We start from the raw sequence: 72,089 nt of genomic DNA on the forward strand, positions 1-72,089 counted from the left end.
ATTTGGGAGCGTGGATCTTCAACATGATGGTCAGACTGTTCTGGGGGCCACTTCTGGAGATTCTCAGCCCAGTTGGGTAAACAGTTGGGTGAAAATGCCCAAGGATGCAGTGGGTCCAGAAGTGCTGGGGACCAGCAGGACCACACCGACATTGCTGGTGTTATAAGCAGGAATGCAGGACTGTCTTGGTAATGGATGCTAAGAAGACAATGTCTGAAACCTAAAGCACCTGGTAGGCATGAAAGCCTTTGATACAAAGACCCATGTCAGGAGCTGGAAAACCATTGAGATCAGGATTCCAGGCCCATTGCATGGACGCTTCCAGTGAGGAGAGGTGGCCTGACCCCCTGTGAGGAGAGGTCCTACTGCTGGAACAGTCCATGCAAAGAATATCAAAAAACCATCAACTGCTATTATCTTGTCCCCTTGACAACCGCCCTAGCCACAGACTAGGGAAGGGACAGTTTGGGAAAAGTGTCTATAAATTTCCTTGGCAAAAGAAGAGATGAGATCATGGCACTTGCATCCCCCTCTCTTGAGATTGTGTTTTCATACTTTAGGGCCTGCTTTCCCATTCTGGGAAATAGTGCATACATCTATACTTGGATTGTGTATTTGGCTTTCTTCCCATTATTGAGAAGCCCATGTTCTGTTTTGAGCACAGATTCATATTTACCTGTCTCCCTTTATTTCCCAATAAACTTGCTTTACTACACTATTTGTCTCCTCCTGAAATTCTCTTCCAAGAGGGAAAGGCGATGGACCTGAAAGGCCTGGGTAAGATTTAGGACACAGTTGGCTTTCCTGAAAAGAGCGATTCCTCGCTCCAACCTGAGTCCTTGGCTCCTGGAGAAATTGGGTGGCAAGCATCATCTCACATGGCATGCAGAACAAATGGGCTTCAGGTATGGCTTTGTAGCTGCCTCATGAGGTTGGTTCTCAAATGTCTGTGCTAGACAGGGGCTCATTGCAGACTCTCATCAGTCCTGAATTTCCCAAGCACTTCCCTAGGTGACCAAGGCAGGTAGTGAGGGAAGCAGTAGATCTTCTTCTTCCTGAGGCTGCTGCCTCTCATATGTGCTTCACATAAGCCACATGGGAACCCTAATCTTCACAGGTGAGGTTCAAGTTTACTACCAGCAATAAAGGCTACAAGTGTTCCCTGGCTGTAAGTTTCCACATAATTATATTTTTTATTGCATATATTACCTAAATAAGCAAGTCATAATACTTTTTTAATGAATTGTACAAAATTCTCATTGTACCATCCTTGGTACTTTGCAATTAGGATGCTCAGCATGGGAGATGGGACCAAATAGATATAAAGTAAAGGTTTTGTCTTGAATTATCACTGAAAATGCCATTTAAAATCCACTGTGTATGTTCTTGAAAAACAAAAACACCTTAGCCCTATGTACTGAAAAGTTTCAGAAATAATGACTCACTCTGTTGGAGTAAGTATCCCTAGCAGCCAGAATACATTTTAATGATACCATCTTCCACAAAAAAAACCTGTTTACTTAGAGAACTGGCAGATTTCTGGCCAGAACAGACTGTCATGCAGATAGAAGAAAAATTAGTATGACTAACAGTATCATGTCAGAAGGATGGAGGATCCCACTTTAAATGGAAATAACTACAATGGATTAAAACACAAATACTTTTAAAATCATGAGCTCATACCACACAAAGAGCTCATAACAGGTAAAAGAATCTAAGTGCCCAAATTTATGCTTTTTTAATTAACTTTTTCAAGGGGCACTTGGATTTGGGGTCAAATGGGGAGCAGTGCTCAAGACTTACTCCTGGCTTTGTGCTCAGGGATCACTCCTGGCTGGACTTGGAGGACCATATTTGGTGCTGAGAATCAAACCTGGGTAGGCCACATGCAAGGCAAGAATCTTACCTGCTGTACTATCTTGCCAGTCTTTAAGTGGACAACTTTAGGGAAATTAGGGAATCAACATAATTTTATAAAGTTGTAGATAAAGGAGAGCACCAAACAGTTCATGGGGGGATGTTTCCCTTTGTAGTTGTGCATTACTTAATAGAGAATAAGAAGGGCTGGGATATGTCTCCAAGGGCTAAGGTCCATGCTTTGTATGCATGAGGAGCTGTGTCACATAAACATCAGTGATCATAAGCTGTAGCTTTGGTGGCCACTCATGCCTTGGGGACAAATCAGCACCACATCACCAGGCCAGTATGACAGTCCCAATACTATGGATGTGGCACATCAACCTGAGTAACTCTGGACAGCACAACCCCCCCCCCCCCCAAAAAAGGGAAAAATATATAACAATTCCATTATAATGTATTAATATGTCAAGTTAATTAATTTATTTATAGAGCATCTGTGATTGCCAATATGATTCAAAAATATATGGACAGGGAGATTGTTCAAAGGGCTGCAGTACATGCTTTGCATGTGGAGACCCAGTTCCATCCCCAGCATCACATGGACCCCCAAGCATTATCAAAAGCAATCCCTGAGCACCAAAAATTTAAAAAAAATCTACCAATACCAAGCTTTCTGGGCTGGAACAATAGCACAGCAGGTAGGGCATTTACCTTGCATGAGGTCAACCTGGGTTCGATTCCTTCGTCCCTCTGGGAGAGACCTGCAAGCTACTGAGAGTATCCTGCCTGCACAGCAGAGCCTGTCAAGCTCCCTGTGGCATATTTGATATGACAAAAACAGTAACAGCAAGTCTCACAATGGAGATGTTACTGGTGTCCACTCGAGCAAATCAATGAACAATGGGAGGACAGTGCTACAGTGCAGTGCTACCAAGCTTTCTGTTGTCTTGTAGGGATGTGGGTCATTGGTAAAGTTCCTGACCTGCATGCATGAAAAAAGGATTTGATTCTCGGCACGTGCATACACATGCACACACACATTCAAAAGATACACAATAAAACATGTGTATTTGCTTTCATGCAATTACCCAATATTATCTTTGAAAAAGTCATGCCATAGAAGCAAAATTGAGACCCAAGTACGGACTAGGCCACACCAGGCCAAGCTCTTCTGGGAATGGTCTCTATAAAATAATAGCAAAAAATGGAACTGGACTACAGTAGGATTTAATGAGCTAATAATATCTCACTCTTTTGAAATTATCTGACAAATAACAATCTATCCATCAATATTGCTATGCTATTTACTTGGATTTGTTCCTCCACCATATCTTGCCTCCTTTTTTGAGCTTTAACTTACTTTTTATATCTTTTATTTGGGTAGAAGGAGAACATCTGGGGGTACTCAGGGCTTACTCCTGGCTTGGCACTCAAGAATCACTCCTTGGAGACCATATGTGGTGCCAGGGATTAAAGCTAGGTTGGCCATATGCAAGGCAGGTGCCCACTGTACTATTTCTCTGGCCCTTAACTCTATTTAAACCTTTTGAATATAGGTATCAATTTTCCCCTCGTACAGGAGCAAATTACTTGAATAACTTTATTGGACTTGCAATAGGAATACACAAAACTAATTTTGCCATCATTAGGTCTTATCACCTCTACAATATATAAAAACTGAGGATGCATAAAAGGTTGAGAGGAAGCCAGTGTCCTAGGGTATCCTATTTAGAGTGGGTAAGATGGATGAGAGGTTGTCTAATTCATCGAAGAAACTTGAGTGACTTCCTAACTTCAGCAGGATCAGACTGTGTGCTATGATACAAAGGATTCACTTGATCACTTAATATCCAGTTACTCATCAATTTGCTTTAGCGGGTGCCAGTAACGTCTCCATTTGTCCCTGTCGAGTGATAGTGTAGCCCAATGGCATCTGCTTGCTCCAGGAACAAGAAGAGCCTCAAAACATTAGTTCAGGGTCTTGACAAAGAAGTCTGACCATCTTGTAGGTGGGCAGTCACGTGTTCTTTTGACGTCCCATGGAATCCAGTTGGTAACAGCTCTAGTCCATAGGTCATCTTCAAATTGCATTATGTGTCCAGCCCATCAGATTTTCGATGCCTTGGCAAATGAGACAGTGTCCCTGATTCTCAATCGTTGACGGAGGTCGGAATTCCGGATTCTTTCTCTCACTTGAGTGTAGCATGATACTCCAAGCATAAAGGTAAAAGGTAAAGGCCCTCCCGTTGTTCATCAATTTGCTTGAGCGGGCCCAGTAACGTCTCCACTGGAGACTTTGTTGTTACTGTGTTTAGCATATCGAATACGTCACGGGGAGCTTACCAGGCTCTGCCGTGCAGGCGAGATACTCTCGGTAGCTTGCCGGGCTCTCTGAGAGGGGCAGAGGAATTGAACTCGGGTCGACCATGTTGGCTGTGTGCAAGGCAAACGCCCTACCGCTGTGCTATCGCTCCAGCCCTCCAAGCATAGCTTTTTCAATTCCTCTTTGGGATACCCGAATAGCATTCTCATCCTGTTTTTGTAGGGCCCAGGTCTCTGAGGCATATGTTAGTGCAGGAAGAACTGTGGAGTCGAATAGGTGCACCCAGAGCTGAAGGTTCTTCATCCTCTTAGCTATTTCTTCAACACTCTTGAAGGTGTTCCATGCTGTTCTCTTCCTCCTGTGCAACTCAGGTGCCAGGTCATTCACATTGTTGAATTCTCAACCTAGGTACACAGAACTGCTGCATTCAGAGATGTTCATTCTGTTGAGAATGAATGGAACGTCAGGAATGAGACTTTCTCATAAACATTGTTTTCGTGATATTCAGCTGTAGTCTGATCTTTCCACACTCACGGTCAAAGTCGGCCAGCATTTGTGCTGCTTGGCTAATGTTTGGTGTCATTAAAACGATGTCATCAGTGAAGTGGAGGTGGTGTAGTTACGGGCCATCTACCTTCACTGCCATTCCTTCCCATTCCAGTCGTTGCATGACATTCTCAAGGGCAGCACTGAAGAGTTTCAGTGAAAGGGTATTACACTGCTGAACCCTTCCTGCTGGTTTTCCACTGGGACAGAAATTTGCATTCAGACTGGTTGCGTATGAAGAGCCGAGCCAGTGTATTGATGAGTACTGACGGCAGATTCTTCAGGTGTTCGGTTATGACCTTCTCTGGGCCGGGTGCTGTTTCACTTCTTTACCAATGAAATGACATGTTGGATTTTGGAAGGGAGAACGTTGGGAATGACATATCCATCCTGTGGAATTTGGTATGTGGGCAGTTGGACATGGTTATCAAAGAGACCTGAGTAGAAGTCATGGATAATCTTTCCCATTGGCCTTCTGGAAGATGTGATAGATCCATCAGGACATTGGAGGGCAGTCATCTTGGTCTTGTAGTTGGTAAAGGACAGGTGAGTGTTGCAAATACTTTTTCTGGCTTCTGCCACATTGGCCAGCACTGCTACTCTTCTCTCTTTGAGGTCTCCTTTATCGCTTCTCTGGATTGCTTTGAGAGCTCGGATGTTAGCTTGTGGTTTCCTAAGGCTTATGTCAAGCCACGTTGGCAAATAGCTAGACAGTTTCCGAACACAGGCCTCTTTTTGTGGCTTTCTCTCTCTCAGTGTCCCTCGCACAATCATGGAGGTGCTGAACCAGTCAATTGTATTCCTTGTCAATGTCGTCAATGACAGTATCTTTCTATGTTGCCGCAATAGTGCCAAAGAGCTCCCAGTTGGTGGTCATTCTGGGAATTCTCTTCTTAAACTTTGCAGCCTTTTCTCCATGCTCCGTGAAGTAGAATTTTTCATGAAGAAAACGGTGGTCTGATCCCATTTGGAATTTTGGGACAACAGTGACATCAGTCAAGCAAAACTGTTGATTGAATATGATGTGGTCAATTTTGTTGTGGAACTGTCCACCAGGAGACTCCCATGACCAACATTTAGAGTCAGTCTTCTGGAACTGTGAGTTACCATGGATGGTTTTGGTCGACATAATGAACTCAGACAGTCTCTCACCCTGTTGACCTCCACTACCTCCACTATCCAGCCACGGCCATGCTCCAGGCTGCTTTTCGGAAACTCAGGCTGAGCCTCACACATGAGTGAAGCCCTACAGAACCAGATAACATTGGACCCCAACCTCAATGAGATATGGAAACAGGGAGATCCTCTGCCTGCTTCCACAAATCTCCAGCAACCCAGGGATCAAACCCAGAAGCCCCACCGTGCCCTGCCTGCTTCTACCAAGCTCTGGCGGCCCAGGGATCACACCCACCCTACTGGTGCCAGATAAATGCCTCATTGGCCAACCTCCACTACCTCCACTACCTCTGCTACTCAGTCAGTGCCATGCTCCAGGCCACTTTCCAGATGCTCGGGCCAAGACTCACGCATGAGTGAAGCCCCACGGAACCAGGTAAGCTGAACTTTGTGACCTTGAACTCCAGGCTCAACAGGACCTGGAAACAGAGATCCTCTGCCTGCTTCCACCAATCTCAGGTGTCCCAGGGATCAAACCCAGAAGCCCCACCCTGCCCTGCCTGCTTCTATCAATACAAAGGATTATCCTGTATTGTCCTGGAATCTAGAAACTGAGGGCAACCCAGAGTGGTCAGTAAAAAGGAACAGTATGCCAATAGGAAACTGCAGTTGGGAATCTTCAGCTGAAAAGTCTTCAGACCAGGAGGAACTATATGTAGAGTTAATAAGAAGAAGATCAAGGTAGAAAAAATAGTATAGGAGTCTCCTCAACCCCTTTCTCTATGGTTAATTTCAGAACCTGATCAAGATCTGAACTTAAAAAGAAGGAAAGCTATTATTGTTTAGAATTTCCACCCAACAATAAGAACTGCTGAAAAGACATTGTGAAATAATTTGTTTTCTAGAGCTGGTTACGAGAACCATATGATGTCGTGATTTTGGATTTCTGATATTTTACTAATTAAATCTGGAGGGATTTCTGACAAGAGCCAGATAATTACGAGATTGGTTTCTGTGCCTCTGGAGCCATGGCCGTGCCAGAGAGCTGCTCGTGGTGCACGTAATGAAAGTAAAGAGAGAGTTAGGTAGAAATCATCTGCCTCACAGGCATTGGGAGGGGTAGGAGGGGGGTATATTGGGGTTCTTGGTGCTGAAAAATAAGTACTGGTGAAGGGAAAGCTGTTTTATCGTTGTATGACCGAGACTTAAACCTGAAAGCTTTGTAACTTTTCCCTCAGTGATTCAATAAATTAAAAAAAAAACTAAAATTAAAAAAATTAAAATAAAAAAAAGAAGGAAAGCTAAAGGTTAGATAAATGTTGAAACTTAGGTGCTTGAGAGTTTCTAGAATTTCCCAGAAATTTACTTCTGTGACATAAAAGTGAATTTCACTGTATAACTGTCATCCTATTCATCAATTTACTCGAGTAGGCACCAGTAACGTCTCCGTTCGTCCCAGCCCTGAGATTTTCATAGCCTCTCCTTACTAGTCTTTTCCATCACCGCCGTATTGGAGGCTCTTTCAGGGTCAGTGGAATGACACCCTTTATTGTTACCATTTTTGGCATATCGAATATACCACGGGTAACTTGCCAGGCTCTGCTGTAAAACTATAATTAGATAAAGATAATATTAATAAAGAATCATGAGAGGTAACACATTGACTTTCTATGTACAGGCTACTTATTTCAGCTCAGTTATAAGCTTTTGTATCATTGCTAATTCGTGTTTTCAGACTTTTTAAAATCTATTTCTATATCTATGTGCCAATAGTCTGTGTAACTCTGAAAATATGTGTTAGTATGTGGAACACAAAAATAACTTCCTTTCGGTAAGGTATGGCTTTACATGAAGGGTTTGTTTTTTGCCTTTATGAAAAACATGTCAGGTCTGTATTTCCCCTATTTTAATATTGAGATTTGATGCACTTGCTCAAGATCACAAAATCACTGTGGGTTAGATTAGAAAATTTTGTTTTTGAGGTTAGAGATAAGCCCATTCATTTATCTTTTTGTCAAAAACTTCATAGATATTCTTGCCTCTTCATTTTATTCCTATAAACTTATGATAATTTTATCAATGTCTTTTTGTTAAATAACAGTGTATCATATCAAGAATACCCTTCTCCCAGTTTCTTTAGGTTTTTATGACAGGGAAGATGTAGCTTTTGAGGAACACTTAACTACTTTGACATTTAAGTGCCCATTTCAGACAGGTAAGTTACTACTGAAAAATTTCCTTTGGTATATTTATATCTGGGTTCCTTTCTACTTGGCAATTTCCTCATAAAGTTGGTCCTTCAAAATTTCCTTTCTAAAATATTCCCCAATTTAACCATTAGAAATTAAGTTATTCCCCCACTTTCACTTCTTCAAATTACCCTTTTAAAAAAAATCTCAACTCAAGTTTCCATTGCCCAACAATGATCTTAGCTCTTGATAGTCACCTTTCAATCTGATTATTGTATGCTGCTTTATCACGTTAGGAACCTGCCTGCCATCTGATGTTTGCTGTAAAAGTCAAAACCTCTATCTCAGGTCTCTAGGACACTATTATTTGTCTGCAGGAGAATACATCCTTACTATGGGGCAGAAGCAGTGGATGGAAAGCAGGGCCTGCCAACTAGCTGTCATAATCCTCTCTGGAATATGTTGCCAACATGAGACTGATTCTAGCCAGTATCTCATGTCATGTATTCTTTTTTTTTAATTTTACAGATAGTTATAAGATTTCATGTCTGGGTTACAATCACACAATATCAAACACCCATCCCTTCACCAGTGCACATTCCCCACCACCAATATCCCTGGTATACCCCCCTTTCACACCCTCCCCCTGCCTCCATGGCAGACATGATTCCCCATAATCTCTCTCTACTTTTGGGCACAATGGTTTGCAATACAGACCCTGAGAGGTTATCTTATTTGGTCCTTTATCTACTTTCTTTACACATCTCCCATTCTGACCGATTCCTCCAGCCATCTTTTCTTAGTGATCCCTTCTCTATTCCAGCTGCCTTCTCCCATTTGCTCATGAGGCGGACTTCCAGCTATGGAGCAATCTATCTTAGGTGTCAGCCTCATGTTATGTTGTTTTATACTCCACAAATGAGTGCAGTCCTTCTATGTCTGTTTCTCTCTTTCTGACTCATTTCACTTAGCATGATACTCTCCATGTCTAGCCATTTATAAGCAAAGTTCATGACTTCACCTCTTCTGACAGCTGCACAGTATTCCATTGTGTAGATGTACCAAAGTTTCTTTAACCAGTCATCTGTTGTAGGGTACTTGGGTTATTTCCAGATTTTGGCTATTGTGAACAGTGCTGCAATGAACATATAGGTACAGATGTCATTTCTACTGTGCTTTTTTTGCATCCTCAGGATATATTCCCAGAAGTGGTATTGCGGGGTCATATGGAAGCTCAATTTCTAGTTTTTGAAGGACTGTCCATATTGTTTTCCAGAAAGGCTGGACTAGTGGGCATTCCCAACAACAGTGAAAGAGTGTCCCTTTTTCCCCAAATCCATGCCAGCAATGGTTGCATTTGTTCTTTTGAATGTGTGCCTGTCTCTGTGGTGTGAGATGATATCTCATTGTTGTTTTGATTTTCATCTCCCTGATGATTAGCGATGTGGAGCATTTTTTCATGTGCCTTTATACCATGCATTCTTAATTCAATGGTAGACATAGTCTTGCTCTCAGGTACTTAAGAAATACATATCAAATGCCTATTCTAACAGTAGGAGAAAAAATGTGGAAATTCACTACTGTAGTCATGAACTCATAACTCAAGAATATCTTTCTTCTAGGTTTGATCCTCAGCAACACAGTGTGTCTCCCAAGTCTGCCAGAAGTGACCCCTGAGCACAGAGCCAGGAGTAAGCCCTGAGAACTTCTAGGTGTGACTCCCCCAAACAAAACCAAAAAAATAAAATCAAGGATATTTCTGAGTCTATAGAGAAATGTGTGTGGGGAGAATCTAGATTTAAGGTCTGCCTCCTAATAAGACTGTGACTGAGAAAGCTTTAATTGATCCAACTTGGGAAAGGAGTGAGTGACTTCTAATGTATCATGTGACTAGAGACCAGGATAATGCCAAAGCCTTCTGAAATACATGCTACCTATCCAACATGAAATGCTCGTGTCACCTACAACAAAGAATTATCTTGCCCCTAGATGTTGATAGTACGATAATGGAAAAAAATCTAATGCAAGGGATGAGATACTGAAGGCACTGTTCTTCTCTTTGCCTGGGAAAGAGGTTAGGTTTGGGATCCATTAACAATAGTAACAGCTAAAGGCAAATAAAATGAAAACCTATGAACTAGAACAGAATGCTCAATGGGTGAGCAGTCTATAAGCAGTAGAACAGGTGATGGTTGTGTCCCTGTTAGCATGAAAGTGGATTTATTCCTGAATCTATGGGTTCTTGAGAATTTTATGAAAGATTTGCAAAAAACCTAGAAGCATAAGAAGTTCAAGTTTATTGTAAAGTTCAAGAAAATGTTCTGAGTCCCTTTCAGACGTCCAAATCTCTTTTCCTTCCCATAAACAATGTCACTCATCTTGTCTATTTTTCAATGCCTCATCCAGTGTACAAAGTCTATATCCTCTGCTCACCTACAGTATATGATGGCCCAGCCTTGTCCCTAAGTCGTTCTGTATCTGGTGTCTGCTTTCCAGTCTGAAATCTGCATCTAGGATCCTATTACTGTGTCTCTTGCTGAAACTTCTCTGTAATCTGTCACTGGGCTACTCTAGGACTGAACCCCAGTAGATCCCTGTAGCCTAAACTTTCTTTGTACATGTGGGTGAAATCCCTGCTATCCCTCATCTGCCTGACACCCAGACAGAAGGAGCAAAGAAAGAGTGTTACCTGGGTGCTGGAGCAATAGTACAGTGGGTAGGGCATTTGCCTTGCACTCGGCCAACTTGGGTTCAATCCTTACATTGTACCCCAAGCACAGCCAGGAGTAATTCCTGAATGTAGAGTCAGGAATAACCCCTGAGCGTGGCTGGGTGTGACCCAATAAAGAGAAAAGAGTGTTGCTCGTCTGGGGCTTCCTCTTTATCTATTCCTGTCTCCCATGCCTAGCCATCTATTTTGATTCCCATCTACTTTGTACACTGGATGAGGCATTGAAGGATTGATACCTTTCAGTGGGAAAGATTTCAAATGACCAATTAAATTAAGTCTCCATCTGCTGCCCCACCTTTCCACTCAGCTGTTTCATCCATCCTGAAGTTGTATGTAGTTGTCACTCAGGAGAGCAGGAGAGTCTGTCCATAACAAATGATGCCTGGGGTTTATCTGGGAAAGGTGTGCCTAATATTTTTGGCATGGCCTTGAAAAAAAGATATAGGTGGTGGCTAATAGAGTAAAGTTGGACTATCTGATAAAAAAAACAAGCAGTCTTTCTCTACTTTCTACATAATTTAATGACAGAGTCTCATGCATATTTATATATTCCATAATACTTACCCCAGAATTAAATAGTTATTCCATTAGTGCTTATAATAGATGAATAGATACTTCCCTTCATTAGTCATGGCATTCACATATATCTATTCTCAGTACTGCCAGGACAGATTGAAGATGGTCCAGCATATTGAAGAATTAAATCTTCCATTGAAGACCCTGGCAATCATATCATAAGACTTGGATTCAGCACAGCATTTAAATATAAATTTAAAAACACACTTAAAGCCTCTGGGTAGTGAGCAGTATAATTTGATTACTTACATATAGGTCCTTGTGAGAAATGAGAGATAGGCAGTAACTTCAGTGAGGAAAAACAAAACGGCTTCATTTAACACACCCCACCTAGACAAAGGATCTTGCAAGTCTCTAGAGAAATTAATGCATCTTAATTTTAATTAGTGGACAATTTCAGATTTACTATGTTACATACCTGTCTGCCTTTTCTTCCCTTTTTAGGCTATCTGTCCTTAATCTGGATATATCTGATTCGGCATCATACTTTGATCCTTGTTCCAAAAATCAAACTATTGTGGACGTTAAATATTGACTTTAAACCAGTGGCCAGGGGTCATGTCTTTATCTTTCCCACAGATGATTTGTCCTTTTCCCACAGAGTATTGATTGACGATTATTTTCAATATTGTCATGTTAGCGTGTCAGGGTAATTATAACCGCCACCTATAGCCTCATAGTAGTTTCATGATAATTGAGGGTTGTTAAAGGTCAGAAAGACTTTATAACCCATAAAAATGATCATTATCATTATTATTGTTTTGAATCACATCCAAATTTTGGTTGGGATCTTGAGAGATGGTGATGAACTGGGGACCATACAGTGCCAAAGATTAAACCCAGAACTTCTGCATGCAAAGCAGAAGCTAAATTCCATTTTCATAATTTTTTGTTTTTGTTTTTTGAACTTCTCCGAGCTTTGCTTGAGAACTATTACTGACCCTGTTCTTGGATACCAGTCATGGTGGTTCTCGAGGGACCATTTACAGTAATAGGGTTCAACTAGGATTGGCTGTATGCAACATAAGCACCTTAACCTTGTACTCTTGCCATTACCCACCCGACTCCCCCAAACTATTTCTTAATTGTAGGATATTAGCTGCTGTAAAGACAGTTAAGTCAGCAAAAGCCTCTCAGCTTTCTAAATCTCACACATCGAAATCTCAGCTTTCTAAATCTCACATTAACATGCTGTGGAACACTGATCACAAATCTCCCTGAATTTGTACGTTTATTTCTTTACTACTGATGAAATTTCCATTCATTTAACCATCTTTACTGATAAGTGGAAATATTACAGAGTGTTGAGTAACTAAATTTCCAGCTGCAGTACTTAAATGTCAGATGTCACATACACACAGAAAAACTCTTCTTTTAACAGTATTTCTGTGCAACATGCTTCTGAGATTTGTAGCAGAGTCCTGATGGATTGTGGTTAGGAAAGTTCTTTTTCCTGCAAAGTTCCTAGTTCTTATTGCTATGGTGACTTTGATGACATGTTTGGATAGACATCTAGGCAGCCTGTATTGTAGTAGAAAAATATGTAAACTACTTTTCGAATTGAAAACAATACTTCATACAACACTCAGCATTCCAGTTTAAAATATATATATATATATGATAAATTGCCATGGGTTGCACTGTAAAAACAGGCAGAAAGCTCTTTCTCATTCTCAGAAAAGTAAGAAAATGCAAATACAATTTTAACTTGCTTGTGGAACACTTAGGTTAACCCCAAATCATTAACTATTTAAGTATATTAGTCTTAGAAAGAAAATAAATACATAGGTGTTCAGAAATGAAAGTGCCTACTTATAAAATTGTTACTGTGTTTGGCATATCGAATACTCTCAGTAGCTTGCCGGGCTTCCGAGAGGGGCGGAGGAATCGAACTCGGGTTGGCCATATTGGCCGCGTGTAAGGCGAACGCCCTACCACTGTGCTATCTACTCCAGACGACCGTTGGATTAGAGCTGTTACTGATTGGATTCCACTTGCTAAGATCACAGCCGTGCTGCAGCCTGAGGTCTCTGAAAAAAGTTAGGCATTGCCCTGACAGACAATGACAGCCAATTCTTCCTTCAACTCAACCATCTGCTACTATGTCAATTAGATCCTTTCAGCCTCCTCATTCCTACCCTCTATCCTGGCCTCTTAGGACAATACCTTCTGCTGACTTCAACAATCAAACGTGATGATAAATCTTCAGCATATGTGAGAAAGAAAGAGAGAACGAGAGAGAGAGGGGGTGAGAGAGAGGGAGAGAGGAATTCACTCCAACTGATGCACTGTAGCATTGTAGCACTGTCCTCCAGTTGTTCAACGATTTGCTTGAGCAGGCCCAGTAACATCTCCATTGTGAGACTTGTTGCTACTGTGTTTGGAATATTGAATACTAATGCTCCAAGGCAAAACCCTGGGAGGAGGAATACTGATAGAACTAAATAAACTGCCTGATCGAAACTTTAAAGCAACATTCGTAATGATGTTCACTGAAATCATAGAAACAGTAGATGAGCTAAAAGAGAACTTTAAGGAACAGAGAAAATATGAGAATATTCCAAACAGAAGTCATAGAACTCTAAAGAATGGGACCCAAGAGAGACCCAAGGCTTTAATGCATTCACCTCTCACATCACCAATCCCAGTTCAATCCCTGGCAATGCATGACCTTAAGGTCTGCCAGGAACAACCCCAAGCACATAGATAGGAGTATTCCCTGAGTACCACAGGGTATGTCCAAAAGAAAAAATTAACAAACAAAAAATAAAATGAAGCAAATCTGAAAAAATGCCAGCAAAATTAAAGAATAGTTTAAAAATTCAACAGTAGCATAAGATATTTATTAAGGAGCATCAAGAGCAAGAATCCCAGGACATAATACTGCTAGAGTTCTCCAGAGCTGTGCCTTGTGATGCTCAGGGGACCACCTGGTGTCAGAAATTGAATATAGGAGAGTATTCTAAGTGTGCATCCTCAATGCTGTATCAGGCTTCTGTTCCCTGCGGAACCACTGATACCCAGTTTGACTGATATGTTGTTGGACTCCTAGAATAAGAGAGAATGGAGCCAAAGAAACAAATAAGAGTAAAAGACATTAACTCAGAGATCTCAAATTTCCCCACAAACATAAGTACAATAAGTTCAAGGAAAATCCCATCAAGACACATAATAGTCTGATTCATAAAATCTGAGGAGAGGAAAATTTAAAAGCAGTGAAGGACAGTTCAAATGTATAATGTAGCAATATTGTAAATCATGACTGGATTCTTATCATAAACAATGGAGGGCAGACAGTTAATAACGGCTTTCTTCACTTCTGAAGAAGAAAAATGCATATTAATAGAAATGTGCATTAATAACCCATCTACAAACTGTCATTATAAAGAACAGGACCATGTCTCTTATCCATTATGGAAGTTGGGGTACAAATGAGTAAACTGTTAATGACAGATTATAAATGGTAGGTGTTAAAAGGGTAGTAATAATTTCAGTCCATTTCTAGATATTTATGTCTAAAGAGAGATATAACCCAGAGATTCCAGTGAGGGAATACATGTAGAAATGGACAACAGTGACAGAAGAAAAATCAGACAAATCTAGATGACAATGTACAATCAGATATCTTTCCTTCATCTAACCTTTTGAATTCATCCTTTAAAAAATATTACCTATGTCCCTACCCCGAGAGCTCCATTTCAGCCTTCTGCCACAGGCTCTTGGACACGTCGTCCACGGGGTTCCTCCTCAGCTTCAGCTTGACCAAGGCTTTGTGGCAGCCCTTTCGAATAAGATCCGAGATTAAGTGATTCTCAATCTCTCCTTTAACACCTGTCATCTTTCTCCTTCATAACTTCAAGGATGGAAACAATAATTTCCTATTCACTCTTGAAAATACTGCAAGTTGAACGCTATTATAAGATGCAGCCTTGTTCCAGGTAATAGAGAACAAACTCTATACAAACCAGTAAAACTGAATGTGACATTGCATCTTAGAAATTCATTAGTGAATTCCATTCAGAAAGGAATTTCTCTTTGGCCTCGTTCTTTCTTGGGCTCCTAAATCTCATCATATTGTTTGAGCTGTTCTTCTGTAGATTCGCTTCTCACATCTAAATTCTCTGAGGTTGTCTTCTGTGTCTTTTGTCTAAAGCCACTAGGGGTAATTACTAAATTTCTTTATAGTGACTTTATAGAGGACTCATCTAGTTCTTTATTTGTTTCACTTTCAATTCCTTTTGAGACTAAATCAGGAGTTTAATAATCTTTTTATAACAATAACAAAAGTTATCAAGTCAACATCTTAAAAAAGTGAACATTTCTTTAAATGAATTCTTCTATTCCCAAACAGTGGACCTGGGATTCTATATTAGACTTCAAGTGGAAACCTTTTTATCAGATTAGGATTATCTGAGGAGAGTTTAATAAATATACTCCCCACAAATGTATGGGAACTCAGGCAGCAGTCCTGAGCCACCAGTAAACTCAAAAGGACAAGGAGAAGAAAAGTTACTCTAACCAAGAATGAGGGAGTTATAATTTAAGAAGTAAGAGACCTTCAATTGAGGTTTAGAGCTGGCCTGTGGCAAAGATGCAGCTGAGCCTAGAATGTATATGTGTGTGTAGGGGGGAGTGTCTTACCCTATCTTTCCCCTTCCCTCTCCTGCCAGGTCTCTTTGCCAGAGTCCTAGAGTAGCCAAAGAGCTTTGGATCTCTGGAAGTGTCTATAAGTATCTCCTGTCACCACTTCAGAAGCAGTGGGACAGGGTGAGTGGGTCAGAAGGGCAATGGAAAAATGTCTGCCAAGACCACCTGTATGATAAACAGTAATGGATGATTGTTTGCAAATCACATTGAGGAAGGATCTGGCTATCTGCATTTTAAATAAAGATTCCATATCTATGTTTTCCATTTTCCATTTAAAAATATTCAAACTCAAGAAAAAAATTGTGAGAATAAAGAATAGCAATCCTTCTTTTCATTTGTTCATTGTTAGTATATGTCACATTAGGTTATTTTTAATTCTCTCATCTCAAAGGTTTATATATCACACTCCTACATTTCCCCAAAATAAGATAGTCTCTTAAACAGCAAAATTACAACTATCAAATTCAAGAAATTTAAGATTAATTGTCATAGTTTTATTTACTAGAGAATCTATATGCAAAATTTTCTTGTGATTCTAATAAAGGATAAATTAAGTCTTAGATACAAATGGGATTATGTATTGTCTTTGGTTGTTATGTCTCTTTTAATCTGGAAAAATAGCCTTCCTTTTATGAGCTTGACATTTTTGCTGAGTATTGGTGCTTTGTTTTTTTCTTGAGGCTGGCAAGATATCTCAATGGGCAGTTCCTCAACTTTACTTGCAGGAGGCCAGGGCTTGATTTTGTCACTGAATGCTCTCCTAAACACCACCCCAAAAATAAAAAATAATAAGTAAAAGCTGATACACAATTTTTTGTTTTCTAGAATGTCCTCCACTTGGATTTTTTTGGTAATTCTTCATGTTCAGTTTCAGGCTATACATTCTTGACAGCAGAATAAATAACTCCCTCCAGGTTATATGTCCTCCCAGGCATCTCTTAAGCATATTCATGTTTGAGAACAGTTGTTCCTTAGGTTAACAATTAAAATAATATCTGAAACATTCAAAATAATGTTTCTGGGATCAGGAAGACAGCTCAAGCAGTAGAGCATGTAGCAGGCACACTCAGGGGTCCATGAGTTTAATCCCTGGTACTATGTGAGCCTGATCATTCCCAAGATAGCCTTGGTAGCTCCTGACAACCACTGGGGTGGCCAGAGTGTCCCCTGATGCTGTGCCACCAAGTCCAAGAACCAAACTATAAATCAGTCTCACACTGCTAATCCCACTGAGTACCACTGGAGGTGACCACTATAAAACCAACATAATGTTTTTTTCATTGAGGTTTCTCGAGAGTTCAAGATGCCGCTCTGTCTAATGTTCATTGATTTAAAGAAGGCCTTTGATTCTGTTGAGACGGAAGCAGTCACTGAAGCCCTGACCAATCAGGGCATTCAAGCTCAATACATCAAGATCCTCTGTGAGCTGTATTACGGATTCACTACCAGGATCTCACCATTCTACAAAGAAGTAATCATTGATGTCAAGAGAGGGGTTTGCAGGGTGATACCATTTCATCAAAACTCTTCAATGCCACCCTCAAGAACATCATGCGACGACTGGAATGGGAAGGAATGGGAGTGAAGATAGATGATCGGCAACTACAACACCTCCGCTTTGCTGATGACATTGTTTTAATAACACCAAACAGTAGCCAAGCAGCACAAATGCTGGCCGACTTCGACTGTGAGTGTGGAAAGGTCGGACTACAGCTGAATCTTACGAAGACAATGTTTATGAGAAACAGCCTCGTTCCTGACGCCCCATTCACTCTCAACAGAATGACCATCTCCGAATGCAACAGCTAGTGTACCTAGGTTGAGAAGTCAACGTGACAAATGACCTGGCACCTGAACTGCGCAGGAGGAAGAGAGAGGCTTGGAACACCTTCAAGAGCATGGAAGAAATAGCTAAGAGGATGAAGAACCTCCGGCTCCGGGCACATCTCTTTGATTCCACTGTTCTTCCTGCATTAACATATGCCTCAGAGACCTGGGCCCTACGCAAACAGGATGAGAACGCTATTCAGGTCTCCCAAAGAAGAATAGAAAGAGCTATGCTTGGAATATCACATTTCACTCAAATGAGAGAAAGAATCCGGAGTTCCGACCTCCGTCAACGATCAAGAATCAGGGATGCTGTCTCGTTTGCCAAGGTGTCAAAAATCAGATGGGCTGGTCATGTAATGAGATTTAGAGATGGCCGCTGGACTAGAGCTATTACCGACTGGATTCCACGGGTTGTCAAAAGACCGCATGGCCGCCCACCTACCAGATGGTCAGACTTCTTCATCAAGATCATGAATGATTGGTTTGAGGCTCTTCCTGTTCCTAGAGTGAACAGATGCCATTGGGCTACACTAGCACGCGACAGGGACAAATGGAGACATTACTGGCGCCTGCTCGAGCAAACCGACGATTAACGGGAAGTCAAGTGATCAAGTGATCAAGAATGTTTTTTCTGTACCATAAAAAGTGATTATTAAGTTTCTATCATAAGTCAGGAGGTTTTATAGAGAGACTTCAGATGATGTTGTCTTAAATTAAATGATAATGTCATAGAAGAATTAATATTTTGATTTGAAAAATTAAAATGGCCAGAGAGTAGGAAGCCCAAGGAGCTTGAGTACATGTTTTGCATGTGGGAGCCTTGGTTCAATTCCAAGCATCACAAGGTCCACTGAACACTACCAAGAGTGACTCCCACAGACACATGTTCTAAATCAGGAGTATTCCCCAAGCAGTGCTCCTGGTGACAAAAATATACAGAATTAGAAAACTGAAGAAAGATATGGTAATCAAATCTATATTAACACAATTTCAAATCTGAACTTAATCATCTATTTAACACCAAATTTCATTCTGTAAATTCATTCACTATAAGGCAGAAAAAGACAAGGGAAGGACTAGTGGAAGCCAGTTGGCACGTAGATTGGGCAAGACTCCTTCCATGGGTAAAAATGGACTCTTTCCATTGGAACAACAATTAGGGGATTCAAATATTTGTTCAAGAAATATTTTTATATACCTGCCATATGACAGGCAGCTTTGTATTCCAGAGATATGTCACCATACACGATTGTCCTTAACAGCTTATGTGCTAAAGACAAGAGATACAAAATAGTTATGATAAGTAAGGATCACTTGATCATTTGACATCCCGTTAGTCATTGATTTCCTCTAGCAGGCGCCAGTAACGTCTCCATTTGTCCCTGTCACGTGCTAGTGTAGCCCAATGGTGTCTGCTCATTATAGGAACACAAAGAGCCTCAAACTGATAGTTGAGGATCTTGACAAAGAAGTCTGACCATCTCATAGGTGGGCAGCCATGCAGTCTTTTAACATCCCATGGAATCCAGTTGGTAACAGCTCTAGTCCAGTGGTCGTCTCCAAATCGCATTACGTGTCCAGCACATCTGATTTTTGACACCTTGGCAAATGAGACAGCGTCCCTGATTCTTGACTGTCGATGGAGGGAGGTCGGAACTCTGGATTCTTTCTTTCATTTAAGTGAAATGTGATACTCCAAGCATAGCTCTTTCGATTCCTCTTTTGATTCCACCAGCTGCTGGTGACCCAGAGATTGGATTACGCACAGAAGACCCACCCTACTGGTACCAGATAAATACCTCACCAGCAGAGCTCCACTACCTCCACTGCCTCCACTACCCAGCCGCCAACATGCTCTAGGATGCTTTCCAGACTGCGCGGCCGCAAAGTGGCTGCGCAACACATCATAAGACACTTAATACCCATCTTCCAGGATCAACATATTATATTTGATAGGGTTCAAATATGGTTTGAATCATGGTAACACCTACAAGGGAGATTAGAGGCAGCCCCATAAGCCTCTATCCCTCTTGGATAGCCTGGCAAGCTACCGAGAGTATCCCGCCCGCACGGCAGAGCCTGGCAAGCTATCCGTCGCATATTCAATATTCCAAAACCAATCATTACAGTGGGTCTCATTCCCCTGACCCTGAAGGAGTCACCAATATGGCAGCGTAAGTAAGGAAAGTATATGTTATATCAGAAAATGCTACAAGAGGGATTGTGCTGGAAGGGGTGCTGCAATTTTAAATGGGATATCACAATTAACCTCATTTAAAAGATAACATATGAGCAATGAAAGATATGTAGAAATAGAGTACTGCAAACAATGAGGACAGATAGTGCAAAGCCCTTGGGGCAAGAATATGCTTGGAAATGGCTAGAAGGGAGTTAGCCAAGGACACAAAAATGGGAATGAAGTTAAAAGAACAGTGATTTCCTGGGGCATCAAGGAAGTAGTGATTCCTGAACACTGAGTGAAGAGTACGTCTGAGGACCAATATGGATGAGAGCCAAAAACCCACCCCAAAAGAAAAATACTTAATGAAATAAGCATGGAAGATCCCTGGGGAAAGGAGTTTGGAAGACCCTTGTCATCTAGGGGCCGGAGCACAGTACAGGTGGTAGAGCATTTGTCTTGCATGTGGCTGACCCGGGCTCAATCCCAGCATCCCCTGTGGTCTCCCCAGCACCACCAGACGTAACTCCTGAATGCAGAGCAAGGAGTAATCATGAGCATTGCTGGGTGTAACCCAAAAAGCAAAATAAATAAATAAATAAATAAAAATCGTGTCCTATAACAAAGAGGAGGGGAACTTCAGTTTAAAGTGCTGAGCCAGAACCTGGAAACAACCCATGTGCCTGAGAACAGATGAATGGATAAAGAAACTATGGCACATCGACACAGTGGAATACTCTACAGCTGCCAGGAAAAGTGAAGTCATGAAATTTGGCTATAAATGGATGGACATGGAGAATATCATGCTGATTGAAATGGGTCAGAAGGAGGACAGATATAGAATGATCACACTCATTTGTGGGATATTTAAAAACAATAAAACAAAAAAGCATAGTATGAGAATAATACCCAAAGACAATAGAAGCAAAAGCCAGGGAGTCCTTCCTCAGTAGGAAGCTTGCCACAAAGGGGAGGGGGGCAAGGAGTGCACTTAGGACAGGCTGCTTTGACAATGATAATTGGAAACGATCACTCAGGACAAAAACTGAGGGCTGAAAGGAGGTAAAATGATATGCATGATATTCTTTCAGTCACAGTACTGCAAACCACAGTGCCTAAAGGAAAATAGGGGAGAGAGAGAGAGAGAGAGAGAGAGAGAGAGAGAGAGAGAGAGAAGTGTCTGCCATAGAGGCAGTCTACCGGAATAGAAAGATGGGTAGGAGGGAAACTGGGAACACTAATGGCAGGAAATGTGCACTGGTAAAGGGGTGGATATTAGAACATTTTATTATTGGAACTCAATTATAAGCAACTTTGTGACTGCGTATCTCATGGTGTTTCAACAACAACAACAACAACAAAAAACTGTTGAGCCCTTCTACCTGCTATAATAGTTATTTCTTCTGACCTTCATCTGAAGAACTAACTATCTTGAAAACCTCAGCTTCTACTGTACAATGGGGATGATGTTCAAGCAATTTTTTTGAGTATAATAAACAAGATAGCAGGTAAAAGCAAAGAAATCAGAGCAGAATGTCATTTCTTCCTTACTAGGTAGTCTAAAAATGCATTAAGTAGAAAATGTGTAGAATATCACCAATGTTATTTAAACACAGAGCACTAGTGACCATTCTTGAAGGCAGCTTAATAGCTAACCACAGGAGCAATTTGTGGCAAATGTCTTGTGTACTCTCTCAGCTGATGGTACTTTTTGGATCATTATGCTTTAGAGTTGAAACTGAAAACATATCTCAGACACAAAAGACACGATAGCATGAGACTGTAAAATAAAACTTAAATGATCTACCTCCACTCCTTCTTCCTCTCAACCCCATAAAATATTCTGAAGCAAATTCCAGATGTGATAACATTATTTAATAAGTGCACATTTTTCCCTTTAGGAAGTTTTTCATTAGATGAGAAAAAAATCCCAGGGTTTTTGTTTAATGTAAATCTTAAATCTGACATTTGGAAAAATTCAAAAGTCTGTATTCCTTCCTTATTAGGTACTCTAAAAAAGCACTGAGCAGAAAATTTGTGGAATATCACCAATGTTATTTAAAATCAGAGCACTAGTGACCATTCTCTCTATGAATATTTTCTAGTCATTTTTGCTCCCATTCCTTTGTTGTGGGGGCACACTAGACAGTACTTAGGGCTTACTCGACTTATTCCTGGCTCTGCACTCAGAGATCACTCTTGGTGGAGCTCAGGGGACCAAATTTGGTGCCAGGGATTGTACTGAATTGTCCACATGCAAGGGAAATCCCTAAGCACTGAGCTATAGCTCTGGACCCTCCATGTTTTTATTATAAAAGTGCAGCATTGGCCAGAGAAACACTGAGGAGTCAGTTTTTCATCCTTCCAACTACATTACTATTAAAACTTTTGGCATAAGTGATTTCTTTCTGATTCCCAGCAGTAAAATAGAGTTTAATTTTTGTGCACTACAAGGCACAGAACAAGTTAGGACACTTAATTTTGCTTCCCAGACAGGCTATGTATTATTTTTCCTTTAGTAGGCATAACAAAATATCACAAAGTCAATAACTGAGGACACAGTTTTGTGACAGTAAATTCTTAAGGTATTTAATCTGTAAAAACACCCAATATATATAGACTCAATAAATATATAACTGTTTCTATATTAACTATCTTTAAAATGTAAGGTCAGAAGTTTAAAATGTTTATTTGAGACCATTTTCCTTCTTGTAGGCACTAGAGAAGAATTAGTTTTCTTGCCTTTTCAGGGGACTGTTTGCATTATTTGGTACATGGCCCTTTCTCCAGCATCAAATTTCTCCTCACTTTGGTTTCTGTAATTTATCAGCCTACCTCTGTCTTACCCTTTCATCCTCCATTTTATTAAACCCTGTAATATTTTAACTTGGACCACTCAGATAATTCAATATAAGCCCTCATCTCAAGAACCTTAATATTATTTATTTATTTAAACTTTTTTATTGAACCATTGCGAAATAGACCATTACAAAGTTGTTCATGATTAGGTTTTGGTCGTACAGTGTTCAAACACCCATCCCTCCACCACTTCACATTTCCCATCACCAGGGTCCCCAGGTTCCCTCCTATCATCCTTCACCACCACCTCCCTTCAGCCTGCCTCTATGGCAGGCACTTTTCTTCTCTGTCTCCGTCTCTCTCTGTCTCTGTTTCTGTTTTTCTGTCTCTGTCTCTCCTTTTCGACATTGTAGTATGCAAAAAAAAAATATGTTCACTGCAGCACTGTTCACCATAGCCAGAATCTGAGAACAATCTGAGTGCCCCAAAACAGAAGAATGAATAAAGAAACTATGGTACATCTACACAGTGGAATGCTATGCAGCTGTTTGGAAAAATATCCATGGCCAGGGGAAACAAGAGCCTTAATTTAATCACAGCTACAAAGTTCCCTTTAGTTCGAGGTATAAAATACTCACAGTTATAGAGATTAGGAACATTAGTCAGATTACCACATCCATTCAGTCAATGAGTAGAAGAAAGAGTTCAAAGGAACTAGAAGCCAAGTCAAAAAAGAGAATGGAACCTGGTAAAGAGAAGTCAGAGGTCCACAGCAGAAAGACAAGCAAATCCCCACAAGCAGAGAAAGTATCACTAGATATTAGACTAGCAAGGGGATATGCTTCTGCAGCTGGAAGCCAGATGTGTGGGACTCTCTAATCTATAATATGCTGAGGCTTTAGAAAAGAAATGAAGATGTCACAGAGAAATTTTGGTGTTTGTGCCTCAGTGTGTTTGTGTTTGTGAGAGAAAGAGAGTGTATGTCTTTTATCATAGATCATTTGGAAATGCGTATTTATTGTGAGTCTATGTACAAAATTAGACCCTGAGAACAGTAAAAGAAAACTAATATCCAGAAATCAGAATATGGCAAATAAGAGAATAATTCAGAAACTGTATTTTGATGCTTTTGTATCAGATAACCTTATGACATGGGCAGTGTTGGAAGAGAGGCTGCCCCAATAGAACATGATAAAGAGAGGGAATCATTCAAACCAACAAGCAATCCCTCAGTGCATATTCTGTTTTCTGGACATTTACCTGGGACTGACTGGGTCTAAAAATTAAGAAGGATAGCAGAAGTTAGGCATATCTTAGAATTATATTTCGTACATGCATACACAGTCCACATTTGGGCTTCAGGATGCCATATCTTACTTGAGCTGATTAAGTCTTTAAGAGATTTCATAGATGATAGATCAATCTATAATCAATACCTTCTCCAGTGACAAGAGAATGAGTTAATCATATGAAATTTTTACATTTAATCACAAATATATCTGCATTTAATAATTTTAAAATGCTCAATCAGATCAAAGGTGAGGTTTTACTCCAAGAGTTAAGGACCTATATCAGGTGTGACCAATTTAAAGTGAAATGTGTCAAGAGAAGAACAAATAAATTCGGTTATTTTAAACAAATTGTTTTCTTCTCAGCTCTGCAGATTGTCTCTAGCACCATCAGGACTAACACCTAAGCAGAGAGCTGGGAGTAGCTCCTTACCATTGCCTTAGCATTGGTCCCAAAACAAAACAAAACAAAAATATGGGTTCTTTTTAACTTTTTTATTTTAATTGAATCACTGTGAGATACAGTTACAAGCTTTCATGTTTGAGTTTCAATCATGCAATGATCAAACACCCATCCCTCCACCAGTGCACATTCTCCACCACCAATGTCCCCAGTATGCTCCCACTTTTCAACCCTCCTCCTTCCTCCATAGCAGACAATTTTCCCCATACTTACACACACACACACACACACTCTCTCTCTCTCTCACTCTCACTCTCTTTTTCTCTCCCTCTCCACTTTTGGGCGTTATGGTTTGCAATACAGATACTGAGAGGTTATCATGTTTGATCCTTTATCTACTTTCAGCACACAACTCCCATCCCGAATGATTCCTCCAAGTATCTTAGTGATTCCTTCTCTATTTCATCTGCCTTCTCCCCTCAGCTCATGAGACAGGTTTTCAATTATGGGGCAATATTCCTGGCCCTTGTGTCTATTGTCCTGGGGTGTCAGTCTCATATTAACTTATTTTATATTCCACAATGTGTGCAGTCCTTCTATGTCTCTCCCTCTCTTTCTGACTCATTTCACTTAGCACGATACTCTCCATGTCCATCCATTTATAAGCAAATTTCATTACTTCATCTCTCCTAACAGCTGCATAATATTACATTGTGTAGATGTACCAAAGTCTCTTTAACCAGTCATCAAAAGAAAAAGTTTTAATCTGCCTACCATCTAAGTAAATTTAAGAGTGTCTGAAGAAATAGTACATAGGTAAGGAACTTGGGCCAAATCTGGTTCAAATTCTGGCACCACATACAGTCCCATGAACAGCCTCAGGTCATCTCAGACCACAGAACCAGAAGTAAGCCCCAAACTTTGCAAGATATGGCTCCCAAAACAAAAAGCAAAGTAAGGTTTTTTCTGGGTTACACCTGGTAATGTTCAGGGTTAACTCCTGGCTCTATGCTTAAGGGGAAGCATATGAAGTGCCAGGGATTAAATTCAGGTAGGCTGAGTGCAAGGCAAGCCCCTTCTCCCTGTACTATCAGCCCAGCCTCAATAAAATAATATTTTTTTTTGCTTTTTGGGTCACACCTGGCAATGCACAGGGGTTACTCCTGGATTTGCACTCAGGAATTACTCCTGGCAGTGCTCAGGGGACCATATGGGATGCTGGGAATCAAACCCAGGTCAGCCTCATGCAAGGCAAACACCCTACCCGCTGTACTATCACTCCAGTCCTATTAAAATTAACTTAAAGAACAACAGCCATGCCCTTATTATATATGAGTGGAAAAAATCTATGTGAACTAAAACAATAAAAATTCTCACTGCAGTTCTTCTATAAGAGGTAGTGGAAAGATGATTCACTGCTAAAAATTACATTAGGCCTAGGAGAAAGGCATGGGTAATTCTAAAAATCTGTGTAGCTGAACTGTAGTCATTAAAATGTTTAGTATTTGACAAATAATGATTTAAAAATTGTCTTTCAGCAAGTCATATTTTGCTCCAAGCTGAAGGAATAGTACATACTAAGATCCTGAGATGGGAACATGCTGTTGTATTACAAGAAAAGAAAGAAAGGCTACTAACCAGAGTCTGGAGACAAGAGAGAGGATTTTTCTCTCACTGGGATGAAAATATTTATGAAAAATTGTTTGGGAAATCATGTGTGTGAGTTATAGGAACTAATAAGGACTTAGTGTTGTTCAAAAGTGCCCCAAAATTTATCTATACAACTTGGTGGCAAACAAGCACTACATTTATTTTATTTTGAGTTAAATGTGAGTGCTTAAGTTTAAATCAGTCATATCAAATAACCAAATGTACTCTTGGCCTGGAAGTTCCTCCCACAAACAACCTTGTACTTCCTGTTATATTTGCCCTTCCAGGTTTCCTTCTCTTCTACACCCTAAACCAATGATTGCTGTTTCCCACCTTGCCTTCCACATTGAGTTCCCCCTTCCCAATCGTCACTCACATTATCTGTACCTGTACCTGAAGCAAGCCCCCCTCTCCCCCACCATGGCAGGCACTCATGTCTACCCTAGCCTTCTCTTGTGTTATTATTGCCTTTCTATGAGGAGGTGTTTCTTTAGAAGACCTAGATAAATAAATGTGTACCCACTCAAAAAAAAAATAAGAACTTGGTGTTTTATTTCAAGCAGAGATATGAAAAGATTTTGTCTCTGTCTGTATGTGGCAGATGAACCGGGGTAAGAGAAGAAGGAGCAGATGCAAGGAGATTAATCATAAGACTTCTGCATTTGTTCAGGTAAGAGAAGATGTGATTTGGACCAGAGTCTCAGCACTGTAGTAATATTTGCGATATATTTGTGAGTTATCCTGATTGATACAGATATCCTAATAGAAACACATTCATGATGTATTTGGGGGTTATCCTGATGGAGCGTGGTGTTGTAAAGAAGAAAAGGGACTCAAGCTTGTAAAAAGCCTTAGAGAACCTCCATATTTAGAGTATTGATTGGGCAGAATATGTCCAAAGGAGGGGGCAATGTCAAGTTTCCCCTCCACTGAAGACTTTGGCCACTCATCAGACTATAAGACAATTCGGAAAATAGTTCTTCATTCAGTAAAGAATTAGAATGTGATTTTCCCATTATATTTTATTTTTGTAGAGGGAGACTTCAGGGATAGATTGGATTACATCCTCCATAACCATGCTGCAATTACGTATTTAAGTCCCAGCCAGACTTACAGCATTATCTACTGTGATAAAATAGATAACTATGAGAAAGATATAAAAGATATTTGTAATTTATTTAGAGAATTTTCCCTCAAAAGGCAAATAGCCCAACTTTAGCTAAGTGGGATATCTCTTATAACCATAGAAAGCTTGTCATATCTTAGATAAAGAAATATAGAACTAATTAAGTAGGGTGCAAGGAGACCTGAGTGCATAACAGATACACAGGACTAAAGTCATCAACATATGTATCCAGCAGGATTAATTCAATAAAGGTTAATGTAAGATATTGTATATGAGCCCAAAAAGAATACCCCAACAAATGTAAGCATCAAGAGTGAGCAGACACCTTCATGAAAAGATCATGAAGCTTTGGTATTCAGTAAATCAATATTACTCTAAGGTATAATGTGACTGCCAAGTAATTTAATGCTGTCTCAGGTGATATTCATAGCAACTTAGACATCAGTCATGCCACATTTGGTCACTTAAAAGTCATAACTTAAGGCTATAGACAAATGAAAATAAAAGAATTTAATCTAAAAAGACTGAAAATTACATCTAAGATATGGTTAATTTACTCAGAAAGAAATAGTCACCTGTAGAAAAGTTAATAACCATAATGTACAAGTGTTAAAAGATATTTTTTGAATATCCCAAAGGACAGAAGTGATAATGATTAAGAACTTTAGGGAAATCTACTTTACTTCAATGTTAAAAGTACAAAACTCAGCAGCCAACTTTTTAAGAATGATGAATGTCTTTTTTATTTTTCTCTTAATAGAATTAAGACAAATAGGAAGTTATGCATTTAAATCTGCCGTGAAGACACTTTTACACGCACATTTTAGGAAATTCGAAAAGTGGAGTTAAAAAACAGAACAGAGGGGGCTGGAGCGATAGCACAGTGGGTAGGGCGTTTGCCTTGCACGCAGCCTACCCGGGCTCGATTCCCAGCATCCCATATGGTCCCCTGAGCACCGCCAGGAGTAAGTCCTGAGTGCAGAGCCAGGAATAACCCCTGTGCATTGCCGGGTGTGACCCAAAAAAGAAAAAAAAAAGAACGCATTGTCTATGATATAACAGTAGAGCTTTTTACTCTTAGAATCATTCTCAAATTCTTTACACACTTGTCTCATATCTTATTCTATCCTACCTGGATGCTACACATTAAATGGATAGGATCTTATTGAAACAGAGCATATTATATACTTTTTCAAGGATAGATTTTTTTTAGTGGTGTAGCAGTATTTTGTTAAACAAATACTTTAACATGACTTAATATAATTTAAAATCATGACTTAATATAACACCATATGTTAAAGCACCATTCATTACAAAATTATTCATGGTTGGGTTTTTGACATACAGTGTTTCATCACTGATCCTGCCACTAGTGTTAGCTTCCCTCCGCCATGTTCCCAGGTGCCCTCTCCTACCCCACTGCCTCAACACCAGCCTGCCATATTGACAGGGATCTTTTAAGTTTGGTTATTAAAGTCTGGGCTAGAGCAATAGCACAGTGGGTAGGGCATTTGCCTTGCACATGGCCAATCCAGGTTCGATTCCTTTGCCACTCTCAAGAGAGCCTGGCAAGCTACCGAGAGTATCCTGCCCACACTGCAAAGCCTGGCAAGCTACCCATGAGGTATTCGATATACCAAAAACAGTATAAACAAGTCTCACAATGGAGATGCTACTGGTGCCCGCTAGAGCAAATTGATGAACAACGGGAGAACAGTGCTACAAGTGCTACTATTGAAGTCTGAGTCTTGTGATTTCATTGTTATTGAATCTATGGTTTGGATATTTAGCTAATGCTTTAATAAAATAAAATTTGGGGGGAAAAGTGAATTCAAGTTAATAGTTGTTTTCTAAGAGAATATATATGAACAAGTCTGCTAGTGTTATGCAGGTAATTTGAAATTGAGCAATTAAATAGATAACAGGTTTTGGCAGTCCCATTTTCCAATGTTGTAATAGAAATTTATCAATTAAGCATGGGTAAATTTATCAATTAAGCAGTAAAATTATTTGTATGAAATAAATTGGTTGAAAGCAAAAAAATGTTCTTCTGGTGCTGGAAATTTATAGCATTTCCATTTTTGTCATAATTGGTTCTGTGACAAGTATCTTTGTGTTGAGTATATGTTTATCTGGTCTTTTATTTGGAATTCTGAGAATAAATTACTGCGCAGAAAGCTACAGGAATTTTTAAGATTTTTATGCATATTATAAAATTGATTTCAGGGAGGTTAAATATATTTGTATGCTTATTAACATGAGAATACCAATCTCACTATTAGCTTTATATATATTTTAGTTTTTCTAATTTCAAAAATAAGGTATTTGTGTTATATTTTTTTATTTTTTTTTATTAGTGAAACACCATGAGGTACAGTTGTAGATTTACAATTTTTTTGTGCTTGGGTTTGATTATACAATGATCAGATACCCATCCCTCCACCAGTGCCCATTTTCTACCACCATGGATAATATCCCCCCCACCCTTATCCCCCCATCCCCCCCTGCCTCTGTGGCAGGGCAATCCCCTGTGTTCTCTCTCTCCTTTGGGGTGTTGTGGTCTGCAAAAGACGCATTGAGTGGCAAACATGTCCAGTCCATAGTCCACTTTCGACATGCATCTCCCCTCCTGGGAGGATCCTCCAAACACCCTTTATTTGGTGTTCCCTTCTCTATCTGAGCTGCCCTTTCCTCTAGAATGCCCGACTGGCCACTAAACTATGGAGTAATCCTCCTGGTGTTGATCTCAGCTATTCTTGGGTATTAATCTCATATTTTGTTACTTTATGTCCCCCAGATGAATGCAATCTTTCTATGTCTATCCCTCTCTTTCTGACTCATTTCGCTTAGCATGATACTTTCCATGTTGTACCACTTGTATGTAAATTTCATGACTTCATCTTTTCTAACAGCTACATAAATACTCCATTGTGTAGATGTACCAAAGTTTCTTTAACCAGTCATCTGTTCTTGGGCATTCAGGTTTCTTCCAGTTTCTGGCTATTGTAAAGAGTGCTGCAATGAACAAACAAGTGCAGATGTCACTTTGACTATACATTTTTGCCTCTCTGGGATATATTCCCAGGAGTGGTATTGCTGGGTCAAATGGGAGCTCAATTTCTAATTTTTTGAGAATCGTCCATACTGTTTTCCAGAAGGGCTGAACCAGTCGACATTCCCACCAACAGTGAAGGAGTGTCCCTTTCTCACCACATCCACTCCAGCATCGGTTGCTTTTGCTCTTTTGAATGTGGGCCAGTCTCTGAGGTGTGAGATAGTATCTCATTGTGGTTTTGATCTGCATCTCCCTGATGATTAATGATGTAGAGCATTTTCTCATGTGCTTTTTTGCCATTCGGATTTCTTCTTTGAGAAAGTTTCTGTTCATTTCATTGCCCCATTTTTGGATGGGGTTGGATGTTTTCTTCTTGTGGAGTTTAACCAGTATTTTGTATATCCTGGATATCAACCCCTTGTCAGATGTGTATTTGGCGAACATCCTTTCCCATTCTGTAGACTGTCTTTGTATTTTGGTCACTGTTTCTTTGGAGGTGCAGAAGCTTCTTAGTTTAAGATAGTCCCATTTATCTGTCTCTGTTTTCACTTGCTCAGACAGTGGCGTGGCATCTTTGAAAATACCATTAGCTTCAATGTCATGGAGGGTTTTGCCAACTTTGTCTTCAATGTACCTTATGGTTTCTGGTCTGATGTTGAGGTCTTTAATCCATTTTGATCTTACTTTTGTGCACGGTGTTAGGCAGAGTTCTGAGCCCATTTTTTTGCATGTAGCCATCCAGTGATGGCAGCACAATTTGTTAAAGAGGCTTTCCTTACTCCACTTCACATTACTTGCACCTTTATCCCGTTCACAATTGTGCCCCAGAAAATCAAATACTTAGGAATCAGCTTAACTAAGGAAGTAAAGGACCTGTACAAAGAAAACTACAAAATGCTACTTCAGGAAATAAAAGAGGACATGAGGAAATGGAAAGATATCCCCTGCTCATGGGTCGGGAGACTTAACATTGTCAAAATGGGAATACTACCGAAAGCATTGTATAAATTCAATGCAATCCCTATAAGGATACCCATGACATTCTTCAAAGAAATGGAGCAAACACTCCTGAAATTTATATGGAACAATAAGCCCCCACGAATAGCTAAAGCAATTCTTGGGAAAAAGAAAATGGGAGGAATCAACCTCCCGAACTTCAAACTGTACTACAAAGCAGTAATAATTAAAACAGCATGGTACTGGAACAAAGGCAGAACTGCAGACCAATGGAACAGGGTTGAATACACTGACATCTCCCCTCAATCATATGATCATCTAATCTTTGATAAAGGTGCAAGTAATGTGAAGTGGAGTAAGGAAAGCCTCTTCATTTGTGTTATATTTAAGCTGGAGTGATAGCACAGCCAGTAGGGCATTTGCCTTGCACGCAGCCGACCCAGGTTCGATTCCTCCACCCCTCTTAGAGAGCTACCGAGAGTATCTTGCCCACACGGCAGAGCCTTGCAAGCTCCCTGTGGTGTATTTGATATGCCAAAAACAGTAACAACAAGTCTCACAATGGAGACATTACTGGTGTCCCCTTGAGCAAATTAATGAACAATGGGAGAATAGTGCTCCTGTGCTCCAGTGCTCCAGTGTTGTATTTATCTTGATTTTCTTAGATGGCTAATGAAGTTGAGCATATATTGAAGGTAAATGTTATTTGCTACTTGTCATTTCTTCAATATGGGATTTCATACACTCTATGAAATTTTATCTACTCTTGACTTTTTTAATTTAGGATTTCAAAAAAATTCTAAACATTAAGAATATTATTTTTAATTTTTTGTATTTGTTAGTTACTAAACTTTCATTTTCTTTGGTATTGTTGACTAATAAATCAGAAAAAATATATAAATTTTATCATTCAGATATGTTTTCTATATACTGTAGCACTATAGCACTGTCCTCCTATTGTTCATCGATTTGCTTGAGCAGGCACCAGTAATGTCTCCATTGTGAGACTTGTTGTTACTGTGTTTGGCATATAAAATACATCATGGGTAGCTTGCCAAGCTTTGCCATGTGGGCGAGATACTCTCAGTAGCTTGCCGGGCTCTCTGAGAGGGGCAGAGGAATCTAACCCGAGTTGGCTGAGCCAGCAGCATGCAAGGCAAATGCCCTATCACTGTGCTATCTCTCCAGCCCCTATACAAAATAAAATAAAATAGGAAATCTTTGCATCAGGTATTTCCAACAAAATATTGACATATTTCCAATAAGTCCATAAATAAATCTAAAAGTACAATAGTTATTAAAAAGACAAAGTCACAACATACCAATAAACTTTAGTCAGTTTAAAATTTCATCTATCATTCTATAAAATAAAATTAAGATAATAAGAGTGGGGGCTAGAGTGATAGCACAGTGGGTAGGGCATTTGCCTAGCACGCAGCCAACCTGAGTTTGATTCCCAGCATCCCATATGGTCCCCTGAGCACTGCCAGGAGTGATTCCTGAGTGCAGGGTCAAGACTAACCCTGTGCATCACCGGGTATGACCCAAAAAGAAAAAAAAATTATAAGAGTGTCTTGTAGTGATACAGCTGCACAAAAACTGCTGAAAATCACTTTAATGACATGCAATGTATTATTTGTCATCCCGTTGATCATCGATTTGCTTGAGCAGGTGCCAGCAATGTCTCCATTCATCCCTATTGTATGCTAGTGTAGTCCAATGGCATCTTCTCGCTCCAGGAACATGAAGAGCCTCAAACTGTTTGTTCAGGGTTTTGACAAAGAAGTCTGACCATCTTGTAAGTGGACAGCCATGCATCCTTTTGACTTCCTGTGGAATCCAGTCAGTAACATCTCTAGTCCAGCGATCATCTCTAAATTGCATTACATGTCCAGCCCATCTGATTTTTGATGGCCTGACAAACGAGACAGTGTCCCTGATTCTTGCTCATTGACGGAGGTTGGAACTCCAGATTCCTTCTCTCACTTGATCAAAACGTGATATTCCAAGCACAGCTCTTTTGATTCCTCTTTGGGATACCCTAATAGTGTTCTTGTCCTGTTTTCATAGGGACCAGGTCTCTGAGACATATGTTAGTGCAGGAAGACTAGTGGAGTCGAAAAGATGTGTCCGGAATCGGAGGTTCTTTTTCCTCTTAACTTCCTCAAGGCTCTTGAAGGCACTCCACGCTGCTCTCTTTCTCCAGCGCAGTTCTGGCGCCAAGTAGTTCGTCATGTTGAGTTCTTAACCCAGGTACACATAGCTGCTGCATTCAGATATGTTCATTCCATTGAGAACAAATGAAATGTCAGGGACTATTTCATTTTTCATGAACATTGTCTTGGTAAGATTCAGCTGCAGTCTGACCTTTCCACACTCACGGTCGAAATCGGCCAGCATTTGTGCCGCTTGGCTAATGTTTGGTGTTATTAGAACGATGTCATCAGCAAAGCGCAGATGGTGTAGTTGCCAAGCGTCTATCTTCGCTCCCTTTTCTTTCCATTTCAGTTGTCGCATGATGTTCTCAAGGGTGGCACTGAAGAGTAAAATGGTATCAACCTGCCAAACCCCTCTCTTTACATAGATGATCACTTCATTGTAGAATAGTGAGATCCTGGTGGTGAATCTGTAATACAGCTCACAGAGGATCCTGATGTACTGGGTTTGAATGCCCTGTTTGGCAAGGGCTTCTATGACCACTTCAGTCTCAACAGAATCAAAAGCCTTCTTCAAATCAATCCAAATTAGACACAGCACCATTTTGAACTCTCTTGAAACCTCAATGAGCTTGGTCACCATGTGGATACAGTCGATCGTGCTGAATTCTTTTCGGAACCCAGCTTGCTCACATGGTTTTCCTTTGTCTAGTGTTCTGCCTATTCTATTCAGGATGACTCGAGCGAACAGCTTGTAGACGACAGACAACAAGCAAATCGGGCTATAGTTGTCAATGTCGTGAATATCTCCCTTCTTGTACAACAGAATGGTCTTGCTGGTTTTCCATTGGGACGGAACCTTGCTTTCAGACAAGTAGCGTGTGAAGAGCTGAGCCAGTGTATTGACGAGTACTGGTGGCAGATTCTTCAGGTGTTCAGGTCTGACCTTGTCTGGGCCGGGTTTTGTTTGATTCTTTACCAACAAAATGGTGTGTCAGATTTTGGAGGGAGAACATTGGGAATGACATATTCATCCTTCAGAATTTGATATGTGGCAAGGTGGCTGTAGAAGTTGTGGATCATCTTCTCCATTGTCCTTCTGGAAGATGTGATGTGCTATGTATTCAGAATATTAAAATCTGCATAACATTTTACCAGTAAGTCTGCTTTTCAAAAATTGATTTAAAACTATTAGCTATTGGGATGTATTGCCACCAGCAGGTAAACCTGTACCCACGGGGCATGCATCAGCAGCCTGCTTGTGCCTCCAGGATTCCTGATATCCCAAAATTGCCTCTGTGCCTCTGACCAGATCCGAACAACTTGGGACCAAGTTTCCCAAGAAATTTGATGGCCTCTTAGTACCTGTGTTGCAAACCATAACACCCAAAGGGAGAGAGAGAGTAAGAGGCAATATGCCTGCCATGGAGGCAGGGAGTGGGAAGGAGTGGGGGTGGCGGGAGAGATACTGGGAACATTGGTGGTGGAGAATGGGCACTGGTGGAGGGATAGGTATTCTGTCATTATATGACTGAAATGTAATCACGAAAGTTTGTAAGTCTGTAACTTTATCTCATGGTGATTCATTGAAAATAAGAATACATTTTCAAAATAAAAAATAAAAAGAAATTAAATGGCTAAAAGTTAGGTATGTGGAAGCCATGCCCACAAATGACATCGAGCTCAGCTATACAAACTCATTTATCAGCCTTGCTTCAGAGATCCATAAATAAACCTCAAAAGAGATCAAATGCCACAGTTAAGCTCAGACCCAAGCAAGGCTGGACAGACCAGGGTAGATCAGAGGAGGGCAGGTCAGCCTGGTGCCCGCCCAAGCAGAACCCCCGATAGCCGCTTGCTCCCACAATCCCAAAGCACCACCATGCTCCTGGCTGGACTCCACCATCTCAGCATGGACCTCAAATGTAATCTGCTGAAAATTCAGGTATACAGGTTTTGTGACTGAAATCTCCAGACTTTCTTGGTGTTGGGGTGGGCTATCTGACCCCAATTCCCAGTACTTTCAGAAACCTCGGCAGTCACGTCCACAATCCAAAGCTGCCACCAGTTAAAAAGCTACACCAGCCTTATCTTCCCATTAAAATATACTGATAGCCCTGAATGAAAACCATGACCTCTTTGTTTTGTTTTGTTTTCCTCTTTTTGATTTTTATTGGATCAAGGTGGTTTACAAAGTTCTTTACGATAGACTCATTTTAGAGATACAATGTCCCAATACCAGTCCCTCCACCAATATTCCCTCCACTCCCCACCTTCCCTTCCACCCCCCCTCCCCCACATCCATAGGGCAGGCTTTCTTCCCTGCCCATCTTCTTGCAAAACTGGTTTCAGGGTTATGAATTCCCTAAACTGATAAGCTGTTGCCTGTCTGTGAACCCCTTGTATCCTTCAAATTTGAATAATAATCTAGCTAGATAGCTATTCGTGGTGAGCTGTTCATTTCTTTGAGGGTATTTTTTTTTAATTATATTCCTTCATACTTTCATGGTTTGTAGAGTCTCATTTAATAGATCTGCTTTACATCTTAAACAGCATGACCTTTTAGCACCTGTATAGCAAACCATAATGCACAGAAGGAAAAGAAAAGAAAAAGAAGAAAAGTGCCTGTGATAGAAGCAGGCTGGGGGTAGAGAGTGGGGTGTTAGGAATAATGGGAGGGAAATGAGGTCATTGGTGGTGGGAATGTACACTGGTGGAGGGATGTTGGATTACTGTATGACTGAAACCCAATCATGAACAGCTTTATAATGGTCTATCTCATTAATATTCAATACAAAATTTTAAAAAAGTAATGTAGAGTTCATGCCCGCTTCAGTCATATTTATATGTATATAACATACATATTATAGCTGACAAATATATCCAAAGATGTCTTTGGTGCCTCATTACTTATAAAAAAATTAGAATCAGCCTAAGAGTTCAATATTAAGACACTTAAGTAAATTGTATTCTATTCAAAAAGTGAAATCATGCTGTTAATGAGTGGTCTTATCATCTTAGCAATCATAAGTATAATAGCTTAGAAAATAATCAGTAAAAAAACACTTGGAACATAAAACAGGCTGTTTTCTGGAAAGCACATAAGTGAAGTCCAAGATGAAAGAGAGAAAGAAATTAGGGAATCTATTTGGGAGGGCCTATGTCCAATTAATTGGCATTTCCCAAAGAGATAGCAAGTAAATTATTGAGAAAAATGGCCAATGCGAAAGAAAAATGAAAGAATATTTTGCAGAACTTAAAGATATTCATTCCCAAATTGCATAATTCAGTGAGTGGGGGGAGTTCAGGTGGGAGACCAAAGCATCAAATTAAATCATCAAATTAAATCATTAAAATCATCAAATTAAACTTTAGTTCCAAAGTTTTATGGTTAAAAAAAGAAGATTCTATATCCTTCCAGAAAACAGGTCTTAGAAGCTACACTGAATATCAGCTTTCTCTCTAGCAACACTAAGCCTACTAGATAAATCTCAAGGAAAGTTATATTCTATGTAGAGTTCAACTCAAGTCTCAATCACAGAATAAATAAGAAGTAAACCTCCCCCCGCCAAAAAATAATAATAATAATAACTGTAGAGAATTTAATAAGCAGGGTTCTCAACCAGGAGGGAGGCAAGGAAAGTTAAAGGGTGGCAGTAAGGATCTTCTTGGGCACAGTCATTTAAATTATTAGAAGCAAAACTTGTCTTAATAAAACCAAGTGATCCATCCATCTCTGGATGGCTATCATCTTCAGTTTGCCATAATGCTCAGTTGTTAAATTCTTGTTCAACTGCATTAAATATTCAGAGGAGGGATGGGAAGTGGTTTAATTTATTCTAACTTTCCTACTCCTGTACAAGGACACAGTGCTCCTCCCTGCCAATATACACATGTTTTTGTGTCTATTCTTGTGGTAGCCTATTTAACATCTCCCAACATCTTGGAGTTTCCAAAGCTAGAGGAAGAAAAGCCTTTTCTAAAAGTCTGATTCAGAGTCTGATGCCTATATCTCCAAATTCCAAATTTCCCTTGGTCTGCAGAAAATAGGTTGACCAGCTGTTCAGTTTGCATGGGACCGAGAAATTTTCCAAGAAGCATGATTTTTAGAATTAAAATGTGGATGTCTTGGATGTAGTGGACAGGATTTGGTCACCCTAGCTGGAGTTGTATACCTATGCTGGGCAAGAAAGGACTCTTGTATATTATTGGTCCTCCTGCCTTTCTACAGTGAAAGTGGCTGGAAGACAGGAATCTCATGAGAGTGTGAAATCATATTCTCTCGAGTTGTGAAGGAGCATATAACATATGTAATCAGCAGTATCATGTGTACGGACAAAAGTCTTAGGGAAATTGGGTAAAATAATGGTTAGGGAATCTCAGTGGAGTAATGGAGACCAGGTAAATTGAAGATCTCTCTTGAGTGTAGCTAGACTACATATCTCATTGGTGTAGGGGCATAAATAGAGGAATCAGTGACCACTGTGCCCCAAACTTCATTCTCTCTCTCTCTTTTTTTCAGGGAAAGCCAGAAACCTGAATTTTAATGTGAAATCTTTAATTTCCAATGTCAATAAATAGTTCCAGAACCACTAATTAATTCCCAAACCATCATAATTCCCCAAACACTCTAGTCTTTTAAAATTCATGACTTTAAGTAGATCTGATGCATGACCTATGTGAAGTCATGTCCCTGTTAGCCTAATCAAGGGCTTAAATGAGGTTTATGGTCAATGCTGGGAGGAATAAGAAAACTTCCATAGGATTCACCATCTGGCCACAACTGCCTTGTAATTCTGGGTCTTTCTTCTCTTAGATTAGCAGGTGACACACTTTTACCTAGGCCCTAGACATAGGTCCTTGGTTTGTTTCTTTGCCTTTTCCTTGACTCCTACTACCCCAATCATGTGCACATGTTTAACTCTAATTTCTCTAATGTGACTCGTGACTTTACAGAAACTATAAAATCAGGTTTATGAGTTGGCTATCAGTATCTTGTGTTTTATAAATTCCTGCTGCAGAGTCAAATTCCCTGTGCTCCTTTTGACCTTTCAAATATCCCGTGTATTACAAAGACGGGAAACATGGTGGGAAGAAACTTGTTCATGGGAAAGAGCAAGTCGCTACAGCTGCTGGTGTCTGACAGAGGCTACATGCTAGGGACACTAATTAGCATTTCAGAAATTGACTTCCTTTCTGTAGGTTAAGGTTGTCCTTGTGAATTTATCAGTACAAGTCTGAGATTCCAGTGGAGAGGAAGAGTCACCCCGCAGTGAATGACCAAGGTTAGCCAACCTTGAAGTCCCCAAATAGTGGGAGAAGCTGGATCTATGCCAGCCCTCTCAAGTGCCATCTGAAGAGGTGGTACTTCAAAATCGTCTAAATCGTTTAAAATATAGTATCTAGAGCCCAGTTCTCAACTTATTATATCAGAATCTAGAGTGAGGACTCTAGGACTCTGAATTTAACAAGAGTTTAAAGTTTTTTCTTACACACAGTAAATTTTGAGGTATAATGCCATTAATGTCTTTCTTCCTGCCGCATAGAGATTCCCCAAAAAAACCCTCATAGTCCGACCATTTATTTAGATATTTTAAAAAAAGCTTAATAAATAAAAACCCCAAACTATGAAAGAGGATGGAGTACTCATAAAAATTAAAAAATTGTGTGAGAAATGAGGGGAATTTTCAGAGATACTTATGCAAAGAAACATCCGGTCTCATAATGAGAAGAATTCCCCAAAGGCAGCCAATATTTATTTCAAATGCACCTCCTGCTAGGGAAATAGCAAAACACTGTTATTCAAGAATTACTGGAGAGAACTAGAGATACAGATATATACAGATAGAGTGCTGGAGACAATCTCATAATCACATAAGAACTCACGAGGCTAAACATTAAATAAAAGTCATAGTTTCATTTAATTTGAATGGGTCACATAAAGGTATAACAATATTTTCTGTGCAGATAAAGCATATATGGTGTTGAAATCAAGCAAACAAGATAGTTTATATAGCTCTGTATCAGCGAGCTAATTGAAATCCATCCTCTTGATGTAAACGTATAAACCAAGGGTTAGAACAAAATTGGGGTGAAGGGTGGAGAGATAGCCCAGTGGGTAGGCTGCTTACCTTGTAGGTGGTAACCCGGCTACAATGTCAGGCACTCCATATGGTTCCCCAAGTCCCCTCAGTGCAGAGTTCAGGGAGAAAGCCCACATTGCTGGTATTGCCCTCAACTGACCACAACTCCCTCTCAAAAAAAAAGTATACAGTTGGTCTGGTTCTGTGAAGAGTTCTAACTAAAAACAAATTTCTCTGCTAAAAGTTCAGTAGGAGCTTACAAAATCTCATGACCCTCAAGAGAGGTCCTCATTTTCATTGAGGTTCTTGCATATGGAGTGTCCTGGGGTCTTCAGAGGCTCATGGCTAGCAGAGTTTACAACAAAAACTGTAGGGGGAAGGTGGCTGGGGGTACAGACATCTTCATATCCTCCATCAGGAAAAGTACCCAGGTATAAGGGTCAAGTTGAAAGGGTTTTACATCAGAACTGTTAGATAGTACTTGATAATATTAATATTAGTAATATTAAAATTAATATGAAGACATCAGAGTATTCACTTGTAAATCAAGACCTGATATTAGCAGGTCAGATTCAAAACCAGTTACTACTGGGGCTAAGGAAGGTCAGGGAAAATTTCAGCTTCTAATGAATTTATCTCAAGATCATTAAAAACCTTGAAAAATTGCATCATTAAAATTAGGATTATTCGATATGCCAAACACAGTAACAAGTCTCACGAAGGAGCCTTTACTGGGCCTGCTCCGATGAACAACGGGAGGACAGTAACAGTAACAGATATGTTGTGAGTAGAAGAAAATATGATAAAAGATACAAACTTCCTATTTGTTATTTTATATCTTGCTAGATAGTAGGTACTTGTCTGTTACGTCTTTCAATATACTTTCCTGAGTGTCACTAAATTGCATAATGCACACTTTTTTAAGATCTTATTCTTTTGGATTAAGGAAATAGTTGTGTAGAACTGACATTTTGATTTCAAGAAATAGACAGATACACAAATTATGAATAATTTTCAATTTTACGCTTCTTATTTTTTATGTGAAAGTAATACAGGAAGAGATTAATGCTCAGATCATTTGCACGTGTCGCTATGGACAGTCTGCTAGAATAGGCTTGTGCTGAATAGCAGGGTTTGACTAACCTGTTTCCAATAGGCTTGTGCTGAATAGCAGGGTTTGACTAACCTGTTTCCAATAGGCTTGTGCTGAATAGCAGGGTTTGACTAATCTGTTTCCTGACTGTAGGAGCAGCAGCTCACATAGTCACTCTAGATCTCTATCTGGGATTCGTGGTATTATAAAATAATCTACAAAGCATCAAACAGTCAAGGCAACAAAACTGGAAAGTTGGTCTGCAGAACTAAGCTTACATGGGAGAGGAAAGGAATGGGAGGGGTCTCAAGACATTGGTGGAGAATAGATGTTGAAACAATGTAAGCATGAAACCCCATTATTAACAATACTGTAAATCATGATTCCTCAATAAAAATTGGAAGGAAAGTAAATGCTCCCATAACCTATGTGTATGTATTTTTGTGAATTCTATAGGCAATGTGAGTGTGGGGGGTGAAATAGGGGATTTAGAGAAGCTCAAAGTCTTCAAAATAAGTGAATTAAAGTTTAATTGCCTTCAGGTCTCCATGTAGAAGACTGATGCTTTTAGCATTTCCTTGCCACCTTGTTCACAGATGGGGCATGGGAGGGGGATGAAGAATTCTCTATGTAAATGGAAACTAGTTTCTATCTAGAGGTGATGGAAGGTGATGGTCTCTACCATGTTCCAAGGAGGTATTGTTATCATTTCTCGAAGACACTAAAGATCGGGGCACAGGGAAGGAGTTTATCAGGACAATGATAAATTCAGAACACAGCAGAAAAACGATAGTATGTAGACACAGAAACAAGGGTTTCCCATGTGGCCAGTGTAAAAGTCAAAACCAATTCTGATGTGTGTTGACATGAGCATTATCTTTTCCTTGAGTGGTGGGGCCAGGAAATGCAGGGTGACAGAAATGGGATCATGTCCTAGAAAGGGTGCCTAGGTATTGGATATTGACTCTAAGTACTTTAGGCTTCATTAGTGAATTGCCCCTCTTCTTTCTTCCAGAGAAACTTACAGTGCTCTTGTGAAACCCTTAGTCCCTTGAGTTTATCTTTAACCTTTGCTTTGTATTAGTTAATAAGTTAAAACCTTCTGGTGACTCTGACTTTGTATCTAAAGTGAATTATTTGCTTTTCTATTTCCCCTATAGCCTTTTCATATTTTATATGAGAAAAAGTTCTTTGCTTAAACACAGAAAGACCATTAATGCTGTGCTTCTAGTATTTGTGAGTTGTCCGACTCTGAAATATATCTATTCCTGGGCATCCATCATAATTACTTGACTTGGGCTTTGGTTGCCATAGTTCCTAACACCCCATAAAGAGAGATCTTGCCATGGGACTGGAATGGACCTGGGGCAAGCGGTAAAGCTATGCCAGCATCAAAATGGGACAGGCTCCAAAAGATAAAATCATGGTCTTGATGCAAATCATTATGACTTAAGAGACAGTTCCCCTTGGGAAAGGGCAAGCTGAACTAGCCTGAGGAGCTAGCCTGAGACTTACGGTAAAAACTTTGCTTTCCCTCAGAGTCCAGAGAACCAAGTTTTGGAATCTGTATCTCTTACTGTGTTTATCCAAATAACTGCAAGTATTAATAAGAAGTAAACTTAATTGTTTAATACGTACAACTAATGGAGATCCCCAGTAATCCATAGCCATTGCTACACCCATTGTGTATTTCTCCCATCTTACGTTTGATTGATTTTAGTATACTATACTGAGTTTAGTATCACAATGAAAGAAAGAAAAATGATACCTAAGCATAAAAAATTCGGAAACTTTTGTTAAAAGTTACTAGGAGATTAAGATTAATGTCTTTCATACATTTCTGCATTGACTCTATGAATGAGTGAATTACAAAGAAATTAGAATAGCATGCCTAAATAAAACAAAAAGGAAGCCGTCAGCTAAATTATGTATCAGTTTTTACTGAACAATAAAGTCTAAACATAACATTTATGCTTGGTCATAAATACGATGCAGCTTCCATTTCTCCATGATTGAAGAATGATTGTTTCTACAGACTTATTTAATATTGTTCTGACATCATTTAGTATAATATAATAAACCGAATTGAAATTTCATTTACAGGAATTAATGGGGTCATGTCCCCACACAATATTTTGTAGCCAAGATGCATGTTTATAAGAGTAGAAAAAATTTAATCATGTGAACCACCAATAGGACTGAATCTCTTTCATACGACTTCAAGATATGAGGTTCTTGAACATTGATCTTAGGACCTTCTAGGAGAGCTAACAATTTATGAAATTAGGTACTAAGATGGGAATTTTTATTTTAAGTTTGTTTAGAAAGTAAAACCATCCATCATCCTGCTCAAGGTATAAACAAGTCACACTTTAGAAGCTAAGACAAATTGACTAGAAGTAGAAGGAGACACGTACACTCATGGTCTGTCAGGGAGAGGGATAATCCCAGGTCTGTGTAGGTCAGCTGTTGAAATTCCATCAGGCGCAAAAAAACAAAAAGTCTCACCTCAGTTAAAAGTCCAGACAGAACGAATTATTTGAAAGAATCTGCAGTCTTTACATCTACAAAGATGTGCAGGCCATAAGCAGTGGGATTTAATGATAGACTTAGTCTGTTCAGCATCTGAATTCACTAATGCTAAACCCATGGTGGATATTTCTTTTCTGTTTGGTTTCAGCATCATGCTGGTAGAACAAAGGTTGAGTCTGGGAGCCCGTCCTGGGGATCCTAAGGAACTTGTCTCAGGCTTCAGAGCAGGGCTATGGACCTAACTCTGTCATATACATCTCTTCCCACCTCTTGCCTTGTCTTCTGCAGAAGCTGGAAAGTTGAAACACTATGTGCCTAACTACATTATAGTAAGAGGATCAGATGTACCAATGCGAGCCCTGCATTTAGACCAGAGTCTAAGGAGAAGGAGGTAGCTGGACATGAGGTACCATGTTGCTCTGTGACTCTAGTTGGCATTTTTACTGCTCTGGAGCTAATTCTTCTAGTGCCAGATTCTTTTTTTTTTTTCCTATTTTTTTTTCTTTTTGCTTTTTGGGTCACACCCAGCAATGCATAGGGGTTACTCCTGGCTCTGCATTCAGGAATTAGTCCTGGTGGTGGGTGCTCAGGGGACCTTATGGGATGCCAGGTTGGCCGTGTGCAAGGCAAATGTCCTACCTGCTGTGCTATCACTCCAGCCCCTAGTGCCAATTTCTTGATCCCCAATTCAACATGGCGATTTCTAAAGCAGGAGAGAGGAACAGTGGCTTCCTGATCTGCCAGGTTTCTAATAATGGCACAATTATCACTTCTTCTAGTTAGCTTTGTTCCAGACTTCTTTCCTAAAGAAACAGAGCAGACCCAGAGCAGACTCTATTCCTCCCTTCCTCCCCCAGATTTGGAAGCACCGAATTTCCTACATTAACTTTTTTTCATTTGAGTGTAACAAGACCCTCCCTGAAACCTTACTTTCGTTTGATGAATTTTTATGGGTAACTTTACTGGTGTCTGGAAATCCAGACTAAAATTTCCCAGAAAAGAAACAAATCTTGAGCAAGTCTTAATACGTAGCTTGTTCTGGTTTCACACCCTACTCTGCCCCCTATCAGCCTTCTAATGCAGGGTTTTGTTTGTTTGTTTGTCAAACTACACTCAGAAAAAGCAAACACATAGATGGTAAAGATGAGTCATTTTATGACTACAGATTTTTTTTAAGGCTAATCTGCAAATTTTTGGTTAAGAACATGGACTCCAAAGTCATTGCATGACAATTTATGGGAGCTGGGTGTGTGAGAAATACAATGGCTCCTTTAATGATGTCATTCTGTTTCATTCAATGCTGTTTTATTATGATCATGAAAGAAAGAATCATGATCATAATGATTCGAAGAATCATAGAATTTCAATGTTGAAAGAAACCGCATTACTCTAGGACCTGCTTTTGTTAGAAGTAGTTTAACCTAATTCCTGTTTCTAGAACATGTTGAGTTAGGATTTACTAAGTATTTATTACTTATTTATTGTTTCTTTGTTTTTGGTGCTTAGAGGTAGTACTCAGCTCATGGGTACAAAGCATGTACAAGACATACCATAGAGCGCTCTCTTTGCCCTGTGGTTTGTATTGTTTATTTTTAATTTATCCTCTTTTGTACTTGGGAGCCCCAAGTCTTCTCTTGGTGATACTTTGCTTTGCAATGCCAGGCCTAACATGTATTGAGTATCACCTGGAGCCACCATGGTTATACCTGGTGATACGCAGTGCTCAGGAGTCCATGTGGTGCTCAGGATCGAGTCTAAAGCATGACAACTGAAAGACATGCATTTGAACCCTTTGAACTATCCCCAGCTCTATAGTTTGCATAATTATGCAGAAGGGACAGGTATTGAGAATCAAAGGTATAGAGTTTATATCTCATAAAATACAAAATTAAAAGAATACAGTATTGTAGAGTTGAGTAAATAGCTCAAAGGAATATGCAAGGTATGTAACACCCTATTTCCACTCCTAGCATGTCACATGGTCCTCTGAGCAATGCTAAATGCAGCCCTGGAGGTCCCCGGCACTGCTGGATGTCCCAGAAAATCCCCTGCCCCATAGATGCATCACATCCTTAGGCCCCTTTAAGGAAGAGGCCAATTTCAACTGTATACAAAACACCCTGAAAGGTATCCTGAGAGGAAACCCACTCTATTTAATGTAATAGGATAGAGTTGCGGGTGACTTGGTTAAGCGGGGAATGAGTGAGGAACTCTCGAGAAAGAAGTGCCTTTGATGTGAGTGGGCCCTACGGGTGACTTAAGTGAAGCAGAGAGGTGAAAGATGGTCACTTTTTCCCCATCCGCCTCTGCCACCCAGGACCCAGGGTTATTTGGGTTCTTGTCGTGCCTCGCAGAAAAGAATTTCAGGAGAAGGTGAAAAAGAGAAGCAAGATAGCAAGATGGTTTAAAAGAGGTAAGGCACAGAGAGAGAGAGAGAGAGAGAGAGAGAGAGGAATATATGTTCCACATAGAGCAGGGCCTTCAGAGAGACTCCAAAGGCTTTTAGGCTTTTGGAAAATTACATATAATTCCTTCAAAAGGTCTTGGCTTGTGGTTTTCTGCACACATAAAAATTAATCTGGGTATTGTCACAAGAAAGCCTTCCACGTGGTCTTTTCATAATCTCATCGGTTTCTCTTCTTCTGAGGGGTTCACATTTGTATTGGGCCTTGCATTTCTGCCATCTAGGTGATGCCTGAGTTTATCTCCAGCTCTTGATTTGCATCTCAAAGAGATGTGGTTTTCATGCCTCTGGGCTACTTCAGCACTAGGCAATTTCTTCATACGCTTTATTATTTCCCAGAAGTTCATTACCAGGGTGCCCTACCTGTCTTCCTGCAACAATAGGATTTCTGCTAGTAAAACTTGAGAAAAATAACACACACACACACACAAAAAAAAACATTTGTTAACACATTTTGAGGCAACTATGCATATGTTATCACATTTCAAAATCTTAATGGACTGGTACCCAGACATCATTGCAGCTTTTTTTGCAGGGCTAGTGGTGTCTTAATCATTTCCTGGGTCCCTGGCCCTCTAGATCCATGGGCTACCAGTGATTCTAACTGTTACAAGATTCTTTACAAATGGGGTTTACCTCCCTGAGTTCACTGACCAACCCAGTTCCACTCCACCGATGATGGCTAGTCAGTTTCTAGTAGTTGCTGATTGTAGGAACCTTGGCATTGTCAAAACAAAGATCATCCCATTTCCTCCTGTATTTCTCAAACCTCAGACAAATAATTTAATGCTAAGGGAGATGTTAAGTTCATCAATGACATGTATAGCTCCTATTCATATAGGAGAAATCCCCCCAAACTGAGTAATTCACTTTGTGATTATAGAAGCAATCTATAAATAGTTAAAGTAGTAGAAAAAAGAAAAGGAAGATTTGGGAGGTTATCAAGGAAACAAAGGAATAAGTAAAGTAAAGTAAAGTAAAGTAAAGGCCCTCCCGTTGATCGTCGATTTGCTCGAGCGGGCCCAGTAACGTCTCCATTGGAGACTTTGTTGTTACTGTGTCTGGCATATCAAATACTCTCGGTAGCTTGCCGGGCTCTCCGAGAGGGGCGGAGGAATCGAACTCGGGTCAGCCATGTTGGCTGCTTGTAAGGCGAACGCCCAACCCGCTGTGCTATCACTCCAGAATGTAGATTTAAAATCTGCCTTTCCATTGAAAAGATACAGGAACTTGGTCTCCTCCTTATTTACATGTCAATAACCTTTTTCAAAGACTGCTTCATCTAGCCTATGAAATTAGCTGCTTTTTATGTTAGGGTCCGTGATCCAGGAACAGGCAGTCTAAATGAGAGCAAAGATTTCCTTTATTCACGCCAAGCACACGTGACTGGTTGACCAGGGTCCTTTGAACAGAAGGCAACCCCATCTTGATGTAAGAGTCCCCTTTTATCCCCTTACTCAGGTTCAGACCTTCGTTCTTTGGATTGACTCCCTCCCAGGACACTAGTGTTGTGTTTTTTTTCTGAGTGGGTTATTCCTTCCTTGCAATCCTTGCCTGTAAACTCAGGTTACTCTACCTGATTTCCTTTACCTCTTTTTGGGTGCTTTGCCTTTTATGGTCTTGTATGTTGCTTATTCTTCTGCTTTTATGTGCCTTCCCAGAATTTATGCCAGTGATTGTATGAGATAGGTTAAAGATAAAGTAAAGTAAAGTAAAGTAAAGTAAAGTAAAGTAAAGTAAAGAAAGGCCCTCCCGTTGATCATCGATTTGGGCCCAGTAACGTCTCCATTGGAGACTTTGTTGTTACTGTGTTTGGCATATCGAATACGTCACGGGGAGCTTGCCAGGCTCTGCCGTGCAGGCGAGATACTCTGCCCTGCGGTAGCTTGCCGGGCTCTCCAAGAGGGGCGGAGGAATCGAACTCGGGTCAGCCATGTTGGCTGCGTGCAAGGCAAACGCCCTACCGCTGTGCTATCGCTCTAGCCCCTGGACATCCTGTTCAATATGCCTGCTCAATGTAGAGACATTACTAACACAAACCCTAATGTCAGTTCCTGCAGCCTTTCAGCTAGAGTAATTTGGGGTGGCAAATTTTTGGCCCCCTACAATAAAAAGGCAGGAGAGTAAAGGGTACAAGGGACACAAACCCATATGCATGGTTCTCAATAGATGCTTACCTCTTTCAGGATGCTGTTGTATAATAAAAGGAAGTCTTTTGGACTTTGCTTTGTGAAGATTAGTGCAATGCACTTCTTTCTGTTTCCTTCTTGGGTGCAAAGAATTGAGCTGTTTAGTTGTTCCACTGCCATTTTAACAGGCAAGTCAGGTCACTGGATTTCTTGGTAACTGAAGCGGCTCATTCATGCTCATAAAAAGCAGATTTGGGGGTCCTCTGCCCTAACATTGGCAGCGACAAGAGGGCCTGAGGTCATTGGCTGGACCTGACAAAAATAGTTTCTCTCTCCCTAACCCTGTCAGGAGCCTGACATTCGAAGTACCTTCTTATTTCTGATGTGGTCGTATTTTGTCAACCCAGCTCATTGAGTCTGTGTTTTCATTCCCTTTATAGTTATATGCTACAAATTCTTCAAAACTCACTGCCTAATAACAGAGGTAGAGTTGGAAATATGTCCCCAAGCAAAGAGTCACAAAGGATCCCTTTGTGTTATCTGCAAAATAAGTGTCTCCAGCCTCTGCAAAGAGAAAATGTCAAGACTTTCCTTTGTTTCCTCGAAAGATCAGAACCCCTGCTGAAGTCAGCTCAAGCAGGCACTTTTCATTAGGTAAAAATAATTAGCCTAAGTGTGTCTTGTTTCGAAAAAGCAACATTGGGTGGAGATGCCAAGTGCATAATAGCACTCTGGCTTCCATCCAGAAGAAAAGGAGAGGCTTTCTTATTGGGGGGCCCTGGTACCCCAGCCTTTAGGTATCATCAGGGAGGTAAACACATACAAATAGATTACTTCTCCGATGAGCTTTGAGCAGAAACAGAGAGCAGAGCCCAAGCAAAGAGGAAGCATTTGCATTTCTGTTGACAGGGGCTGCGGTGACCCGCTGTGAGCTGAAGTAGGTAGCTGTCTTCCCCTTCTCTCTGCAGCCATCCTCCCCCCACTAGGCAGCCAGGAGGACCCTCAGCAGCTAATCAATAGTAGCCACAGGCTGCAAGGAAGCTGTCTGCGTCCTGCAAGCATATGACCACACCAAACAGTGCTGTGCTCACTCATCTGCCCTTGACCGCTGCAGTCTTAGGTGGCTGTGCTGTCATTCCTGACACCCCAAGAGGTTTCTGTGTGTAGATAACTCTGCACTAGTGTGTATGTGCTGCCTTGTTTCCCTGGCCTTGTGAAATTCTAATGTTACTTCTAGATTTCTAGAGAAAACATTCTTTGCTATTCCAATCCATCGTCCTGATAAAACGGAAAGGCGGCACCAAAGCAAGCACCTTGGTTTTGCCTAATAATCTGCAGTTCTTTCTTCTGTCCTGCTTGCCTTGCCCCACCTCACTCTCTTTCCACAGCTGTTTCTAAACTCTGAGATCAGATGCTCACCCTTGCTTCTCAGAGGAAAGATGAGCAGTGTTTGTATAAACAGAAAATGTGGTATGGTCTGACATAAAAACGTCCACATTATATTTATTCCTTTTTAGCTTTGGGGCCACAAATGACTGTGCTCAGGGCTTCCTCTGGGCTCTGTGCTCAAGGATCAGTCCTGGTGGGGCTCAGGGGACCATATTGTTAGCCCAGAAGTGGATTTTCCTGTGCTGTTGGGTTCATGAGAATTGTATGAAAGGCTTGCATACAAAACTCAAAATATTAAGTTAGAGTGTATTGTACAGTTTAAGTAGATGGATCCGGGTGCCTCCCCGGATGTCCAGGCCTCTCTTTGACCCGTGCACCACGTCAATTGTCCTGTCCCTGACATTGCCCTGTCCCATGTACGACCTCCTAGTCTCATCCCATGTTGTCTATCGACTCCACAGGGGGGCAGATCTTGTTCCTGCATGCACGCTTTCCTCAGTCTCTTGCCACGGCCACACAAGCCTAGGTAAGATCCCTGTGCACTATACCTGTGGCAGGGTCTCCCCATTGTATCTCAGCTTTCCTAGTCTCCTGCCCAGTCACGCACATGTGGCGGAGAAAACTGTGCTTAGTATCCATCCTTCTCTAGGCATCCAAGCCTTGCCTGAATCTGAGCTTTGCTGGTGTATAAGCCCTGCCTATATTCTGCCCCTGTTTGGGCCTGTGAGGCCTGTCTGCATTCAGACATCTCTCTAAGAGGCCTGCCTGATCCTGCAGTATGCAAAGAGAGAGATGCTGGTCCCAGAAGAGAGAGAGAGGTGGGGCCAGGGCCTCCTTATCTGCTGTATCCCATCCCTAGCCTTCCCATTATCTGTTCTGATTGGCTGCCTGTTCCACAGGTGAGATTTAAAGTAATCAACTATATTCACCTGTGCTCCACCCTATTTTTCTCGTTGTATCAATCTGATGTGGTGCCAGGGACCAAACTCAGGTTGGCCATATGCAAGGCAAGCACCTACCTACTATCTCTCTGGCCCCATACAATTAAACATCTTTTCCTATGACACGTGCACTCTTATAGTCATTGCAGCACTAGTTATAATGGTCAAAGCCTGGAAACAACCCGTGTCCAAGAACATATGACTACAAAGGGGTGCATAAATATATATATACATATATATTTACCATTTTATATATATAATGTGCTGGAGCGATAGCACAGCGGTAAGGCATTTGCCTTGCAAGCGGCCAACATGGCTGACCCGAGTTCGAATCCTCCACCCCCTCAGAGAGCCCGGCAAGCTACCAAGAGTATCTCGCCTGCAGGGCAAAGCCTGGCAAGCTCCCCGTGATGTATTTGATATGCCAAACACAATAACAATTGTCACAATGGAGACATTACTGGGCCCATTCGAGCAAATCGACGAACAACAGGAGGACAGTGACAGTGATATATATATAATATATACAAGGTAGTATTCCACTTGATAGATATATACTATATATAATATGGTATATTGATATATATACATTATACACAATATGTCATTATATATGTACAAACTTGTATCCCATTATATATAATATAGAGAGAGTAGTATTCTTATATATGTGTGTATATATGTGTGTGTGTGTGTGTGTGTGTTGAATTTCTGCAATTTTATGTGACATGGATGGAACTGGAGGGTAATTATGCTGTGTGAAGTCAGTCAGAAAGAGAGAGACAGATACAGAATGATCTCTCTCACAAATGAAGTATATACAGAAATCAGGTAATACCAAAAGGCCAAAATCAACAGAATCTAAAACTGGTCTATAGAACTGAGCTTATGGTATCAGTGAGGAGGGCATGATCAGGGGTCCTGAGACAGTACTGGAGGGACCCCCATCTGGTGAGGGTTGCCGTATTAAAGCATTGTGTTCATGAAATTCAATCATTGGCAGTATTGGAAAATTGTAAATCATGATGACTAAAACTAACAACTTAAAAAAAATAAATCGATAAAACAGCTGTCCAATAAAAAGGCCACGAAGCACATATGGCTCTTGAACATTAAAACTGGCAAGTCCAAATAATTTATGACAATTATAAGTCAAAATAATACAAATTGAATATTTATTAATAATGAAATGCTCATCTGCATATATGTTACATAGGAATATCATATACATTGTAGCAACTTTTAGACTCTCAAGCACTGTATGTACAACCTCTTTAAATATAGTGATAAATATATTTAATTAGTATATGTTTGATGAGAGCACCACATCTTGGGACATCATTTTGATTATGCTATAGAATATTCTTATGTAACCATAAACATTGCCTTGAAAAGGAAAATGACATCCTGGAAGGGAAGACTGGGATCTGACTATGATGGCTATGTATGATTATGCCTTCTTTAGTCTGTCAGTTTATGGTCATACCTATCTATAGTGGAGAGGAATCAGATGCTTTTTAGCCACAAAGGAGAAAATTGGAAGACTGCACTTTGCTCTTTTACTTCTGTGCAGTGCTGGCCCATTGCAGTCCTGTGTGTACTCTACCTCAGTGCTTAGACAATCATCTGCCTTCTGGTTATATTGCCTTCAACCTCCAGGACCACTGATAAAGCCTAAAGGGGGCAGGCACCAGCACATACAGCCCAGACTCTTGTCTTCCCAAGAAAAATTCCATGGGAGCACAAAACAGTTAAAGCAAGCATTTATCTAAGAAGGTAAAAAAGAAGTACCCAGCTGGAGAGAAACAGTCTTTATTAGGAAAAAAGAATATTAAAAAGGTACTCGAAAAGTGCAGGAAGTAGGTATTCATAGGGGCCATCAAATTTACCTTTACTTCTCTTTATTTGGTCTCAGACTTTCTGTCTTTCCTAGTGACTTCCTATTTTCTCCCAGCCTCCTCCCCACTATCTGGGGTCTGCGGTCCTAACCTGTTTGACCATTGTAATGGGTTGTCATGGTAACTATAAACTGTGGTACTGGTAGCTACAATTCTGATATTTGCTTTGCATGCAATTGTTGTCTTGCAGTGATTGCATAAGGAGCTTCACTTCTCTCCGAAATCACCTAATACTGACAGACCTAAGCTCATTCCCCTTGGCTGTTCTTGCAAAGGGAGAGATCTTACAGAACGTCAACACTCCAGAACCCTTTTCACGACCATGAATAAGGGCTGCTGTCTCACATGGCGTCTCATTGCTGGGCAGTCTATCAACCTTGTCTATCCCTCTCCATGTTCTCATGACCTCATACACACCATCTGCTCTCTAGCTCCCCAATACCATGACAAAGAATGTATGAATTATTTCTCTTCTTGTTGCTCCTACCGCCACCTCCTTCCTGTTTATTTGAGGGCCTGGGAATTATTTCAATAGTTGAAGATCACAGGATTCTTTGTCTTAAGATGGCTTAAGATGGGTTTTCTTTGTCTATTTAACTCTCCTCAAGCCCTATTAAGCTGCCATTCTATTTAATTCTTGGGAAAATTTACAGTTAGTAACCAAAGCAGTAAATTTTTTTTAAATCATGGCCTTTTACTCTGCACTGTGTCCTTGCAGCTTCATATCTTAGCAACAAGGGACCCTGCCCACTGGGCCACACTTCAGCCTGCTACTACTGCCAAGACTCAGAGCCCGAAGCCATAGACCCCGAAGAGTGGCAGAGCTGATCTCTCTACCCAGTGAGTAGCTCAACGAAAAGTATTTAGTAGTGGGGAAGCTTTACCTGTTAGGCATAACAGGCACCCAGTAGGGGTGAGTGTTGAGACTGTGGCCCCTCATTTCTTCAGTTTACTCAGATACTCATCTTACATCAAGTATCAGAAGAAAAGACACATCAGGCCCCACAGTGCACGGTGGTGCACTGGGACTTGGGGCCTGGTTTTCCCCACTTTCAAGGACAGCCCCGTGCTTTGTGCAATCCGTGTTCATCTTCATCCTTTTTCCACTCCCACATAGGATTTAATTCTTACCCTAACAGGCTCTGGATCACCAGACCCAGGACATAGACAGCTGCATTGTACTCTCCCCTTTCGGCAAATGCTTTCATTTGGACAAGAGCTCATTTCTTACGTGCTTTTCCTAAAGACCAGAGTGCTATTAGCCAGTTCAACGGCAGGATCAACACTGTTGTGAAGACATGGAAAGAGATTCGGCTTTAAGCCTCTTTGGTCTCTCCTTGTTACTTCCCCCTTCCCTGCTGCCCTAGGCCCTCCCCAGAACCTTCTAGGGAAACACTATGGCCAACAACTGAAGAGTCAGAGTGAGGTCCAGCTGGGCTTCAAGTCAGCCTCAGCCCAGGCATTCATTTTTTTTGGCATGTCAGATGTGCCATTAATGTGACTTGAGCATCGTGCTTGCTAAAAGCCAGAAGAAGCCACTATTTAATAAACTGACATTTTCCTGCCAAGTTATCTAAAGCTCCATGTGCAATAGATGATCTATCTATCAGAAGTTTCCAAATTTCTTTGGTCTTTCACCCCTTTTGATATATATTTATCACTTAGTGTTCTCAGAAAATCTGTCTTCTTTAAGTGAACAAACAGAAATTGTGCTCCAGTTCCACTTATGATTTTTACACCCCACCTGCTCCCTGCTGCGAGAGAGGGTGTGTGTATGTGTGTGATATCACCCACTTCAGGGAGCATTGATCTGAATCCCAATAAACAACTAAAAGTTTAACTTGCCCCCCCTTATAGTACATAAAATAAGCCCATGCAGAATAAGAATTATCTTGAGAATGTCAAATGCTATATTTAAGGTAATATTTCAAGGTCTTTTAAAAAATATGACTTTAGGCTGCAAATTTTCTATGAATTAGTATTTTATTACAAATAAGTCAATTATTTCTCATTTAGGCATCGAATAACATTTATTGGAAAGATCTTGATAGTTCTCAGTGAGTGGAACAATAAGGAAATGCTTCTTTTTAGTAACAAGCCAGGGAAATCATATTTAGAAGAATATTGCATATAAAGTGGTCACTAAAAGACTGTCTTTATTCCAACCACACTGTCATTGCTGGCACTTTATTTTTGGACTGTTTGAATTGCTCTCAGAACCTACATCACATTCTTTTGAATATATGAATTATGAAAAAAATTTGCCCTTTAAAAATGGGTTTGATTTTCTTAGGAAATCATTTGAAATCACATATAGTGAATGAAGTAACTTATCAAGGTGAATGACACAGGTTTGGGTAAAGATTTTATTTTTAAGTTTCTTTTATGTCAGGGACTAGAAAGCAGGAAGGCCAACAGTTCTTTCCTGCATATAACCTAAGTTTCTTCTTTTCTTTGCCTATGAAATCATTCATAGATTGATGATAATTGATTAATAAATGGCTGACAAATAATTGGCATTCTATTGTGATTAGATCAAAGGAAAAAGGTATGCAGAGGAAAAGGTGAATTTCAATGTCCAGGCTCAAACAGGCACAGGGGCAGCAATAGTACAACAGGTAGGGTGTTTGCCATGAATATGATGGAACCAGGTTCAATCCCTGCCACCCCATATGGTTTCCCTAAGTACCACCAGAAGTTACTCCTGAGTGCAGAGCCAGGAAGGTAAGCCCTGAGTACATCTGGGTGTGGCCTAAAGATCAAACAAAACAAAAAATGCTTGGGGGTATGTTAATTTTAAAGATTATGATTATGGTAGAAAGGGCTGTAGAGAAAAGTTAGACATGAGTTCAAATGTTTGTTTGTTTGGGGCCATTCCCAGCAATGCTTGTGGCTTACTGGTTCTGCACTCAGGAATCTCACTCCAGGCATGATTGGGGAACCATATGGGTTACTGGGTATCAAACCCTGGTTGACCAGGTACAATCAAATGCTGGCTTTCCCCTGTGACTTTGAGCAAGTTACATTCCCTCCCTGACCCACCTCCCAGTTGGGTTGATCACACCTGCCTTATGTGTTGTTGCAAGAATAATCTGTGAATATTTTATTTTATTTTGCTTTTTGGGTGACATCTGACGATGCACAAGAGTAACTCCTGGCTCTGCACTCAGGAATCTCTCCTGGCGGTACTCAGGGGACCATATGGGAAGATGAGAATCGAACCCAGGTCGGCCGCATGCAAGGCAAATGCCCTACCCGCTGTGCTGTCACTCCAGTCCCTGAATCGTTATTTTAAAAAGCTTAGTTTCAGACTTGGGCTGGAGTGATAGCACAGCGGGTAGGGCGTTTGCCTTTCATGCAGCCAACATGGCCGACCCGAGTTCGATTCCTCCACCCCTCTCGGAGAGCCCGGCAAGCTACCGAGAGTATTCGATATGCCAGACACAGTAACAACAAAGTCTCCAATGGAGACGTTACTGGGCCCGCTCGAGCAAATCGATGATCAGCGGGAGGGCCTTTACTTTACTTTACTTTTAGTTTCAGACTTGGGCTGGAGCGATAGCACAGCGGGTAGGGCATTTGCCTTGCCCTCGGCCGACCTGGCAGACCCAAGTTCGATTTCTTCACCCCTCTCAGGGAGCCCGGCAAGCTACCAAGAGTATCTCGCCTGCACAGCAAAGCCTGGCAAGCTCCCCTTGACGTATTCAATATGCCAAACACAGTAACAACAAGTCTCACAATGGAGATGTTACTGGGTCCGCTTGAACAAATCAATGAACAATGGGAGGACAGTGCTACAGTGCAGTGCAGTTTCAGGCTTATTATACAATAAATAAGGTAAAGGTAAGGTAAGGTAAAGGCCCTCCCGTTGATCGTCGATTTGCTCGAGCGGGCCCAGTAACGTCTCCATTGAAGACTTTGTTGTTACTGTGTCTGGCATATCTAATACTCTCGGTAGCTTGCTGGGCTCTCTGAGAGGAGTGGAGGAATCGAACTCGGGTCAGTCGGCCATGTTGGCAGCTTGTAAGGCGAACGCCCTACCCGCTGTGCTATCGCTCCAGCTGCAATAAATAAATGAATAAATAAATAGTTTTCTTGCCTCACCCTCAGTGTCAGGAATGACTATGTGCTCATTAGCTCTTAATTTTATCCTTAAGCAAAGGACAAGATTGAGAAAATACTCAGCATCCCAATGTAGTAGCATAAAGAATCCTCCAGACAGGAAGTCATACAAAAATAATTCCAGGAACTTTAATATTCAGAGTCAATATAACTGTGTCAAGGGTTTAACAAAATGAGGAGATAAGAAAAGAATTTGCGGGTCAGAATGATAGTACAGTGGATAGGGCATTTGCCTTGCACGTGGCTGACCCAAGTACAATCCTCAACATCCCAGCATCCCATATGGTCCCCCAAGTACTGCCAGGAGTAATTCCTGAGTGCAGAGCCAGGAGTAACCCCTGAGCATCTCAGGGTGTGATCCAAAAAGCAAAATAAAATAAAATAGAGAAGAAAAGAAATTGCTTCCTGGGTACACATCTCAGTCTCCTTTTCTCTGTTGTCACCTTCCCTCCTCCTATCAGTGACATCCGAGTCTCTTCTCACTAACCACTCAATTAGGTTAGTTGTTCCCTCTCCCAGAAAGCTAGCAAGACCTTGGGTTCCCACTGAGTGTTACAGGAACCTGGGGTTTAGAGCAACTGGGCAGAGGAATATTTAGTGCAGGTTCCCTCCCACCCCCACCCCACCAGCCTCTAGTTTGTCAATGAGCACTCCAATAGATGTATTTTATCTTTTCATTCAGTTTCCCCTTAGCTCCTCCGCCCCTCTTGGAGAGCCCTGCAAGCTACCGAGAGTACTTTGCCCGCACGGCAAAGCCTGGCAAGCTACCCGTGATATATTCAATATGCCAAACACAATAACAACAAGTCTCACAATGGAGACATTACTGGGCCTGCTCAATTTCGATGAACAACAATATCTTACAGATTTTCGATATGCCAAAAACAGTAACAACAAGTCTTACAATGGAGATGTTATTGGAGTTGGCTCAAGCAAATCGGTGAACAATGGGAGGACAGTGCTACAGTGCTACCTTTGCTTACATACTAACTGATGGTTACAAACAATAGTCATGCATTGTACAGAACATGCTTTGCGTTGGATAATTGTAGACCATAGGTCAATAGGAATCATACTTAGCCATGCGAACTGTACGATTAATCTATAATAATGCATTTGAGATATATATGGTTTTTAGTAGGGCCACATAGGGTGATGGATGTGGTGAGGTATTGAGGACCAAACTCAGTGACTTATACATGCTAGACATGTGCTCTACCACTTAAACTTTCTCTACTATCTTTGACTCAGGGATGATCTCTTTAAAACTTATGTCCATGAAACCATGACAAAATGATTCCCTGCCTACTATCACAAATTACTCAATTTTGTTGTCATATTGAGTGCTTGCAACACATGAAATCCTAAAAGACAAACTCTTTTGTGTTGTTTTAGCACCAATCTATTTATCCTTTAAGCAAAAATAAGCCAACCATCCAAGTCTCGACTAAGTACCTTCACACTGATCTCTTCAAATCTGCAGGCTTTCAGGCATCAGCCCATCTCCGTAACAGTTTGTTTGAAACAGCTCATCAAATGCTTGGCAACAGGATGAAGCCATCTGGTGATGGGTGAATTGTGATTATAACCCATCTAAATTTGCCTTTTCATCAACAACAACACTATCATCTTCCTTGCTCTTGTAATCAGTCACAAAGCTCTAGAAAAACAAAAAAGATGAAAAATAAATATGATTGATCACCATGACTTTTAATTTTGTTTTACTTTCTATGTGTGTATAGTTATTTAAAAAAATAAGTAGAAAAAATGTACTCGGATTTTAAATGAAAATACTTATCTTAGAGTTGGAGAAATGCAATCCTTGCATGAGACAGACCCAAGTTCAATCCCCTGCACTCCATACGCTCCCCTGAGTCTGCTAGAAGTGACCTGAGGTGCAGAGCCAGGAATAAGCCCTGAGCACCACTAGGTGTGGCCAAACCAACAAAAGAAAAATAATTATGAAAATTTCTTTGGTCACTGAAGACCATTATCTCTCACCTCACAACTCCCAGTTGCTGGGGATATGGAATATTCCATATCACTGTATCTTCATCACAAAACTCTTTGAGGTTGAACCTGCAATGGTTTCAACATAAATGCTGTGGAGAAACCCCTCCCTAGTTCATTTGGTGTACTTCCAGCATTCTCATGCCCACAGAAAGTTGCAAGAACCACAAAGTCATACTGAGGAATGAGTGACATGTCAGTGCCCATCTCACAGGTGTTCTAATCAGAGCTCTGGTGCTACTAGTGATTTAACAGCACTATTTCCATCATGGGACCATGTGTTGTGCAGGTCTTATGTGTGCACTGCAGTCTCAGTCTTGCCCTTCTATTGGGATCTCCTGATGCCCACTTCTCATCCTGAGACTGTTTCTTCCATTTGGTTCTATTGCACATCCAACTCTGATGACTTCAAGTACATTCAGGGTCCAGCAACAGAGGCATCATGTGAAGCTTATTAGATATTTGGAACCTTGGTCCTACCCCACATCCATCAACTCAGAATCTGCCTGTTTATAAGAATAATGAGGAATCAGTATTTACGTTCTTGTTTAAGAGTTACACATGGTGACTAGAGATAGAACAGGGGTAAGGTGTTTTCCTTGCATGTGGTCAACAGAGGTTTGATCCCTGGCATCACAATCATTGAGTATTGCCAGGAGTGATCCATGAGTAAGCCCTGGTATTGAGTTCAAGGATATTGCATAGGTATATGCAAAATATTGTAAAGGAAGAGCACTGATTCCCAAACAAGCTACCTCTGAAAATCCCTTGATTAGCTCAGATCATCAGGATCTACAAAAATAGGACCTGAAAAATATCTACTTATAACTTATCTATCTATCTATCTATCTATCTATCTATCTATCTATCTATCTCTATATATTTAAAACAAGATAGTGTTTATTGAATGAAACTTATTGGCTTGTTGGAAAATAAATAAATAAATATCTAGGGCCACTTCCCAGAGCTACTGTTTCACTTACTGGGGGAAGGACATTAGAATCTGTCAGGTGATTTTTGTGAAATAGTGGTGACTCTTAATAGTTGTCCACAACCGAACTTTCTGAAGAATCTGATGAAAATATTGATTACTGGGAACTCTGGAATGAAATAAAGACTACTAACTCACAGCAGAGCCTGGCAAGCTACCTGTGACGTACTCGATATGCCAAACACAGTAACAACAAGTCTCATGAAGGAGACTTTACTGGGCCCACTCGAGCAAATCGATGAACAACGGGAGGACGATGATAAAAAACATAGCAAGTCAAGTCTGCGTATTTGGAGCTAGGTTTGACATTGCAGTCAACCACTCCTGCATTTGGCAGGGGAAAAGGCAGGCAGAGAATCGTAACACTTTATAGTGGAAAAGAGGAGACTTTGGGTTGCCTGCCCTGAGGCTGTTGGCGTGGAGAAAACAAAAGAAGCAAACTAGAAGTGTGCTGGAGAAAGTCAGTCTCCTTTCGGTTTTGGAAGTGCTGATCTGCTACTTAGCTATGAAGCCTTGATGCTTGCTGCAATGAAAACAAGAAGTACAGTTTTTAGAAGTTTACTTAGTAGCTGATTTGACTTAGCCTTGTCATTCCTTGAGTTCGTTGAACTTCTTGCAACCACTCCACCAGGGCCGAAAGCCCATTGCGGAGTGCAAACAGGTTGAACAATGGGTTGGGGTCCTAAAGGGGTGTTGTTAAAGATGACTGTCTGCTTCATGCAACTGCTTTTTTCCTTGCTTCTGTAATAATGCTTGCTTCACTATGCTCGTGTGGACTTCCTGGGCACCAGGATGGCACCAGGATATAGACCTGGTGAGCTAAACTAATTTTGGAGGTGCTTATGAAAATGACTGGAGCATCAGGAGGTGATATTTCCTAATAAAAAGCAGAGCTTGTGCTTATGCAGACAGCCCACCAGCTGGTGTCAGCAAAGACTCCTCCAAAGCTTAATTTGGTTCTGGTGGTCTACCTCTTGCAACCCCATAACAGAAGTAGGATATCCTCAGAGATAGCTAAAGAGGGGAGAGTTGGATTTTCCTGTCAGTGCTAAGTTGGAAGCAGAGTCCAAAGCCAGGGAAACTGGTAGTTCTCAGGAGAAAAGCCCCTTTCGGTCTGCTTTGAAGTGCCACACTAATCCCTGGGCTCAGCGGGTAGATTGTTGGGAGAATAACACCTTTTGGTCTGCTTTGTAGGGAAGCCTGTTGCAATGCATGTCACAGTTAAATGTTACCTGGGGACAGGATGTTTCTGGCAAATGTGCAGTGACGGTGTGACCCTATCTATAGCAAACATGTTTGTTCTGATCACCCTGTGTACGTGACCAGTTGCACTCTCCCACCACTCTCTTCAGCCTATATAAAGGCTTGGTGTCTCTCAATAAAGTGAATCTGCTTTACAGGACCCCTACCATGCTCATGTGCTTATTTCTCTTTCCTTGGAGGAGGCAGTGGCAAGGTTTGCTCTTTTCCTCAAACTTCTCCCCTTAGCTGGAGGGAAATTCGGCCCTGTCCCCAGGACTCTGAGCGGCAGCCCCTTGCTGGACGAGGGAGCACGCTGAATAGAGGTCAGGAGAAGACCCCAATATCTGGTGCCCAAAACGTGGCGTTGGGGCCACCTATCATCTTCTAGAAGGGCCACACTTGCTGAGATGCCCTCACAGATTTCCTATTTCTGCAACGGAACTTAAGTTTCTTTTGGGGAATAATCGATTGCTCAGGGCATTCCTTACGAGTATCAAGGGCATGAATAGCTTTTCTGTCATCTCTGATGTATGTTTCCCTTTCCTTGCTCCTATTATCTGGACTATTTTTATGACCTTCTTTTTTATTGCTATTATCTACGAATCTTTCACTTGTCTTCCCTTTTTTTTTCTCTTTCTGGAGTCATCTCCACAGAACCGACCCCCAACACGGGTCAAGCACTTAAAAGCCAGTAGGGCACTTGCCACGAGAAGTCTCCTGTGATAGGATGAGGGGGTTGCAGAAGTGTCTCCCAGATAAAGACACTTCCTCTGCAGAAGACAAACTCGGCATCATTAGGCTACCCATTTCTAAGCACCACATACTCCCCCTATATTTTGACTGGTGATTGTGGAAGGGTGACCTTCTTCTCCTTGACACTTGCACCTATACTCTGCCCACAACAGTAGTGACTGAATCCATCCTGGTTGTTTGGGGATGAGTGCTACAGTGATTTGATTGGCTGGACTTAATACTGCAGTGGCTTCAGGTCAGAGTTATGCTTTTATAGGTTGTCAGGAACAGATAATGATTAAACTTCGTTAAAAGGATTGAGATAGATAGACTGAGGAAAAGGGCCAGAAGGAATACATGGTTTCTGGGAACCTTTATTTCCCCCAGAAAGCCAGTGCTGGAAGTGAAAAGTAGTATCCCCTGGGGTCCTGTAACCATTTTATTTGCGTAACTTGTCCCAGAGATGAGTCCCTTGAGGTAAGTGTACTTTGGAGATGTTTGCCCCTTTAGTCAGGGAGTTCCTTTGCCCAGTCCATTAGTCAAGGAATTCCTTTTGACCTAAGCTAAAAGCTTAGCCTGGGTAGGTAACATAGATAGGCAAAGGAGTGTAAATGATAGCCCTGTTCTTTTGATAACTGTTGGTTTAAATCAGTAACTATGGAATTGTGGTGGAGAATGGGGACTGTAAGCCCCCTGGCTCCATTCTTTTCCCTTCTGTCTATGTCTGTATTTTCTTCTTAATCCTTGTGGGGCCCCAGCTACAGACCCATTCACTAGGCCCAGGCCCTGTCAATATATGATCTAGCCATCGTTTGTATATATCTTGACATGCTCCCATCCAATTACAAAATAGAACAATGGCATGAGCCGGGAATAGGGATGTTTTGGCGAGTTCTGTGGGTTATTTTATTTGCGAACCATCCATCTAGGGACATTCTGACTTCTAGCCTACTGTCTAAGACATTTTTTAGAGTGTCTGGTAGTTTTTCAGCCCAGCATGGACCTGCATAAGCCATTTGAAGCAATAAAATTCACAGTCATGCCAAGCTTCTTGGCAGCTCTCACGATTTATACGCATACCTCTATCTTGTTGATGGATGATGGGCATGATGCCTGAATTGTAGGGCTGTCAAGAATTTTATTTTGGGGTGAGGCAAGGGAGAGAAGTTGGAGTAAAGACATCAGGATGTCTTTCAGCACAACTTATCTAAAGGACAGTCAAGAGGTTCTCCAGTAGGTAATTGCTAGGCTCTTAAACAGTGAGTAATAACTTTATAATAATTAGTTTTAAAATAAATTTTATTTTGATTTATTAACGGTGAAGTTCTTATATGTATACTTATTTGATATTCCTCAATACATGGGGGCCATGTAAAATTTTCTTAGGTAAAAAAGCCCTGTGATGACAAAAGTTTAAGAAGATTTGTCCTAGACAATCTTCAAATCAAATGAAAATAAAACAGATGGAAGCTTGCCAGGACTGTCCACATAGGTGTCCTTAGAAAATGTCACTGACATTTCGCTATACCTCTTTTTTTGAGAACCATTGATGTAGAGAATGTAATAATTCAGGGGTTGAAAACTAATGCCTCCAAGGGCCATGAGGGTAACAAATTATAAAATAACTCGAAACCTAAATCTGTCTTTTTAGACACAGACTCTGCTTGTTTATTAAACACATGGATTTTTTTTTTTCACTTGAACCAATAAACACAGCCTGTCATTTAACTCGAGGGAAAAAAGAAAACCAGTTCTCGACATGCTTTTCCTTTTTCCACTACCAAGATAAGATATTTCACTATGACTAAGAAAAGCAGCAACACGTATCTGATGCTAAATGGCAAATGATAATCACTGTCAAGGAAAGACTGTGAGTACTGGGGCTAAGACAGACCAGAGAAAGAGTAGGAGCAGTGGACAGCTGCTATTAGGCAATTGGAGCTTATGATAAATATAGATGGTTTCAGTTTTACCTGCTTTCATCTATGTCTGGCTTTTCAAGGAAGCCATAGGGGGAGTTTTTCTCTGAAACCATCTGGTCCTTAAAAATTGGCTCAACAATACAAAATAAATTATTTTGGTTCTTCTTTGGAGCAGGAGTTGGGATTCGGGATGGAAACATCAAAAATACGGTGGTGGGAAGGTGTAATGGTGGTGGAATTGGTGTTCGAATATTAAATGTAATCAAATATTGTGAACTACTTTATAAAAATAAAATTAAATTTAAAAAAAGTTGGCTCAATTTAAGTCTGAAGGTCATACAGATGAATCTGATGCACAGTACAAAGCCATCACATTTGTGACTTTGTTATTACAGAATCAATTATAACTTGAGTTGGTATGGGTCCTATTTCTTGCAAAGGGCACCAAAATATGTCCACCCAATCAAACACATGCCCAGAGCAGAATCACTGCAACCCCATCTAACCTCCAACCTCACCATAATTTATCATTTTCATTGTGAGATTCAATCTTGTCAGCATATCATCAGAAAGTAAAAAACGTCGACTGGATCTACTCTGAACTTCCCTTCAATAAAAGTTCAGTTTCTTTCCTCTTTTTCTGGTTTTTAAAAATCCCGTATTTCTGCAATTCTAGTAGGGATAGTGTGAGAGTGGGAAGTGACTGGCCTCCATCAACATCCATTGATGTCGTTTGGTTGTTTATATAATAAATTTGATGTTGGAATCAGAATAAGCTATTTCCTCTCTAAATCATTTATAGCTACAGAAATAAAAGTACTTACATTTACAAGTCTCCTTAGATCTGCTAAGAAACACTGGACTCAGAATTTGGCTTGGGGTTAGAAGGTTGTTGATTTGTATAGCAAGGAAGAAATGGGGAAATCAAAATGAAAAAAAAATTGTAGAATATTTCTACACAGAGATGCTAAAATTGGGGCTGAAGCCTCAGTACAGTGGGTAAGACACTTGTGACCAAACTGGGTCCCATTCCCAGCATCCCATATGGTGCCCTGAGCCCTACTGGGAGTAATCCCTGAGCACAGAGCCAAGAGTAAACCCTGAGCACTGCCAAGTGTGGGCCAAAATAAAACAAAAAAACAAAATCCAAAGATATATTAAAATTGCTGAGGAGAAGGAGCCCAGATGGTGGTGGCATGGATGAAGGTGACGGGATGGGTGAAGAGGTGGTGACTCTTGGAACTCTGAACTGCGGGGTGCAGTGGCACAGAAATGCTATAATTTTGTGGGAATGAATGTAAGTGTCGATTCCTTTAAAAAGGCACTTTTCAAGGCCATCCTGGAAGCTGAAACTGCTGTGGCACCCCACGTTTCTGCCATGAGCGACCAGTTTGGGCAGCTGGTGGCTCTAGCAATTCTTGGCTGGCTGGGCACCCGGCTCTGGGCCAGGAAACCACTCCAAGACTAAAACCCTGCCACCCCCATGGTTCAGGACATGGGCCATGAAGCTTCCATGGGACCACAAGTACTTGTATTGAGCGGCTGACTTGGGTGGGAAGCAGAGGGGTTCCAGAGACTCAGGTAGGCCTGGGCACCCGCTCTGGGCCCAGAAGCTGCACCAACCCCCAATCCCCTGCCAGTTCTGTGGCTCAGCCACCAGCAGGACAGACCCACTGTCATGTCTTCCCCAGACCAGCCTGCGCTGCCCACAGAATATTCTGGAGGAAGACTTCCCTGTGTGCTAATTTTACACACCCTGGGATGGGGGTGTGTAAATCGGTTCAGATTCTGCTGGACTGATGGCTTCAGCCCACCCAGAGTGCCCAGAATGGGAACAGCCCTGACCCAGGTTCTGGTCCCTGTAGAACCTGGTGACTCTGCTGATGTCACCATTGGGGTCCAGAGGGCATGGTATTGTCAGCAGATCAACCTGGACCTGTGGGCGAGTGCATCAGCTGCCTAATGGTGCCTTCAGACTACCTGATACCCACAAACCACTACTGTTTCTCTGGCCAGGCTCCAACAACTCAGAACCAAGTTCCCTGAGAAATTAAATGGACAAGAATTAGTTATGTGGAAGTCATGCCCACAAATGACATCCAGCTCAGCCATACATATCCGCCTTGCTTCAGAGAACCATAAATGAATCTCAAAAGAGATCAAAAACTGCAGCTAATCTTGGACCTGGGCAAGGCTGAACAGACCAGGCTAAATCAGAGGGGTGCAGATCAACTTGGTGCCCACCCAAGCAGAACCCCTGACAGCCACTTTCTCCCACAATCCAAAATAGCAGCGATACCCCTGTCCTGACTCTGTTACCTTGAGATGGACCTCACTATGAATTTAACCTACTAAAAATTTGGATATGTGGATTTTGTGTCTGAAATCTCCAGGTTTTCTCAGGTTGGGATGGGCTACATCACCCCCCTTTTCTATGCTCCTGGAAGAACTGGCAGTCACCCCCATGAACCAACTTCAGCACCACCATGTAAACTCTTCCACCAGCCTTGCTCCAGAGAGCCATAAATGAATCTTGAAAGAGATCAAAAGCTGCAGCTAATCTCAGATCTGTGCTAGGCTAAACAGAACAGGGTAGACCAGAGAGGGGCAGGTTAGTCTAGTGCCTGCCAAAACAGAGCCCCCAGAAACTGCCTGCTCCCACAATCCAAAGTCACTGCCATGCCTCTGCCATGCACTCCACCATCTTGGAATAGACCTCATATCATACTGTTGAAAATTTGGGTATGCGGTTTTGTGACTGAAATCTTCAGAATTTCTTGGGGTTAGGATGGGTTACCCTCCCCACACCACCCTATACTTCTGGCAGCCCCAGCAGTCATGTACAAACCTCAAACTTGCCACCCAATTTTTTAAAAAAAGCTATTCCAGACTCCTTACCTGATAAAAATACTGAACCCAAACAAATATGATGACCTCTTACCTCAGTACATAATGCACAGGAGAGAGAAGAAGAGAGAGAGGAAAGAGAGGAAGAGAGAATGGGGGGGGGAGAGAGAGAGAGAGAGAGAGAGAGAGAGAGAGAGAGAGAGAGAGAGAGAGAGAAGTGCCTGTCATAAGATGCAGGTGGGAAGAGGGATAGGGGATAGTAGGGGTGGTAGAGGAACTAGGGACATTGGTGGTGGAAAATGTACACTGGTGGAGGGATGGGTGTTGGGACCATTGTATGACTGAAACCCAATCATAATTAGCTTTGTAATGATCTATCTTACAGTGATTCCATTAAAAAGAAATTGCTGAGGAACTTTAGTATTTTCATAATAAAAGTAGGTAAAGCAAAAATGATAGGAGGTAGAGGTGAATAGCTTAAGGAGGTAGAGCTGAATAGCTTAAGGAGGTAGAGGTGAATAGCTAATATTCAGGGGCAGACTACTTAATTAAAATTAATGTTTTGAGTTAAATGGTTGATTCATTTTAGTAATGCTTTGACGGGTTATGTAGTTCTTTTTTTTTTTTTTTTGCTTTTTTGGGTCACACCCAGCGATGCACAGGAGTTACTCCTGGCTCTGCACTCAGGAGTCACTCTTGGCGGTGCTCGGGGGACCATATGGGATGCTGGGAATCGAACCTGGGTCATCGCATACAAGGCAAACGCCCTACCTGCTGTGCTTTCTCTCCAGCCCCGGTTATGTAGTTTTTAAATGACTGATGCAAATCTGAGTAATGGTGTAAAATAATTCAGTTATATAATTTTTGAATTAATTAAAAATAATAATTTCCAAGTAGGGAAATAGAAATCAGAAATGCTTTTTATCAACCCTCATGGATTCTTTTTTTTTATTAGTGAGACATCATTAGGTACAATTGTGGACTTACAGATTTTTGTGCTTGGGTTTCAATTATACAATGATCAAATACCCATCCCTCCACCAGTGCCCATTTCCCACCACCATGGATCCCAGTATCCCTCCCACCCCCCCATTCCCCCATTACACCCTGCCTCTGTGGCAGGGCTTTCCCTTTTGTTCTTTCTCTTTTATTGGGTGTTGTGGTTTGCAAAAGAGGCAATGGGTGACAATCATTTTTGGTCTATAGACTACTTTCAGTGTGCTTCCCCTATCCTGGGAGGATCCTCCTAACACCCTTTATTTGGTGTTCCCTTCTCTATCTGAGCTCCCTTTTCCCCTAGCATGTGTGGCTGGCCTCCAAGCCATGGAGTAAAATTCCTGGTACTAATCTCGGCCATTCTTGACAACACTCATGGATTCTTAAAAAGCATTTATGACTAGAGTCTTCGCATGTTGATGGGCTGGAGTGATAGCACAACTGGTAGGGTGTTTGCTTTGCATGTGGTCGACCCTGGTTGATTCCTCCATCCCTCTCAGAGAGCCTGGCAAGATACCAAGAGTATCCCGCCTGTGCGGCCAGAGTCTGGCAAGCTCCCCATGGCCTCTAAGATTGTTAGGATGAACCAAGGACCTAAAGAGGAAATGGAACTAAGAAAATCATCCAAAGTGGTGGATTTCATCAACAGTGAATCACCTTTAGAAAATCGACATGCTCTAATCAATATGGAAGAGCAAGAAAAGCCAGCAGAAGGGAAAGTTGGAGAATATTCTTGTCCCATGAACTTCACACATCTCAAAGTCTGAAAAGATTATGAGCTTCTAATTCAAAGAATGCATTTCCTATTTGCTTAGCTTTTTTGGTGACCATCACAAACAAATGCAGACTTTTGAAGAATTTGCTAAAAGCTATAGTTAGCTTTCTTTAAAAGCTAACTTTAAAAAGCCTCCTTAAGGCCTTTTTTTATTTTTTAAGAATGGTCACTGGCTCTTTTTAGAGTTGCAACTGCAAAAAATAAAACAAAATAAAATAAATGAAAATAAAACAGCAAAAAGCAAGCCTACAAGAATGTCACTTGGTAGTGTAAAAATTACATGTATAATTATATATATAAATGTATAAGTATGCATACATATATACATGTGCATTATATATCCATATCTTTATATATATCCAAAACACTATGCAGATTCAATGTAGCTCCTATAAAAATATCCATAGGAGACATCTTTTAAGCTTTACTTACTTTTCCACATAGGAAGTAACATTTAAGAGACTGTTCCTCTTTCTGGAGCTACCTGTAACTTGGGTATTGTGTTATTGTGTTATTCTTTTGGATATTTGCAGTGTTTTAGGCTGGTCAGACTAAACTTCCAATCATAAGTAGAGCCTTTTAATAGTAATCGAACTTCATGCTTTTTAAAATAGAGCTTCTGCAGGTATTTGAAGATTAATTCCAGATTGGTGCTTTAGTTCTTTGTTCTTTAGCTCCTCCAAACTCTTCTCATTAAAGTTAAAATTTGATGTAATAATATGCTGAAACTAGACTATAGACCAAACATGATTGTCACCCATTGCCTCTTGCAAACCACAACACCCAATAAGAGAGAGAGAGAACAAAAGGGAATGCCCTGCCACAGAGGCAGGGTGGGATGGGAGGGATGGGGGGTGGGAGGGATACTGGGATCCGTGGTGGTGAGAAATGGGCACTGGTGGAGGGATGGGTATTTGATGATTGTATAATTGAAACCCAAGAACAAAAAACTTGTAAGTCTACAACTGTTGTACCTCATGATGTCTCACTAATAAAAAATTTTTAAAAAATTGATGTAATAATAACTATCTTTTAGATATTGATGCCTGAAACCTCTCAAGATATGACAATTTTAATAACAGTGATCTTATTCCATAGGAGTTTAGGGTCAATTGAGAAAATACTTTTTTTAGGGAAGCTGAAGGACTCTTTGTAATACCTTCTAATAAACTCAGGAATTTGTAAGTACATCCCACTTGAACCAATCCTTTAGTTGATTTCCTTTCATTAGAGTGGATATATGTCCCCACTCCCCCATGCATCATTGATTCATTTAGAGACTTTGTTCTCTAGCCCTCTCTCTAAACCATTGAAAATGTTGCTGCAGTTAGAAAGTGCCCCTGTTCCATGCTGTGAGCTTGTACATTTGCTTCCATTTTCTGAAATGAATCTGAATAGTTTCCCTAAGGAGTTTACCATCTAGGGACTGAAGCAAATGTGCATAAAAATTATCATCACAATGTACTAAGTATCATAACAAAGCTTCAACAGGACTTAATTCTGCCTGCAGAAGTCAGTTTATTCTTCCCTGAGAATGGTTCATCATTATCCATGTCACTGTTTTCAGTTTCATTTGTCAGTGTTAACTGACCAATTAAATTTTAAACTGTTGTGTCCTTCTTAGTCCCTGTTTCACAACATTTCACATGCTCTAGGCATACGATAAATGCTTGCCAACTTATTGAATATCCATGGCTAAATATAATGGCCCAATGTATCATTAACCACCTCTTGAGAATCACAGCACAGTGATGTGAACATAACCCAAAGGGCAAAGTCTAGCTAAGTCTTCCAACTCAATCTTTCCTCATTTAATGCTTCTGTTTTGACAACTTTCCAATCTGTCCATACTACTCAGCACAGACATTCACAGACAAAGCACCTACATCTTTCTGACATGCTGGAATGTTGAACAATCTGAAAATGAGGAAATTGCATCTCAAGACTAAATAAATAAAACAAGCTCTCATCAGTTCATCTTCCCCCTGCAATTCCCCCAGGGGGTGACTCTCAGCATTTGTCATAAACAGAATAGAGGTCATTAAACCCTGGCAAAACCTAACAACATATCTAATTATAGGTTTGAAATCACAGAGCCAAGCAGTAACTACAGGGCATGCTGAGTTTAGTTACTTCTGAACACACTTTATTGCTTTGCTTGGGTAAATCATTCCCCATACTTAAAGAGAAGCAGAGATTTGTTGCATTGTCTCCAAAGGGGCAGTCAGTAGGACAGCAACCTCAGGCAGAAATAAAGGTTTTGAAATTTTCTAAATGGACTCTTTAACACAGTGGAGTGGGAACTTGAGCCTTACCAGCAGGCAAAAATGAACCTTAAGGTCAGCAAGAAAGAGTATCTGATTGTTTATATTTATCTTATAAATCTTTCCCCTTCTTCTAGTGCTCAACAGCCACAAAAGACTTACCGATACTTCTTTAAATTGCTGGGGGGAAATGAGGTCATTTTGTCAGCAGAAAAGAAAGTGAACAAAGTGATGGTCGTGGTTTCTATTTCTACTTGTTTCTGAAATAAAGAAACATTCATATATTATGATTGTGATACATGTGTATCATAAACACGTGATGGTACATATCGATAGCAACATATATGATATATCTTCACTTATCACTTAATCACTTAATCCCCGTTATTCATCGATTTATTCGAGCGGGTGCCAGTAACGTCTCCATTCATCCCGGTTGCGTTCTAGCGTAGCCCAATGGTATCTGTTCGTTTTAGGAACATGTAGAGCCTCAAACCGATCATTTAGGGTCTTGACGAAGAAGTCTGACCATCTTATAGGTGGGCGTCCACGTGATCTTTTGATGTCTCGTGGAATCCAATCAGTAATGGCTCTAGTCCAGCGGTTGTCTGTAAACCTCATTACGTGTCCAGCCCATCTGATTTTTGATGTCTTGGCAAATGAGACAGCGTCCCTGATTCTTGAGCGTTGACGAAGATCAGAACTCCGGATTCTATCTCTCATTTGAGTGAATCGTGATATTCCAAGCATAGTTCTTTCAACTCCTCTTTGGGAGACCCGAATAGTGTTCTCATCCTGTTTTCGTAGGGTCCAGGTCTCTGAGGCATATGTTAATGCAGGAAGAATAGTGGAATCAAAGAGATGTGCTCGTAGCTGGAGGTTCTTTGTCCTTTTAGTTATTTCTTCAATGCTCTTGAAGGCATTCCAAGCCGCTCTCTTCCTCCTGCGCAACTCAGGTGCCAGGTCATTCATCATGTTGATTTCTCGACCTAGGTATATATAACTGTTGCATTCGGAGATGGTGGTTCCGTTGAGAGCGAATGGAGCGTCAGGAACAAGGCTGTTTCTCATAAACATCGTCTTCGTAAGATTCAGCTGTAGTCCTACCTTTCCACACTCACGGCAAAGTCCGCCAGCATTTGTGCCGCTTGGCTGATGTTTGGTGTTATTAGAACGATGTCATCAGCAAAGCGGAGGTGGTGTAGTTGCCGACCATCTATCTTCACTCTCATGTTTTCCCATTCTAGTCGTCGCATGATGTTCTCGAGGGTGGCACTGAAGAGTTTTGGTGAAATGGTATCACCCTGCCAAACCCCTCTCTTGATATGGATGATTACTTCTTTGTAGAATGGTGAGATCTTGGTAGTGAATCCGCAATAGAGCTCACGAAGGATCCTGATGTATTGAGTTTGTACGCCCTGATTGGCTAGGGCTTCCAGGACCGCTTCCATCTCAACAGAATCAAAGGCCTTCTTTAAATCAATGAACGTTAGACAGAGCGGCATCTTGAACTCCCGAGATACCTCAATGAGCTTGGTTATTGTGTGGATATGGTCAATGGTACTGAATCCTTTTCGGAATCCAGCTTGTTCACATGGTTGTCCTTCATCTAGTGTTCTGCTAATCCTATTCAGGATGACTCGAGTGAATAGTTTGTAGATGACAGACAATAGGCAGATTGGGCGATAGTTGCCAATATCGTGGATGTCTCCTTTCTTGTATAGTAGTACAGTCTTGCTGGTTTTCCATTGGGATGGAACCTTGCATTCAGACAGGTAGCGTGTGAAGAGTCGAGCCAATGTATTGATGAGTACTGATGGTAAGTTCTTCAGGTGTTCAGGTCTGATCTTGTCTGGGCCAGGTGCTTTTTGTTTCTTTACCGACGAGATGGCATGTTGGATTTCGGAAGGGAGAACATTGGGAACGACATATCCATCATGTGGTATGTGGTATGTGGGCAAGTGGATGTGGCTATTAAAGAGATCTGAGTAGAAGTCATGAATAATCTTCTCCATTGCCCTTCTGGAAGATGTGATAGATCCATCATGATGTCGGAGGGCAGTCATCTTGGTTTTGTAGTTGGTGAAGGACAGGCGGGCATTACGAATGTTTTTCCCAGCTTCTGCTGCATCTACCAGTACTGCTGCTCTCCTGTTTTTGAGGTCATCCTTGATGGCTTTTCTGCACTGTTTTGCCAGTTCGGACGTTTGCTTGTGGTTGCCTGAGG

This window comes from Sorex fumeus, unplaced genomic scaffold (genome assembly GCF_029834395.1).
Source record: "Sorex fumeus unplaced genomic scaffold, SorFum_2.1 ptg000003l, whole genome shotgun sequence".
Lineage (NCBI taxonomy): Eukaryota > Metazoa > Chordata > Mammalia > Eulipotyphla > Soricidae > Sorex > Sorex fumeus.